Here is a 60,948-nt window from a genome sequence, read left to right as displayed (position 1 = left end):
TATGCTGTAAATGGTCGAGTCGAACAAGTTACTCACATTTTGTTGTAAATACTGAAGTGACAGCCCTGAAGTGACTTAACTCATTTTCACATCAAGCTATAATAAGAAACATCTGCTGCTTACACAACACAGTGGTTACTCCATTCCAGTATTTCCAGTTTATCCGAACAACATCTTACGGAAGTAAACAGCATAGCCCATAACAGGGTGTGTAAGATATTAGGCTTGCATTCATAAAATGGATAAATGGAAAATGAAGGAAGGAGAAACAGATTTTTTTTATGTTTAATATTCCTATATGTCGCAAAGTGACGCAACCGGTGTGTAAAGCATTTGTATTCAGGCACTCGTGTGGCCACCCTGGGTCTTGAGGCGGGATGTGATAGGTCTGGTCCTATTGCAGTCTCCTTCAGCTCGCCCTCCAACCGGTGACGCCTGCCTCGGCCGTGCGGTGTGAGGAACTTCTCTAATAAAGTGACTTTAGTTTACTGCTAACCCTCTCCTCTACTGGTAAGTGACCTGTTTATTCCGCGGGACTTCAAAATTAACCCCAAAACAAGCACTGATGAAAGTTTGACCAGACGTTACAGACACCGGCACTCTGCAGGCTAGCAGAGTTAGCTTAGCTAGCTGCACTCAGCATGCTGCGTTTGACACATGCCAAGTCTAAGCAGAGGGGGGTAACTTTGTATCACACACACCACACGTTTCAGACGAAGTAGCAGGTAGTTTACACAGTCACTACCCCCTAAATGTCACCGACATATGACTCATGAATCGTTGGCTGCCTCTTCTGTAATCATCCGCGGCCTAGTTGGCGTTGAAGAGGTTACTCAGCTAGCTGATAATGCTAATAAATTGGTTAATTATCGCATTTCAGTAATTGGTATTTGTTAGTTAAATGCCACGCCTTGCTGCTCCTGCCAATTCACGGGGATGAGTAGTTTTAACAAAGGCCAGGCTTGATCTGGGCTCTCCAGTGCGGTAAAATGGCTGATCTCCCACTCTGTAACCTTGTCCAGGCTCGTCTTGTTCAACTGGGACTGTCTGCACCACTGGAGTGATGCTACAGTGTCAGGCGTAGGTTTTATCTAAACAGATAGAGCTACAACTGGGGCTCACAACTTGGTGAACTTTTTAAGAGTGCCCATCCTAAGGTGTGGTGCAATTTTTGCTATCCAGTACAGTAGAAACGAGTAGACACAACCAGCAACTAGTCAGAGCCATAAGTCTGATCAGCAGGGGAGTAGCTAAAGCTCTCCTATTCAACAGGTGTGCAAACTCAAGCAGAGCAAACATGTTAGCAAATGATATCCTCACCTGAACCGGACTTGTTTCCTTTGATGTCAAGATTTACTTTTAGCAATAGCACCTGGCACATATGTTCAGGCTTAAAGAACATCTGTAGCTTCGTGGCACCTAGTCACTTTAACTACTTCATGACATCTTACAGAAATTGGTACAGCTTGCTGATGCATGCTTTAAATAACAAATTGTGTTTTGATTCTGTTTTTAGAAACAATGGCTGTGCCTCCCTGCTACGCTGATCTGGGCAAATCTGCCAAGGACATCTTCAACAAAGGCTATGGTAATTTACTGAAAAATTTGGGGTAATACTCTTATGTTGATGTTCTGTGCAGCTTGATCTGATATTGTAGACGTGGACTTATAAACACTTGTTTTCTTCAGGATTTGGCTTGGTGAAGCTTGATGTCAAGACAAAGTCAGCCAGTGGAGTGGTAAGATCACTTTGTTATGGATTAGAAAAACGCTTCATCATTACTTGAATGTGTCACTATAAAGAAAATTTCATAGGGTTATGTGCATTTTATACTTTAATACAGGTAGCCTGCTGCCAACCTGAACATCTAGGTATTAACTGGAGCAATCACCAGCCCTATTGATTGAAGAATGCTAAAAATTATTAACTAGTTTCCATAATCAAATGCGATACCTTATCAAATTGTTGGCGTCATGTTGTCCGATGGGTAGCCTTGAAATCAAAAAACATCCCAAGCCAAATTATTATTGGAAATTATTTATTATATTTATTTTTAATGGCTGATTTTGTTAGACTTCCAGATCACGTAACATTATTTTGGCCGTCTGCTTTATAGATAGAAGATGATTTAAGGCAAATGATAATAAGTAGTATAGAGTAGTTGTCAAATGAGATGTTGGAGAACTGAAAAAGTTAATTTTCATTCTTTGATGTTGTTGTTTTATCTAGACTGCTTTGTCTTTAAGTTTTTGTTGTTTTTCTTGAGAGTCTTCATTCCTGTAAAATTGTCCCTTGCAGGAATTCAAAACTGCTGGATCCTCCAACACCGACACCAGCAAAGTTGCGGGTAGCCTGGAAACTAAGTACAAGAGGTCAGAATACGGCCTGACCTTCACTGAGAAGTGGAACACTGACAACACCTTGGGGACAGAAATCACTGTTGAAGATCAGGTACAGGGAAATCAAACATTTCTTCTCCTGTTAATAATCAACATGTCTCAGAGGTTACTGTCTCCTCAGGGAGCATGATGGGACAGTGATTTTTACAATTTCTGAATGTCTTTGTTGTTAATCCTCATAGATTGCCAAGGGCCTGAAGTTGACCTTTGACACAACCTTCTCACCAAACACTGGGTAAGATGATGATGGCTATAAAATATGATTTAATACATAACTGTTTTTATGGAAGTTAGGTTTGATATGAATTTTACTTCAACCTGTCTGGTCTGCTCACATAAAACGAGGTGCTCTGCCTGTTGCCATCTCATGAGTCATTTTGGCAACCTGATCTGTGTCGTACATGCTTGAGACAAGTGTAGTTACCAACCATGTGACCCCAGTCCAAATATGGAGCAGGTCCATTGTAACATAATAAACTTGTGATTAGCTGTCAAGTTAGCAAGTTTATATTTATTATCCTCTGTTTGAGAAAAAATAACACTTTTCTGTGTGTTCAGTTTCTTTTGCATTCGTTCATGTGATTGTTTTTTCTCTGAGGAGTAAATCAAAAGACAGCAAATCTTATGACCTAGAGGAAGTGTGCCCTCTGAAGTGTGGGAAAGGGGGGTGAGGCTGGAGTTATGTGACAGTCTGACAGTGTCACGCTCACACTGAGAAATAAACAGCAGCAGGGAGCTGTGTTGTAAACTGGACCTCTGAGTCACATAAGTATTGAAGACGGTAATATAGTTTGAGTGGGTGGATCAGATTTCAGCCCTCAGGTTTGTGATAAGGAGACTTATTCAAATCAACTGTCTTACCTGAAACGACAGCTGGCATTGTGTCAAAGTTTAGTATGATGTCTTAAAACTCAAACTAGAGCTGCAGTTTCAAAAGTTGGTGCCCCATCAACCTGAAAAGCAAAGGAATATTGTTCAACATGTTACTTTTCTTTTTATGTGGGTTTTGAATTATTTTTTGAAGTTTTAACAACTCACACACAATCAATTTTACACACCTGCACAGAAACACGTCTGTCCTAAATTTGTTTTTGGCTTCACATATTAAGCAAGGCAATTAAAAAAACAGATGACTGGATAATTTCATCAAGGGATAGGTATGAGTAATCAAGTTTTTACATACTTGCTGTTAGGGATGGGTACCTTTCACATTAGAAACGATATGGTACTGATGCCCAGTACCTGGTACCAATTTTCAGTACTTTTTTTGTGTTAATGTGGTAAAAAATATCAATTTGTTTGGTAGAATATCAAAATTTTTCAATTTAACATATTTTTTCTTCATTATATAACCTTGCAGTGCTGTGTTCATGCTTAGCATTTAAAATCACCTACTCTTCCACTCCCTCACAGTCACAAGGATGCATTTAGGTACCTTTTGGTTTTACGTGAATCGGTACGCGGTACTTTTGACAGGGTTTGGTTGGTACCTACAAAAGTAACTTATTCGGGACCCATCCCTACTTGCTGTTGACCCAGTTATTCAAGTAACAGTTTTTTTTTATTTTCCCACCTGTGCAAGTGCTGCTTTTGGCAACATAACTTGAACACACACAGTGTTACACGTGATCCAGCTTTTTGCCATTGTCAAACTGAATATACTGAATAAGAAAATGAATAACAGGATACAAACGTTCAACCTCTCTGTCCTCAGCTTCAGCACACCGAGCCAAATATCAGCGAAAACAACTGTTTTATAGCAGCTACAGCAACTCTCTAGGAACATGTTATTACACCAAAAGCGCAACAAATACAGAACCATCTGCTACACCTGAAACATGTCAGACAAGAAAAGTGATGTCTGGAAGTAATTTGACAAAAACAATGAAGTTGATGTGCAGTGCAGGATGTGTTGCATTACACTTGCAGCCATTGAATAACAAGTTAACCACATACGCTTAAAGCACAAGCACATCAATTGCTAACCCTGTTAGCACATGTTGTGACAAAATCAGAGCGGAGAAGATTAGCCAGCTAATAACCAAAATGCTAAGTGGAGATGTGATCCCATCAAGATTTTTGGAAGAACAACATCTACAAGAGTGGAAAGATGTATGTAAAGACCTAAATTACGATCCAGGAGGTCTGTGTGTTTACGGCTAAAATAAAAACAATCTGCAAGTATTTGAATTTTTATTCAAATACAGGAATTAGTGTAAATTCCCATTCCTAATTTCATCCAACTAACCTGAACTGTGTTCTTGTCTGCAGCAAGAAGAGTGGCAAAGTTAAGACCGCCTACAAGCGCGAGTACGTCAACTTGGGCTGTGATGTTGACTTTGACTTCGCCGGGCCCACCATTCACGGAGCCGCTGTCGTCGGCTACGAAGGCTGGCTCGCCGGTTACCAGATGACCTTCGACACTGCCAAATCCAAGATGACCCAGAACAACTTTGCCATCGGCTACAAGACGGGAGACTTCCAGCTGCACACCAACGTGTAAGGAAAAACAAGACAGGCTGACAGATAATTCAAAGATTTGCCATGAATAAAAAGTATTTTCAGTGAGATACAGATCAAAGTTTGGGGAATTTACGTCTCTGAAAGACCTTCAAAAACACTTAACACCTTTATTTAGAAATGTCTGATGTTTTTCTTTGAAGCATAACATTTTTATGCTCGTTTCTTTTAAAGCAACGATGGATCTGAGTTTGGAGGTTCAATCTACCAGAAGGTGAGCGACAAGCTGGAGACAGCAGTGAACCTGGCCTGGACCGCTGGCAGCAACAGCACACGCTTCGGCATCGCAGCCAAATACCAGCTGGACAAGGACGCCTCCGTCAGCGTAAGTAGTTTAGAGAATTTCAGAGGCTACAAGAAAAATCTAAATAACAAACAGATTTTAATACTTGTGTTTTAATGTCTCCTTAGGCTAAAGTGAACAACAATAGCCTTATTGGTGTTGGATACACCCAGACACTCAGACCAGGTAAGTTGGTTTTTCACAGGTTTGTCATCAAATAACAGAATTTCCCTGCTGAAAGAAGACCCGTTTATTGAAGCATTTCTTAACTCTTCCACAGTCTTTCTCACAGCAATCTAATTTTTAGCAAGTGTTCCCAAAATAACTGACCTAGAATAGATATTTATAGCGAGACTCAGTAACGTTTCTCTTCATAAAGTCATTTTGTTTTCACTCTCGTGGTTTCTAATGTGGCTTTGTTTTGCCTGCTCAGGCGTGAAACTCACCCTGTCTGGCCTGGTCGATGGCAAGAACATCAATGCAGGAGGCCACAAGCTGGGTCTGGGCTTGGAGCTGGAAGCCTAAGCTTTCCTCACACTGCAAGGGACTAGGGAATATCAGAAGAATCTGGCCTTAAATGTATGCCCAACTCAAACCAGCAGGGGGATATCTTGGAGAGATCGGTTCAAAGGCTACAACACCAACAAACTCACTGGGTACCACTTCAAGCTGGTGCTTCTGTCATGGGTATATTTACCTTTGTTGCTTTTTACTTTGTAGTTGCATCTATTCAGGAGACAGTTGGTGACATATAATTTATGAATAATGTCAATGTTCCTGTCCAGCACTGCCATAATGAAATCCAATACAATCCCTTTGTGTGTCGTCGCTCTGTGTGGCTTAATGGTGAAAACCCCAGACACTTTTTCTCATGAGAACATCAGTAGACGGTTTTATGTGGTGAGCGTTGTCATACCTTCTATCTGACTTTACAATCATGACCATCTGATATTCCTTTGTCATCTACAGTTTTATTTACAAACCTTACGTACACTAGTCTTTTTTTGTGCTCTTATTTAAAACTGCTGCACTCTTCCCGTTCATGCACACAAGGACGAACTAAATCTGTAAAGTTTTGTTTTGTGCCGGCCGTCAGGGTTTGATATTCTGCTAAGCTTCCTTAAACTGAGCAGTTTTTGGGTTGCTTAAAGATGAGTTTGTAGGTTTGAGGAAAAACCTGTACGCTTGGCCGACCAGGCAGAATTCCTTTTTATTTTTTTCTGTACCAACAGAAAACAGGAGCTACATAATAAATGTTCACAGTAATGCCAAACGATCATTGTTGGGAGGAGGTGAAACCTGAAGTGTGCGCTCGCGGGAAGTGCTTCCCTGTGCTGGGCAGAGACAAAGCCCACTGAAAGTGTTGGCGGTCCTTATGTGTATGTATAAATTTTCAATAAAGTCTTTGAACTCCACCTACTCTTTGTAGTGATACTGAAGTGGCACTTAAAAGTCATTGATAGCTTGTTTTGTGAAGATTTATCTTGCATATCAAATATGGAGGTTACAGTTGTAATTAAAAGTGCACACATTGTTTCACAAGTTCACAAAACTTGCAACTAATTCCAGTTTTAGTGCCTTCAAGAAACTTGAGTTTTTTTCACAAATGGTTCAAATTTTTCCAGCCTATGACTCCCAAACTAGTATAACAGAGATGGTTGACTCTAAGGCTCCAAGGGTGCACAGATAGGCCAATCCAAAAAACAAACAAAACTAACCCTTAAAACTGAAAAAAGATACTTTTTTGTTGTTTTTAATAACTTTATATTTTCCAAAGGTGTGTGCACAATAAGCAAATAGTCCAAGCTAACAGATACAGTTACATTAACATGAATACACTGACAATAAAAAACACATAAATTATAAAACAAAAGGTAGAACTGGAAAAATAAACCAACAAAAACGGGGGCAATGTGCTTCCCTTGTTGGTTGTTAACCATGTTTTACCAGTGTTACATGTTTCTCTATTTGCAGTAAGAATAATTGGAGTTACTAGTTTTTTACTTTTTGTGTGTCTATTTTCCATATATCTCTCCCATTTGTCCGCAATATTTCACCCTTTCTTGAATTCTCTCTAATTTTATAATTCAAGTTTTCCATTTCATTTCATGAAATTTCATTCATTTCATCAGTTTTTTTTTTTTCATTTAGCCCCTGGACTGGTTTTCTGAAGCCAGTTTTAATTGAAAGTTTAAGCACAGGTTTTCCTCATTGTTCTAATTACTTTAGACATGCACCAATCGATCTGTGCTGATTTCCTTATTTTGGGGGAATTAGTGATCGGCCCATCCTTACACATGAAACTGATCTTATAAACCTCCAGGAAGGTCTGACAGCCAGCCATTGTTGTTTTTTGCTCTGAGACCTAAAACTCAGGACACTTCATTGCTTGTTTAAGTTAAAACAGAAAGATTTTATTGTTTCACCAAAAATTGAAATTATATGCTGTTAGTTACAAAAAAATAAAAATCAGTATCAGCCCAAATTGGCAGGTCAAGCCTTTTAAAGATTGGTGATGGGCCAGAAAATTGTGATCAGTGCACCCCTAGTATTTATCGTCTGAATTTACTATGCCATCAGATAACCTGCCTAAGAAAATTAACTCATGGTTAATTATTGATTCAGTTTTCAATTATTCCTAATTTCATTACAAACAAGTGTCCAGTATAGTGTCAGGGTGTGGCTGTGCCAGAAGATGTGGCTGTGAGATAAGGTCACAGAGTGTTGAAACTTCACTTTCTAAACAGGAATCATGAAGTATCACCTCAGTCTGAAGTTTTATACCATTAAGTTAATTTTACCATCTTGTTTTTTCTCTCAAATTCTTTGCTATTATCTCCTAGGATACTGAATAAAGCTGAGATTTGACTTTTTGAATCATATCAGGCACTTTAAGGCATGTTGATACGAGCTTTTTATTCTTTAGATCGTTTCTCTCTATGTAGTTTTTTACTTGTAGGTATCTAAAGAAGTGAGAGTAACTAACTCTGTCAAAAAATCCACAACACCCTCTGGTTCCAAATTTTAAAGGTGCCATCCTCTTTATTTGGGATGAATTTCAGATCTCATGTTACTTACAATACTTAATTTAGCAATTGGTAGAAAATCAGAATACCTTTGTGTACATATTGCTTTGTTTAGTTTATCTGCCATCACTGATGCCATCGAAATCACACACTTCTGCAAGACATGTAATACACTGTGTACGTTCTGCACTTACCAGAGCAGTGCATGAAATCTTACAGTGGTGTTGTCCCAAGTCAAACACTGCAGCTTTGCACTTACAGGAAACTACAACCACATTTTATGACCTTTCATAGTTGTTTTTTCTGCTGTTCATTAATATAAACCATTGTTTGAACCGTTCCCTCCCCTTCCTGTATATAGCCAGTATGACGATTGTTTAGGATGAGAAGTGTCCAGTGCTCCACACTCAAGTTTTGGACTGTCAGTATGTGTAAGTGCAGAAGTATGCAATCTGGGACACGGCCCTGGATTAGTCACCTCAGGGTCCTGTTGCAACAACAAAATGTTGAAAACAGATCAAACATGTTCAGTTTGCAACAGATTTGCAAATAGTTTGGGGTTTTGAAAAGAATTCATGACCCCTCCTTAAAATTATTTTGCTACCACTTTGGGAACCACTGGTCAAAGGTGTGATCTGCTGAAGTTTTTTTGTGGAGCTTCCCTTTAAGCTCAGTTCCTTGGATGTTAATGAGCGATTAAAGTTTATCCAACTGAGGGTGCACTCTCTATACTCTCTAAGGAGTTTTTGTTTATACTTAAAGTCAAATAAGAGGAGGTGTCTGCACTCTAAATTCTGTTTTCAACGTCCCAGGTGTTCAGGCTTAAAACTTTTTATGAAAGATTAAAAGAAATGAAGATTAAAAAGAAAAGCCAAATGGAAGCAGAAATGGACTGAATGGTCAAGAGACAATTCTGGACAAAAACAAACTCTCAATCTGCAGTAACAGGCTGACATAAGTGACCACACCCTCTATGGGACTAGCTTTGAATGAAGGGCTTCAGAAGATTATTTACATTTCAGGAAAAAGCAAGATGTAGAATAAGTAGATGTGTATAATCAGATTAATCTGTCAGGAGAGGCGACCCACGAGAATCCTGGAATTCCATTGAAAAGATGTCAATGTCTAAGGTTGAGGAATCTCTTGCTTCTTTCGTCTGATGCCGTTGCCAGTTACCTGCCTGGAGGTAAAGTTTAGATTATTCCCATGTGTAGTGAGAGTCACCTTTTCACATTTTGAAGGATAAGTCTTCAGCTGGTCTCAGTATTCTTCATCATTAGCAAAGGAACAACCACGATAGTAGTTTGTTAAAACAGAATGAAAAGAAAGCTAACAGCTTTTTGTTGATTGCATTTATTTTTCATCTCATAGCAATGCAAAGACATTCAAATCAAACTTTGCTTTTCCACATTCATGGTAACACAGAAGAATCAGAATCAGAATCATTCAGCAAGTCAAAAGTTCTTTACAAACAAATTGATCTCAAAGGTAAATCGCTGCAAACGCAAGAATCATGCTCCACTCTCTCAGTGGTTGTCCTGAAGATGTATTTTTTGCATTCATCTTATTGCTTTGCTCTGCTTAGTTCATTGCTTTGCAGTTGTTGAATAAGCCATTCACAGATTCAAGCCTCTCTGTCCCTGAAACGTGCCCATCGGTTGCTGTGCTGTTGAATGTTGGAGGTCTTCCCCTCTGTTGCTGTTTTAACACTCTCCATTTTCTCAGGTTTAACTTGAGAGCTTTTCATTTTCTCTGAGATGTGGAGTTCCCATCCTGACTGCTCTCTGCTGCCCCCTGGTGTAACCCTTTAGTATCTGCATTTGTTTTCTCCTTTGGTAAAACACTTAGCACTGAGCTGCTTTGCTTCTTCTCCTCCTCTGCTTCAGGACCAGCAGGGGATGTCTCTCTGTTTCTGTCATCTTTAGCCTCCGTTGCTACTTTTTCTGCACTTTTTGCGCCTTCAGACCGGCTGAGTTCTTTTTGCTCTGTTTGACCTCTTTCCTTTTCCTCAGGTTTGAGTATTTTTTCTTCAGTCTTATCAGGCAGAGAGCTCTTCTCCTCTTCTTTTTCTGACGCCAAAGTGGGACCTTTGTCTTTCACTCGGACATCACTGCTTACCTCTTGGGTTTTGTCTGATGCTTTTGACACTTCGGCAAAGCATTTGTCACCAGGCTTTGTCACTTGATCTCTCTCAGGGTGTGTTTTTTCCCCATCATCACTTTTCTTTTCCTCTGCAGGGACCTCCTGCACTGAATCCTCTGGTTTTGAAGAGAAGTCTTTATGGACTACAGCGTCTTCTTTGTCTTTTGTGATTTCAGCTGTTTCTTGATCATGCTCGTTATCTTCCCTCGTCATCTTCTCACCAAACAAAACTTCGCTTTTAGTGTTGTCAGTCTCTTCTGAGGTTATCTGACCTTCAACATCGTCACTACTTTCAACAGGACTCTCATCTTCAACTCCATTTACTGAATCTCCGTCTTGATCCTGCTCACCATCAGGCACCTGCTCACCCTCTTCCTCTCCACTGTCTTTATCACCACCCTCTTCTTCTTCACTCCCCCCTCCACCCCTTTTGCTACACCCCTGTTCATCACTTCCCCCCTCAGTCTCCTCAGATCCAGTCTCCTCAAACTCCGACATCTCTATTTCTCTGGTGGTTTCCGTTATGATCTCCTCTACAAACTTGTACTGCGGCTCTGCTCGTCTGTGAGGGGCTCCGGGTCGGCTGAAGCAGGGCAGGGTGTAAGTGGGGGACTGATGGTAGATGTAAGGAAGGGTGATGTGAGGGTCTGAGATGGAGGAGAGCCGAGCCTCTTCGCCACAGAGGAGTTTCCTGCAAAACAGACATATTTCACCTCATTTGACCACAAAATCATTTCACCTCTACTTGTTGACACAAAGCTGTTAGTTTTTTTATTTAGGCTGGACTTGGGAGTTCAGAATGTTGTTTATTGTGCACAGATATGAGATCAACCTGATCCGTTACAAGACCAGCATCTCCACTGGTAAGACCAGGATCAGGATGCTGTTTTACCAATCCAGGCAAAGGCAGCAGATCTGGTGAGTTTATCTCTACATTGCCAATAGATTGACTCAAAACATAAGCTGTGGTGACAATAGGAAATATGTTAAAGTTATTATATTTTTGAACATGAATGGTGCTAGTGTGTCAACTGCAAACCTCAGAGAGGAAAAGCTGACAGAGGTATCAACAAATATTCCTGTACTGTACAATACTGCTAACGTTGTTTAACGTTGCCTTTTACAGAAATCTTTTGTTTGATTTGAACTATTAGATATAAGCAGGCTAATGTTTAAACTTGTCAATGAAAAGTTTAGAGTTAATTTCTCTCTTAAGGAGGCTGATAAATAGGTGCTAAGACTGCCATGCTCACCTTTGGAACTTTGTATAAACACTTCTACACAATATATTGTCCCCTTCTGAAAATATTTCTATTATCTTAAGATAAAGATGCTGTAAGAACTGTCGCGAAGACATGACTTTTAACAAGGCGTATGTTTGTTTTAGAAATCAATCAATCAATCAAATTTTATTTTTGGAGCACTTTTCATACAAAAAATGTAACACAAAGTGCTTTACATGTCTAAAAACAACCCTTACCCATTCCCACCCCACAGAGGAGCCAGGTCAGGAAACGCACTCACAAATATAAGTTTGGATGCAGTTTAGTAGCCGTAGCGCTGACAGCCTGGTGCTCTGAGACATGTCTGTAATGTGTAACGTTAGTAACTCCTGGTTATGTCCTGCCAGTCATCTACCAATCAGAGCTAACGTAACCTCACTCTTCATTTTATTGATAGACTCTCAAGTTTAAACAGACCACTACAGAATAACTGCTGACAGTGGGTTGGAATGGACATTATCACAGATTAGCCCTTTTAGCCTTTAGCTCGTGCTCTATCTCTCTCCCGTTTATCTTTCTTCTGCTCTTCTGTCCTTTTTCTGTCTGACAGTTCAGCTCCAGTGTCCACCATCGCTACAAAATTAATCACATAAATCGTTTTCAACTGAGAAAACACAGATCTTTCTTCCCATATCTAAAGTTAGTCAGCCATTGTGGTGTTTGAAGTCTTGATTACAATCAGGCATATATCATAGATCTAGATCTATCTAGACTTTTTCAAGATCACTTAGAAACTCCTCACGGCTCCTTTTGGAAACAGGATTCTTTAAAAAAATTGATGAAGATGAAGGATGGATATGTCTTTTTTCAACTACTTTTCACTGGTTCACACTTCCTTGTTGGCATCAAGTTAATGAACCAATCAGAGGCCAGGATGATGTATTATGATTGACAAACACTAAAAGGCAAAACCACAGTGGAGGACTCAACAAAGGATGGTGAAGAAATCCTGTTTGGTTGTTTTGCTGCAGCGTGTGCTGGCTTTTCTGTTTATGTGGAGTTTGGAAATTAAAATTGATAAATAAATAAATAAAAATGCTTATGAATAGACCTTTGAAAAATGAGCTAATAACTTTGTAATAAATTGATTTCTTAACCTTGCGTTAATAGTTTTACTCTATTAAACGTAGAGGTATTGAGGTAATCTGAAATGATTCAGTTTAGTGAGGGAAGTTCAGAACATTTTTAGACGTAACCTCTGAACTCACATTTCTTTACCTTAGGCTCATCACTCCTTACCTGTAAGACATGATCTCCACATCCAAAGCCATCTTCACATTCAACAGGTCCTGGTATTCCCTCAGGTAACCAGACATGTCAAACTTGCAGTTTATGAGCTCGTTTTCAAGTTCTTTGATCGTGTTCTGTGGTCAGGAAGGAGACAGGAGGTGAGTCACACAGATTACATCAGCTCTGAACAAACTGAAAAGGCCTAAGAAGCCTCACCTGGTAGTGGATCATTTCCTCCTTATGACGCTCCTCTACGTCGTGCAGCTGCTTCTCCAGCCCCTCTCTGGTGCCTTTGGCGCAGTCCAGCTCGATGTTCTTGGCCTGCAGGCGCCTCCTGTACTCCTGGATCTCCTGCTGGGTCACTTTTAGCGCCTCCCTCTTGCTCTCAGCTGCCTCTGTAAGTTTTGCAAACTGAGATCTGAAAGTTTCTCCGACCTGATGGAGGTCAGATACGGTATGACCTTCCAGCTGTGCCCTGATGCCCCTCAGTGCCGCAGTGACTCCAGGGTCGCCAAAGCCATGCGCCTTGACGCTCACCTGCGCACTTTGTATTTGTTCAAACATGTCTGAAACTTCGGCCTCGTGGTTTGTCTTGAGGAAGTGGATTTCATCTACAAGAGCCTGAGCCTTCTTGTCCAGGTGTAGCTTGGCTTGGTACGCGTCATTGATGTCCTTCTTGAGGAGCACGATGCTTCTCTCTGACTCTGATCTGCCACGCGCCTCCGCCTCATGTCGCCTTTTCAAGTTGCGCACTTCGTCCTCTAAATTCCGGTGCTCTATTTCAATCTGGTGCTTCTGATGAGAGATGTCCTGAACCAGCTGCCTCAGTTTCCTCAGCTCCGGTCCGTACTCCTCCTCCAAACAGGATGCGGGTTTTGCTTTCCCTCTGATCTCCTCGATCTCCCTCTCCAGGAGCTGGTTCTGGTGCTCCAGCTGATGCACCTTCTCTATGAAACCTGCAAGACGGTCGTTCAAGCCATGCATCAAATCCTTCTCTTTGAACCTTAGACTCATGCTCGTGGACGTCACTCTGGTGTCTGCGCGTGCTGGTGTGTATTGTAAATACTCATCCTGAGGGATCCTGCGCGTGAAGCTGAGTCTGTTATCCATGGTGTGCCTCGTGCTAACGTGGTGGACCTCCGGTGCAGACTTGCTCCTCGCGGACTTTTATAAGCGTTGCCATCTGCACGGTCTGCAGAACGGAGCTGTCCGCGGTGCTGAAAAGGTGAAGCATCAGCTGATGCCTTAATGAGAGCTTACGCTACATTCTGTCGCAGAGAGGAGTCACGTGACTGAGCTGAGCGCATGTCTCAGCAATCAACCCCTCAGAATCAGGCCTTTTATTTTTGCTGCTGGTAGAATCGGTTTGTCAGAGAGTTTAATGGGTTATTAAACCCCCCTACCAAGTGAAGTGGGATACTGTCAAACTGCTTTACTGCAGTGAGCAAGTGACGTCATCAGTCATCGTTTTACCTGCCAGTGAGACGAATTTTAACTCCAATTTCATTGTTGTAGTGATGAAAATCATAAACAGCTACAGAGGAAAGACTTTGATTCAAATAATGTGTATATTTTTTCAACCAAATGATTTTTTTTTATCAGTCAGAACTAAATAGACTTTCTTCAGGTACAGCTACTTACATGTGGTCTATGACCTTAGGGCACTGGGATTTTCATATCTTGACCTTCCCTGCTTAATTGTTGGTGTCTGGTTGCAGATTAAATCTAAACCTAAATCTTCCATTAGATTCAGCTCTTCTTTTCCTCTCCCACCCTCTCTGTTGTCTGTTTCTGCTTTGCACTTTAGCCCAGCATCCCTGAATGCCTTTGATAAAAACAATGCACCTGTATGTATGCTGCAGCAATGACAGATACTAAACCGTTGTGCTACATCTATGCGTCACTAAAACACATGTAGATGCTTTTCTTGAATTTTAATATTATTTTTTATTGTTTTTCCAATATTATAAATGCAAAACCATTAGAGCAAAATGAAACAAAACGCACAGCAAAACATAATAAATCCCACACCAAACTAACAGAGAGCGTTGTGCTTTACATATACAAGGCAAGACAAGGCAAGTTTATTTATATAGCACATCACAGCATGGCAATTCAAAGTGATTTACAGACTGAATAAATTAAAAGAAAACAATCAAAATTCAATTAAAAAGCAGATCAAAATTAAAAAGATACAATGAAACAATACAATAAAAAAACACACAAAAAACACAAAAAAATTAACATGACACGATGACAAGAAACAGGTAAACAAAAAACACATAAAAGAGATAAACAAAAGGGAAACAGTCCTCATCTCCCAGATACAGATATAAGTTATATCCTCTGCAAGAAAGAGAGCAGTGGTTCCCAGATCCTTCAGAACTTGCCTGGTATTTGATTAAGGGCCTTGAGTCAACTTCTCAAGATCAATAAGAGCAGAGATCTGTGGGATCCACATGTTAGCTGTAGGGGTTTGGGGAGTAGACCATCGCAGCAAAATACTTTTTTTAGCCAGAAACAAAAGAATTATCATGGGTAAATAGATAGAAAAGGGGAGTCAGCAGAAACTGTTTGCCAGCAACTTCCTGGATTTCAGAGTGAACCCCCTTCCAGAAAGTTTGAATGTGGTCACATGACCAAAACAAGTGTATAAATGTAGGTTTATGTATATCACATTTATAACAGCGATTGGAAACATCAGAGGACATTTTCTAGAGGCAAACAGGTGTGTAGAAGGTACTGTTCATGAATAGAGGTACATTTGGCAAAAACCCTGCAAATCTTGTCCCAGTCTGCAGGATTAAAGGTCACCTCCTGCTCCAGTCACATAACAACTTCAGAGTCATAGCCTGAAGAATCAGAATAAAGTAGTGAAGTATAGATCTCAGAAATCAGTACTTTAGTACTTGTTTGCTATTGTGGTTTCCAGCTCTGACAATCTCATGCGGATCTTGTCTGCCTTCAAGAGAGACCCTATGAAGAGACAAATTTGAAGATACTTATAAAAATCTTTAAAGGGAATATTAGAATCAGCCTGGAGTGGTTCAAATGACTCAACAGAGTCATGGACCAATAATGCTATCCTTTATAATCCAACAACAGTAATCATAAGTCTAAAAATGTACAGAAAAGCTTAGACTTAATCACCCCATAATTTCTTTTAATACTGCCAATGTGGGAGTCCTTTGTTTTCTTCACGTTTGCTCTGATACACTATAAAGGCCATTTACTGAAAATATTGCAACCCTGGACGTAACCCTTTAGTTAAAAAGCAGGAACTAATGAAGGAACTTTTTAATATGTTACGACACGGTGCAAAGGCTAAAAAAAAAAAATCGGACATCCAAATACTGACAGAGTAAACTGTAGGGGAAAAAAACATAAGCTCACAAAACATTTAGACACGAAGCCAGGGTGGCCAACCAGTCAGAGACCAAGAGCACTTCCCGTCACACATAAAAAACGACATAAAATGAATATCAATACATTTCCAGTTTTTAAAGCGAGATTTATTTTGTTTGTAAGTGTGTTTAAATTTGTACTTGAAGCTGTGTCAAAGACAAATTTTTGTTTTTACTGCATAAAAGACAAAGTTCTATCTATCTATCTATCTATCTATCTATCTATCTATCTATCTATCTATCTATCTATCTATCTATCTATCTATCTATCTATCTATCTATCTATCTATCTATCTATCTATCTATCTATCTAGTTAGCTAGAAAGCAATGAGCACATGAGCAATTGAGGGTAGCACATGTAGAGAAGAGAAAATGAAACTTAAGTATCAGTGACATCACCCAAGTATTGATCAATACTGATCCCACAGTGGATGAATGAATCAAAGAGCCATATGTGGGTTAGGAGCCATGGGTTGGTCACCACTTCACTAAGCCGTAAAGCATTGATGACAAAGCTGGTTTCTTTTTTCACCTCAGTATGAAGAGCTTAAGTTTTTGTTCAATAAGTTGGCATTAGATGTTCTGGGATTGTATAAAAAAAAATTTCTTTTTGATGTGTTATCTGTTGTAGGGGTTTATATTTGAGAAGACAATAAACTGGGAGGAGGTTGTAAAGTTTAGTCTGCAACATAACACTAACATTGTTTGCTAACAAATAAAAAGTCTGCACTAAGATACAAGCATAATGGGTGGCATAATTTAGCGTTTAATGGCAATGGTCAGCCCATCTCCTACAGTGAGCATGCTCAGATCAATCCTCTGGTCTGTGTGTAGCTTTTTGTTCAGAGCATCCAGGGCCTGTGTGTAGGAATCACCAGGAGCAGGATTTACAACACGTCCACCCCACAGCACCTGTCGAAAACAGTAACGACAGAGGTGTTAAATTCTGTTAAAACCTCTTCATGCCACAGCAGGGTAATTCTCTTTTAATACTTACGTTGTCGATTGCAATGACTCCTCTTTGACGTATGAGCTGAAGTGACTTCTCATAGTAGTTATCGTAGTTTAATTTATCAGCATCGATGAACACAAAGTCATAAGTCCCAGCTTCTCCAGCCGCAATCAGCTCATCTGATGGAAACAATCAAAAGTTAAAGTTCAGTTTTTATGAGAAATAGTTGTGAGATGTGAATAATATCTTACCCAGTGTTTTCAAAGCTGTCTGGAGTTTTACATCAATCTTATTTTCAACTCCAGCCTACAGGAAAAAAAAACAACTGTGTGAAGAGAGATACAAGGATTGTGGGAGGTTTTTCTTCAGCTGCTCTTTTAAAAGAGTGTGTCAGGGAAGGTTCAAACAGAGATTGATTTTACTGTTTGACTTTGCAACTTTAAGTGACACAGTCTCCTGAGCGGACACCTTTTTACCGTCTCTCAAGCAGAATTTAGTGAAGACATGACAGAAAGTAGATGTACAGTTTGCTGTGGGCCGCACTATTTAACTGTGACTGAGGCAACAATCAATCCTGTGAAACTTGTACAAGAAAAAAAATCTCTGCTGTTACTTCTCTGATCAGTTGTAGATGATGTGAATCCAATCGTGTTGGAAAGACGTGTTCTTACCTCTGTGAAAAAAGGTCTGCCGATGTTTACATATGTTTCTTGTATCTCACAAGCGACAACACGGCCGTCCTCTGGCATAGCTAAAGCCATGCTCAGTGCGTTGTAGCCGGTGTACATCCCTACACAAGAGAGATAAGGTTGTTTTAAAGTGCCTGTGTATGGTGGCTGACAAGGGCCAAATGCACTGAAACGTGGTACCAAATTGTAAATGTGCATCATAACCAGAAACACTGCACATTCAAAAGCAAATGCAAACATCCGAAGCTAATTCTTTGGATTTGGGACGAGCAAAAGTGGCCGTAAAGAGACAAGTGTATTTTCAATTCACATGCATACAGTCACCTGCTGTGTCTGCAGGTGCAAGCAAGCAAGGAGACTTGTCCATCTGTGACTGTTTTGGATAGATAGGGGCCACTGCAGCAACCAGTGCTCGTTGAGAAGCAGCTGGTGCTGGAGATCGAGACATGCTCTCACATTAGTCTCCAAACTCCAGAAAAGGCGCTAGATTTGTCCCTTGTCGCTCTTTTTGAAAAAGAGGTTAGCTGGGTCTGAAAAGTCGCTAAATATAACAACAAAGTTGCTAAGCTAGCACCTCTTTCTCTGTGCATCTCTCTCTTGTGAGCTGTACCACATAGCGCCCCCACAGGCCTGGAGCACTCCTGTTTAAGGATGAACTTGCAGAGTTTCTGTGTTTGCAGTTTTTTTTCTGGTTGTGTGTAGTTTTGACTTAAGTTTTGTTTTTTTATTATATGTTTATGCGGTTGTTATGCTTCTTACACTACATTTGTGTTTCATGCATTGCATTTCTTTTGAATGTGCAGTATTTCTGAATATAATGTGTGTTAATCATCATGCACGTTGTTTCAGCTGTTGCAGTGCGTTGGGCCCTTGTCAGTAGGGATGAGTACAGAATTAAGTACTTTTGTAGGTACCAACCAAATTCTGTCAAAAGTACCAAGTACCAATTTACGTAAAACCAAAAGGTACCATGTTTAGGTACCTAAATGCATCCTAGTGGCTGTGAGGGAGTGAAAGAGTGGGTGATTTTCCATACTGGACATGAACACAGCATTGCAAGGTTATGTATTGAAGAATAAATATGTTAGGTTGAGAAAAAAATAGATTTTATTATTAAACAAATTGATATTTTTTTACCACATAAACACAAAAAAGTACCAAAAATTGGTACTGTTGAGTACCGGTACTGATTGCCAGGTACCAGACATCGGTACCGTGTCTATTCAAATGTGAAAGGTACCCATCACTATTTGTCGGCCACTGTACCTGTGAGACATTTTTAAGTTGCACTGACTTTGAGATCATGTAGAGGAATCCTTAATTATTTCTATCAGACCTCAAACAACAGCTTAAAACTCCTCACAGCTTTGATGAATTAGAGTGATGAAGATTTCATTTCAAGATGACTTAGATGAGTCAAACTGACTCATTACATATTTCAAAAATTAAACCACTTAGAAATCTAAATAAGGTTTGATAACCTATAAGTTTAATTTAGTGAATAAAACATTTTAAAGTTAATGTAGTCTCAGATACCATGTAGAAAACACATGTTTCTGACACTTTGAGGCTGTAATGTGTATTTGAGTTTCTTAAATCTGATCATTTTAAGACCATAGAATTCAAAAAACCCTGGATAGATTCATCACTTAAATTTGGGCAAAGACACAGAGAATTGAAACAATCAGTCCTCCTTGGTTAATTTTTAATCCATGGTGCCTTGATATTGTTATAGTGGAATTTTTATTGCTGCCACAAAGTGTACAGCTGTGTTTTTATTTATTTATTCTTAGAAAAGTATTCAGGGTTCTTTTTTAACCTCCTCCTGTTTGATCTCACCAAAACTCACCTATTTCTATAGCTTTGGTCCCATTGATGAGCCGAATGAGGTTTGCCATCAGCTGAGCTTGTTCACTGGAAACCATCATGGTGCCCCACGTGTCCTGCAAGGTTCTCTGGAAACAAAGAAGCAAATAATCATTTAATCATGGCTTGGTCTGGTTTAGAGAATGCAAGTATTCTTCTGCTTTGCTGCCCTCCAGTGGTCATTCATCATAACGCAGAGCCAGGGATTATCATAGCTGAGTGGATAGTTTTGTTCTTTGTGTGTTAAAAAGATAATTTAGCCAAACACTGAACACAAACCAGATTAAATACTCACCATGCATCTTCTTGGCAACTTTAAAAAGTTTCAAAAGTTTTCTCTGATTTCCAAACTTCAGAAGCATCAACTTCAAAGCTTCACCATCTTTAGTTTTTAGCCTGGAGCTCCAGATGACCAAGCAGCCATCTCCTGACCTAAATAACCAACTGATGGCTCCAGCATATTGATACATTTCCACGTGTGCCTACCCATGCTAAGCTAAAGATGATCAAAAGAATTCAAAATGATCTTATAGGAACACTTTTTTGAATTAGAAATATGTGAAAGTGGCACCAGATCTTCTCTTTAACCTGATCAGGTGTGCTGCAGCTGGTGGTGGAGGAAGCTCTTGAAACTTAACCTGAGGAAAAGTAATAATACAGCACAGCAAAAAAGTTTGATTTAAGTATAACACTAAAAGAAACTTACAAAGACAATTGTGATAATCCAGTCATTATCCTTCTTTTTTGTTTATATAAGTAAAATCTCTCAATGATTTTTTAAAGCCCCAGCTACTGTGACGCTGGATTACACTTTGATACATGGTGTGCTTTTATTCTTGAAATGAAAATGTATTTCCTGTTTTGCATTTTCATTTTCGTGTTTGCTTTTTTACTTGAAATATGCCAAGTTTAAGCAGCCAGTTTCTTAAACATTAAAATGAAAACACCCTTTTGATTTTAATTTGAATAATTTCACCTAAAGTGCAGTCTACAGGATGAAAATGATAAATGGATATTTGACATTTAACTGTGATTATGACTCAAATATTGCACCTATATCCTTAAAATGAAAATGTATTTCCTGTATTGCATTTTCATTTGAATTTTGTCCTAAATATGCTTCCATACTCATAAAGCGCTACACTTCAAAGAAATAAAACCTTATACTTAAAATAAATGAAAAGAACAAATGATTTACATTTTTATTTCAACTCCAGCTGCATGTTAAGCAACTATTATCCAACAAAAGCAAAATTTCTGCTTATTACATTATACTAATCCTGATAAGTGCTTGAGTAACACGGAAAATAATTATATTTAGTTTTTGTCGGCTAAATACAAGCTCTTGTTACCCTCACAGATTTTATCCGTCTGTGCATTAAGCTCTGCAGACTTTGATTTTCTGTTTTTCTTACCTCCCTGAGTTTGATGAGCACGGGGTGCTCCCTCAGTGAGTTGTTAACAACATACTGCAGCACAGGATCGTCCCTCCCTCTGCTGTGGGTCTTTCCAATGAGTGCAGACTGTCCTACACCTGAAAGAAGACAGAACAGCAACGAGTGACACCAACCGTCAACGTAATGTCTGTCAAAGCCTGATTATACACTCAACCACCATCTCATACCTGTTAGTACAACAGCGAGTGCAACGCAACAAAACAGCTTCAGCTCCATTATGTCCTGGGACTTATCTGAGAAAGGCTGAAAATCCACTGAGTCTGTCCTTTTTGTACTCTTTTTTTTGTTTGTGTAACCTTTGGAGGACCAGCTTATTGATTTTTTTAGGATGTTACATAATAAGGGAGTTTTTCTTGCAAAGACTACCACAGTTTATCTTGTGTAAAAAATGAAAGTTTCTCCTTAAAGCATGGCTTTCCAAAAATGTTGAAAGATAAGTGAATCACTGTGAATCAGTAGACAGAAAACCAGGAGGAACTTTTGTTTTTTAGCAACTGAAGCTAAAATTGTCAAACTACTGCAGAACTTATTGCATTGGATTCAATCTTGTGTTGTTTATTCTGTTTTCAAATGCAATTTAATAGCCTCCCTAAAAACTATGCAATGTATGAGATTCAAAGGTTAAAAATCTTATTGAGTTTCTCTTCTAAACACATTCATACACTAACTCAAAGTTTAAAGAAAATAACTCAATTCAAGTTTTAACTTAAGATTACAAACTATAAATCTCTTTTCCTCATTATTTAGTATTTGGAAACCCTTTCAGAAAGAGCTCCACATCCTTCTCAGCTGTATTTACACTGGCTCGATTTTTGGGTGAGAGAGTGCAAAGATCATCATGAAACCTTTCAGCTGTTTGGGGTTCAGACAGATTTTTTTTTAAGTGTTCAGTGTTTCATTATTTGAACTGAACGTACAGCGTTTTTTTTTCTGGCATTATCCATGTATCTTCATGCTGAAGACTGAAAGATTATAGATATGAGTCGGAAGGTTTTAGACCCAGCTCTTGGTGAAGAGCCAACCAAAACGTGTTTTAAACTTGTTAATAAAACATCCATAGATCAGATTTAAAGGCTGTGAATCAATCATTTTTAACATCAGATAACTAATCAAAAATCATTTTCTCAATAACTTAAACCTCAGCTTGAATAGAGCTGACTTTGTTGACAGAAAGCACGTTTGGAAAATAGATAAATAAATAAATAAAAAGTTGTTTTGTGTAGACATAGTTAGATCCATGTTTCATTAGTTTACATGACAATGCAGGGTTCATGACCCAGTCAGTTGGGGGCGCTCTAAGTCTTTCTGTGTCAAAGTTAGGAGACACTTCAAACAGGGGGATAAGCATTATGCACAGGCGAGCGTAACTTTTCCTGGTTAAATCTCAGGATGCTTGTAACTTACAACTGTAGGCTTGTAATCAAAACATTCAGAACTTCTTATTTTCATCATTGTTGTGTTGTATATGTTAATACTTAACTGGCTTAATGCCATGAGAAGTAAACGTGCCAAAGTGCCTTTTCAAACACAGGATGACAGCTCTTCCAGCTATATCCTGTATCGCTGCTGTGTGCTGTGGAAGATGTATAACATGATGAATTTATTTAATTGGTTGTAAGAGAGTTATATACATTAGTTTATGTGCTCAGTGATGGTAGTTGAAATTCTGCTGTAAAACAGAAGTTATAGCGATGTATGCTAACCCCTAGCATATCAATGCAGTTACCCTTTGTATGTTAGCAGCAAGCTAGCTCTAGGTACAGGTATGAATAAACAAACACATGAAGGAGAGGTTCAACACATGATGAAACTTACTTTTAACATATGATTGACCTGAAGCTGGACAGAGTCATAATTCAAAACACGTTAGCAAGTTTTCTAGCTTATTTGGCAAGTGTTAGCAAATTACCTTCAAAGAAATGAAGACACGCATAATTTGAAGCCTTTGTAGGATTTTCTATGTGGTTTTGTACTAGATACCTGGATGACTCACTGTATATCATTGATAGACACTCAAAAAGGTATTTTCTTATTCCATTTGTAGATTTTATTTACCCATTACTGGCAATTTAGGCTTTATTTTTGACTTGCAGTGTCTTGATTTAAGATTTTCCTATTTCTGCAGGCAAATTATTCTACGACATTTTTCTTTTTACTACAAATCAAACAAACCCACTTCCTTAGCAATTTGACACAGCGACTAAGAAGAAAGGTCAACGCAGGGACTTTATACCGTTCCAACTTTTAACCAACATAAACAAAAAATAGAGGCAATGTAAAGAAGAAGATTTGCCAAAGAATGATCGACACCAACCAGGTTTACAGGTAGCATGTGCAGGCCCTTCACACATATTGAATGTTTTTGTTCAGCAATGTCTTTGAGCTGATCTTTGAAGTACGTAAAGTTTAATAAGCTGCGTTTTGTAGAGCAAGGCAGGAAGAGTGTTTTCCATACATGAGCCACTCTTGAGATCTCCTCATCTTGCATCCTCAAACCAGCAACAGGGAGAAAAGACGAGTGTTCAAAAAGGAATTATGGGGATGTGAGTGGGATGTGAGGTCTCTCAAAGGACACACGGCTTCCTCTGCCTATTCCCTAATTAAGAATGCACGGATACAAACAAAAACACACCACCGACAAGAACGGATCAGCTAAATGAGCCGTGACATGATGTGTCTCTAAAAAAAATGTTTGAGTTGTGACGAAGAGCATGAGGGGATGTCTCAGAGTGTGTGTGCACACACTTCTGCTGAGGTCCTCTCGGTGAAAATGAGATGCCTTGTTCCTCCACCATCCTCTCTTTTTTTCTCTCCAGCTGCTTCAGGCCTCTGCTTATGTGACGCTAATTGTTTCTGCTACTTGTGCCAAGTACCTACTCTTCCCCAGCACATTCTACAGACAGGCCCTGGTCCCTCAGCTGCTTTTTGTGTCTGTTTAAGGAATGAAAAAATGTGTGCTGCCATCTGCAGCGAGCACACCACTGTTCCTCCTCCCGGCCGCGACTGTCAGAGTGCCACAGTGATACACACTCACACACTCTCAGAGGTGGGGAAAAAAAACTGTGTGCGAGAGAAACGAGAAAACAAAACTGACACGTACAACTGCTAATATGAAACAAAATAATTCAAGAGGTTCCTGTTTTGATGCATTCACTGTAATCTGAAAAGGCCTTTTGAATTTTGCAAAGTGTACAGAAAAGAAAAGTAGGTAAAAGATTTTATTCTACACCAGATAAAACTTATGTGTCTTTGTTTTTGATTTTTCATAACTAGCAAAGACTAGAAAGAAAAACCTTTAACAAAATGATCCTATAACGGCTTTTTAGCTTTTGCAAACACAGAGAAATAAAGAAATAAGATTGTAACCATCTCATATCATAATTTTTAGTAACGCTACAAAAGCTTAATTTCTAAAACACAACAAAATGTTCTGATAGGATCTTTCCAGTCTTGTAAACCATGCAAAGCACAAACAAAAAAGACCAAATTCAATTTAAAAAGCTGATCTCTACAGATCTCAAAAGATTGATCTCTACACCTGCTGTCCACTCATCACTGCCCTTTGTTCAAAACCCCAAAATGCTCCTGATGGTTTAACAAGCAGCATAAAACTTTAAAGTGACAGCCACTTGAGATTACAGCCCCTGCCATCAGTACATGTTAATGTGTGAATGGATGAATGTGAAGTGGTGTAACAGTGCTCTGAGTGATCAGAACGACATGGTGTTGTTTCACTTTCTTTACTTAACCTATAAGGTCTTGTACAGTTGGCACACCTGACCTTAAAGAAAATAAATATTCAGAATGATTGATTTTCATTTTTTTCCTGTTAGAAAACGTCAAATAAACATGTACAAATCAAGATCAGCAAAGAGGCAAGAGGTAGTCCTCTGCCTACAGGGGGCGCTAAAAAGAACTTGTACAGTAAGTTTCTGACAGGAGCTTTAAACATGTATAAAGTGCGATCAGAAAACTCTCATTCGGTGGAAAATCAGCAAAAATAAAAAAAGAAACAGAAACTTTTTGTCATCATCTTGTATTTGAATTTTCAGTTTTTAATTTGTGAAATTATTGCTATAAATTTGAGCAAGAAGCAAAGATAAAACAGTTCAAAACTTCATCATCAACCCTATATGTGAGAACAGCTGTATTCATATTTGCACTAGACTCAAACTTTTCTGAAAGTAATGCACAGAGGCTTCAGTCCTGTAGCACTGGGTCACAGGATTGATTCCTGATCTGAACAATTTGGTTTGTGTCATCTTCCCTTCTTTCTCCTGAGCTTCCTTTCTCACTGTCCTATCAAAATAAAAGCTAAACCCAAAAGAATCATAAGAAAAACAGAAATTAAAGAGAGAGTTATTCAAATTTATGGTACACAAAAGCTGCTCTCTGAATAGAATAGAATAAAACTCTTTATCGATTGACCTTTTGGGAATTTTTTTGTCTCAGCTTAGAACAAACCAAGTGCAAAAATGCAATAATAGTAATAAGAACATAAGATGAGAAGTAAAATTTAGAAAAACTGGAAAAATTTCACTGTATACATGGGGGAAAAAGTACAATAATGAAAAAATGAACAATTAATACTGAGATGAAAAGAAAAGATAAGATAAGATAAGATAAGATAAGATAAGATAAGATAAGATAAGATAAGATAAGATAAGATAAGATAAGATAAGATAAGATACAACTTTATTGATCCCCAGGGGGGAAATTATTTTGTTGCAGCGTACAAGAAGTGAGAAGAATACAGCAAGAGACAAGTAAGAGCAATAATAAAACAGACTTTGAGTAATAAAATAAAACAGACTATGAGTAATAGAACAGTCTATGAACAGATATACACATATCAACATATATTTAAGGTGTATTTATGGTGAAATAGACCAGAGCAGACTGTTCAAATTAACATAAACATTAGTAATATGGACAAATAAGAAATACATATGTAAAACAAACAAGAAAAAAGAATGAATATGAATGTGAGTCCAGTTAAGCTTCGATATTTTGTACAGAATTTAATTACAAACAATACAAGTTTCCGGATTTTAAACACAGACATACTATGAAAACTTAAAATTCCAAACCCTGAAAAAGACCAGAGGCGTCTCCTCATGATGGGATGAGTAAGTATTCACATTCACTACTCAAGTAGAAGTGTAGATACTAGGGTTTAAAAAGACTTTTGTAGAAGTTGAAGTAACAACTCAAGCTTTTTACTAAAGTAAAAGTGTAAAAGTACTTGTTTCAAAACTACTTAAAGTATACAAATAAAATTAACTTAAAACTGAAGTGTGGCGTGATTTGTGTTGTGCTGTTGTGATGGATCGCTTACAAACTAACAGGGTGTTGGAATAGTATTATGTTTACACATCTCTTTCATCCACAGTCAAATTCACTCTTTCCAAATGATGCGATTTCAGCAATTTTAGGAAAGGTTTTCACTTTTTTTGAAGTGTGTCTTTTTGAACGAAGACAAGCTGGAATGAAACAGGAGTAGCAAGGCTATTTTTAAAATGTTTGGAGTAGAAAGTACAGATATTTGCCTGAAAATGTAAGGAGAAGAAGTACAAAGTTGGCCAAAAAATAACTACTAAAGTAAAGTATAGATACCCATTTTTTTACTTGAGTAAGGTAACAAAGTATTTTTACTTATTGAATAAGACAAACTCCTGAAATGAAAACACCCATGAACTCATACTGCATTTTCTTGCAGCATTGTCCCTTTTTTTTTAAATGCTGTACCTATATTTGACCAGCAAGTGGCAGTGTTGTTTAGCTAATCCACAGTCTCTACCTACCAACACAAAGAGAGCTGGGCCTCCACTCCTCCTGTCTGAGAACTCATATCACTTCCCCTCTTGTTGAATTGACCTTTGACCCCGTCACAGCATACACAGGGTGGCACATATTGACATGCTTGTAATGCCACACGGCTGTTACATCATCTGTGTTTTTATCCCGGAGAGGCTGCTCTCCATGCTCTCTAATAACAGCAGTCAGTTTGGCAGCGTCTCAGCACGCATGAATATTAAGTGATGCTAATCACAGTGGAGAGACCCACGTCAAAACGACTGACAGACGTTTCTCGGCATTCAATTGACACCCTCAGATTCGTCCCCGGTTTGACAGCAGCGTCTCCCAACATGACAAGTCTGTTTAAAGCTACCGGAAGAGGCTCGCACGCACCAGCACGCAAGATAAGAGATGCACTGACACTGATTTTTACTCAAACTGGGCCACTGTGCAAGACCCGAATGAGAATTTCTCTTCACACAAACATGTAGTGCTTAGGTTTATGTAGGCCGCGTGGAGAGCTGCAGAATGTAGATGAGGATACCACAAAATATCCCTAAAAAATTTAGGATAAGCAATTCAATTCATTACCATCCTCTCTTTGTGTTCTCAGAGCAAAAAAAAAAAGGATTTACCTCAGACGACAAAAAAAAAAAACTATATCAAGGATGAATGGCAGGTATGCTTGTTTGACTTTCAAATCACCCCGGCATCTATACGATTAACCCGGCGTGTAAATAAATACAGAATTCAATTTCCATGGAGTCACACCATAAGATGACAGTCTTCAAAAAGATCAAACAGTGCTGCCGCAGGGCACGTGAGCCACAGTGAGGAAGCCTCGGGTGGATGAAAGGTGTTGACACCTTCAGCAAGCCACAGAAGGAGACAAATGTCACATCCTCAGGAACAATTACAGGGGTGAACCACTCCTTTCTTCAGCCAGAAGGTCTCGCCTTATTATTCTGTGAGAAAGATGCTGAATTCTTTTATTTTAACAGTCATGTACTTCCTGTTTTTTGTCCCTGAGAAATTTGATTTTTATTTGCTTAATTTTTGCCCCTCTCCGTGTCTGGAGTCACCACATCCTCCTCTCCTATTAGCCTCATCCCTATCCGACTGCCGTGTCCCATTGTGACCGCACTTCAGGCGCTAATGATAATGTTATAACCCAGACCAATTTGCCACGGCAATCAGACTCACTTAATCGAGTTGATTATAAGCCCACTGTCTGAGATGACCCCTCCGGACTCTGGGAAAAAAAAAAAATGAGGAGGAGGAGGAGGAGACGGAGGCTGGGGATGCAGGGAGTGACGGGTTTCTTCAGGCATTCCATCACTGCGCTGGATTCACATGGGATATGACTGTTTGGAGGCATGAGCAGAGGCATATGTGTGTGTGTGTGTGTGTGTGTGTGTGTGTGTGTGTGTGTGTGTGTGTGTGTGTGTGTGTGACAATTCTTCATGTTGGGAGATGGCGTGTTAGGAGATGCAGACCTTCAGGGAGGTGTAAAAAGAAGAGAGAGGGGTGGGACAGAGGAAGGAGGAAGGGGGTGTGTGTGGGGGGGTGGGTGACGGGGCTCTGGGGGGTTTTCAAAATCACAACACAGCCTCTGTAATAGAGCCGGACACACACCACATCTGAAGTTAATCCAATCAAGGCAAGACACACAAACATAAGGTCAAGAGCAGCTTGTATTAGCACGATGATGTCAGGGAGAAGTGGTGGAGTTAATTGACTTTCAGTCTGTTTAAAAGGAGAGCAGAGATGGAGGGATGAAGGGAGGCCGAGGGTCCAGAGCAGGTCCAGGCACAAATCACACAAAGTGACTTCATGTATATTGTTGAGCAGGTTTAGAGCTACTCTTCAGAATAACGTTAGCTGTTTGAGTTAGTGGCTTGATGGAGAAGATTTTTCACTCTTGTGATCTTTTTTTTTTTTTTAAATAACTAATTTGACTTCCTGCTCCTCTGGGAGAGATTTTGTAATTCAATCCTGTGGCTCTTTTGTCAAAAGATTTTATTTAAACAGTTTCAAAAGCATCAGTTCACTGCTTGATATACTCAATTCAGAACAACAAATAAAAAACACCAGATGTAATTCCTCACTACTTTCCAAATGGGAGTTTGTTGAAAGAACATGGACAATCTTTAAAAAAAATTGTTTTGGATTACATTTGTAAAAAATATTTTTTTGTGTGTGTGTGTGAATTTGAGTTACAATTTTAAGTTTTTTTTTTTAATTCTTTTTTTATTTATTTATTTTTTTTTTTTAGGTAAAGTTGCAATATTGCTTGTGTTGCTTGTGTGAACAATGTTAAATAAGTCTTTTATTTATTTATTTATTTTTACATTTTTATTAAGTCTCAAAAATTAATATTATTTATTATTCTTAAGCCCTAAGAATCAAATGCTGTTTTTATTTGTTTGTTGTTGTACATGGATTAATGCATGAATCTGGATCATATTGAGCATATATGGAGTTTTATTAGCATGTTTTATATCAGAGCAATAACATAACAAGCAAAACTTCACTCATAAAAAAAAAAAGTGTCCACATATGTCCAATGTTGCATACACGCTACATAAAATATCGCAATATGATCCCATGCCCTATCCTGAAATATGTCGACCCACAATTTAGGCTGGATTATTACAAGAGCGATGGTATATAATCACTATGCTGCTTATGTTGAGACATAAAAGTATCAAAAATATATATATATGTGTGTGTGTGTGTGTGTGTGTGTGTGTGTGTGTGTGTGAGTGTGAATGTGTTTACCACTCAAAAAACATAATCAGTCATACATGAATATAATTTAACTTCATGTTCTGATGTTTTTAAAGTCTTCCCACTGTCGACATACTCCAGATGTGACATTTCACAAAGTTGTGGTCGGACGTTACACAGAGCAGGTTTCATCATTTATTGAGCGTGATTTAAAATATCAGGGCCAAAACTTTTCTTTGAGCAGTGGGTCGTAGTTCTGTGGCACGTCATAGGCACTTAAATCAAAAATTACAGACAGTGATTCAATTTTAATCCTTAATCTAAAACAATTTAAAGCAATTTAATGTTTCTTTTTAACAGACACCACCATGCAAAGACATAAACATGTACTGTATACAACATATGCAGAAGCACAGACTAAGATTTTTCAAAAGGTGTTGCAAAAATTATGCAGATTTAAATGAAAGATGAGAAAAGAGATTGAATAGCTGCAACTAAAGTGAGGTTAGATTTGTTTGCAGCAAGTTTTTTATTTAGTTTCCAGAAGATTTTTGTATGAAAGTGTCACATTTATTGTCTCTGTTTACCTGTTATTGTAAAAACTGACCAAGTAGTAACATAAAAGTAAGAAACACTCAGAGAATGTTGGAAAAAACCTCATCTGAACTCTTAAGAATTATTTTTCACTGAAAGAACAAAAACTACTAAGATTAGAGAATATAAAATGTAAGTGGAATAGAACAAAAATAGAAGATAAAGTGCAAAATTAGAAATTGGTTTTAAGATTATTTTGTGTGTCTCCTTTAAGTCAGCTCATGATGTGTTTTCAAACTGATTCAGAAAAATCAAAAGCAGCATTTCAGAAATCCGTTTGTGTGATTGTTTTCTCACCGTACAGTTTCTCTTTGGGGGTAAAACAGAACAAAACTCTCCATGAACCTCTTCAAGCAGCACTTATTCATCTTTGAGCCCTTTGGTTAATTCAGTTCTTCATTGAACTCTTTCACATGAATTACTCGCTTAAAAACAAAAAGTGCACAGACACATTTACTCATCCCATCATGAGGAGACAGTTGTTGAGGATGTTACAGTCGAGAACAGCCACAGCAAGGGCTGCGCTGAGAGTTGTACCGTTTCATTTACAGTCAAACAGGACACACTAATACGAGACGCAGAGCACATTGCCGTAATATCTGGGGATGGAAAGCAAATGTGCTTTTGAGCGCCAAGTATAGTGGTCCCTTTCATAGGCGACTTGGTTCCACCCATGATCGAATGCAACATTCTAAAAGGACTATTTACTCTTTTCATTTCCTCTTGTGTATTACAGAAGAAGGAGCGTGTGGCTCGCTGTATGAAAACAGGGCCTGGCCTAATGTTGCATGAAGACCATGGTGAATTCATATTGATGGGAAAGCAGCCTCTGAAGCCCAGCAGCCATGATTTTTTCATAAGCCACCGGGAACAAGAAGTCAGTCAGCTGACAGGTGCTAACGCCGCCAATTGTGCCGTGGATAAGAGATGGGACGCGGAGAAAAGAGGGAGAGAGACGGAGAAAAAAGGCAAAGGCAACAACTGGTTCCTCTTTTCTAAGCACTTTTGTGAGCAGATTGTGTACGTGCTGTGTTGTGTGTGCTCCCTGCACCCTGTTCCCCCTCTATAGCTGCAGAGGATTTTACGGAGGAGACTGTGTAAACACCAGAATGCATGTCAAATATGATGAGTCTTGATAGCTGTAAAACATACCCAAGGACTGCTCCTCACTTATTATCTACAACCAGAGCCCTGGAGCTATGTCTGCATCCTTCTGCCTTCCCTCCACGCATGTCGCGCCACAAGTCCCTCTCTGGAAAGCATTGATTATTTTGGCATGAGCCAGGGAGAAAGAGAGGTGTGATTTCTTTTGTGTTTCCTCAAGAAAGAAAGAAAAAAAATCAGCGAAAATAAATATTTTTGTGAGCATGGTTCAGGCACGAGAAAAATACGAGCACATTGGGGAAGAAATAAAGATGATGGATTTGCTAGCTGACGTGTGCCTGTGTGCCTTGTATAAAAGCATGCGTGTGTGCTTTAGTTTGTGTGTGTGTGTGTGTGTGTGTGTGTGTGTGTGTGTGTGTGTGTGTGTGTGTGTTTGGGCTCTGCAGACTTTTTGGCTTCTACATTTGGTGCATTGTTTTTGTTCACGTGCATGTCATTTTCTGAGCCGTACATCTAGAATAGTATTATCTGTATGTACTGTGTGTGTGTGTGTGTGTGTGTGAGGGTGTGTGTGTGTGTAAGAGGCAGTTGCTGGAGAGAGCAAGTGAACCTGCAGGCGGTGTGAGGCTCCAGGGAACCACTTGAGATTGCAAGGAGAGGGACTGATAAGGCAGCTAGCCATTCATCAGGCCAAATGAAGGCAGTAAAGTTGACTGGAGGAACCCAGGCATCGCCCCAGGATGGCAGTCGGTGTCTCGGTGGAGACCTGTGACTAACACATGCTCGCCGGCATGCATGCATGTACATACACACACAAATAGGTGAGGAATAAGGCAAAAAAGGGAGATGAAGTACGAGGTGTGGGATTCAGGATTCGGGCTCAGGAGAGAGGAAGCGAGGATAACAGACCTCCAGGAGCAGAGGCCTCGTCTCCTCAGAGCTTCACCCTGAGACTGAGACTCCTGTCTGGAGCACAAGTGGCCCTGCTCTGCTCAGAAAACATCCATCAGACTGATATTACTGTAATCCAGAGGTGATACATTAGCTGGGGTGCCAGGAGGGGGGAGTGTGTGCCGGTGATGGAGCTCCCTGGCGTTGTCACAGAGAAGCGCCGCTGCTCGATTCAGCGAACACTTTCCCCCTTTATGTCAGCGTCTGAATTTATTCCACAGTAATGCTCTTTGTATTTTCTTCTTAATCACACCACCCAGAGGATGAAGACATATTTCCAGCAAAGAAAGGGCCTGAAAGTTGCACACTTATGAAAGCAATACATTACTTAAGCACTTAGGCCAGCCAAAGAGGAGAGATGAAGCTACTTCAGGGTGTTGCTGCTGTGTTTATAAGGCTGTATTAGTGTCTCGCTGGTGCCTTGATAGAGCGTGTACCATCAATTTGCACAAAGACTCTATCTTTGCTTACATAAATCCCACCTCGGGGTTATTATGAATCTGATTTATTTGCTCCGCTTATGTTTATTATTGTGTTTTATGGTTTATATTCCGTGTTAAACGGCATCAATAGGACTGCGGAGCATGTGTGTCTCATCCTGCGAGGGATGAAAATGGTTTATGAAGCTGTGAGTGCCAATAAACAGGCAGCCGCAGCCTTTTGGATGTACATCTTTAATGTTTTATGCATGATGAACTCAATAGTTTAGCACAGGTTCAAGGCCAAATGGTAAGCGCTGACAGGACTTCCCAAAGGCAGAAACACGCTACAGGCTCAGGATGGAGATTGAGCTGTATGTTAGAGCAGGGCTGTGTTGTTGATCTGTCTGTATGTATACCTGCCAGATGGACAGAGTGAAGCGTCCCACGAGCCAAACACAATGTAAACGTTTGGCAGGAGAAGCTGACACCTCCTCCTCCTCCTCCTCTTGCTCCCTCTCCTTCTGTGTCCAGTTGTGATCCAGTGATCTGGACTAACTCATTCTGATGTTGTCTTGGACCAGCAGATAGGTGTGGTGTGGGAACTGTTTGGGATCTGTCTTGAGGAGGATGGAAAGCAGACGGTACACCAAGGACAGCTGGATGGATTGATGCTATCAGAAAAGCAGAGCTCAGACATGTGCTCTTCGCAAAATCTTCTGTAGCTTCAGTGACGACAAAACGCTATTATTACACATTTCTTCCATTGAGTCTCCACAACAACACTCTGTAAAACACAATGTTTGTCAGGTAAAGGAATTTTAGTTCTTAGTTCTTGTTTGGAACGATTGTCCAGCTCCAAACCTTTTGTCATGACAGTTAGCGGTTAGTGCTAACAAATGACCCCTGCCCCTTATCTTATCTGTACTTTGCTTGTTAGTTAAAGCTGCAAACTCAGCAGATGATATGAGAACCATGTCCTCAACAAAATATTTGCACTCAGTCTCAGGCAGTGAAATCTGGGGTTTCAAAGGGCTGCTGAGTATCTAATGTCACTTAAGGTTTTCCACAAAAGAGGGAAAGAAAAAAAATCCATTAAATTGTTCAAACAACTGTACTTAATAATAATAATATGAATTACATTACAGTCATCTCACTTTAACAATGTTTTGAGGGCGTTTGCAGAGTGCAAAATGTTTTTTTGTTTTTTTTTTTTAGCTTGAATCCACTATGCTGCATTCAGGGTCAACTTGGAAGTCAGACATTTGTTCCTCTGTCCCAACCATAGACTGTAGAAAACATGGACGTAGTCTGCGCAATGTCACCCGTCTGTTCAAACCAATCGGTGGATGCAGCCATATTGGATATGGGACAGGCTTTGAGCTTCCTTTTCCTATAGAGTGCCTGTCAGTCACGTGACCTGAGCTGTGTCTGATTGGACAACCAGTGGATCCTAATACCTTCTGAACCGTCGAGTTAGAAAAAATTCAACCCCCAACAATGTGAAGCAATATCGAAATTGGTGTTTATGACCACAACCATTTTTTGAACCAGACTGTAAATATGTTTTTTGTGATACTATAAAACAGTGGTTATTAACCTTGTTGGAGGTACCGAACCCCACCAGTTTTATATACGCATTCACTGAACCCTTTATTAGTGAAAAATAAAATGTGATTTTTTTTTTTTTTCAAATTTAAGGCAAAAACATGTGTTTTTTACTGGTCCACAAAATGAACCATACATGAACATCACCTTGTTACAAGAACACAACCAACACACTGCATGAACTCCCAACAGAATACATACCTGCAAATCAGTGTGACTTGTGCTGTTGCCTTTGAGTCACCAGTTTAGATATACCTGGCTTTACCTCGGCAAGTGCCACTTCCTTTAGTTTTGCTGGTGCGAGACTAAAGTTGCTCAACTTGGCATTGCAAATCATGCAGATAGGCCGCTGATACATGTGAATCCAAGTTGTACATATTCGTACGATCAATTTCTTTTTTTGCTCAACATAGTTAGTATGGATTAAATATGGCCAAGCGGGGCGTGTCATCACAAATTGACAAAATGAGTCCGATGTGTCTTGACCTCTGTGGTGGAGGCTCCACCAAACCCATGAGGCCGGCTCACCGAACCGCTAAGGTACGATCGAACCCAGGTTAAGAACCACTCCTATAAAAGCTTGTTTTTCTGGTTTGGTGTGAACCTGGTTTCCGGTCTTTCTGCAGCCAACCTCATGCAGATTCTCAATGAACAGCAACTTTTAGCACTTCTACGTAGGCGTCATTTTTCCAAACTAGATGTTGCCCCTTGGTTTCAACAGCAGGCCAGGCCGGATTTAACTAATAGCTGATGTTTAGTGGTGGGCCATATCAAATGGTTCCACGGGTTGTATCTGTCCTGAGAGCCATGATTTTGTGGCCCTGGATGCAGTCCCTCACTGCTACATCCACATCATTGTTTGCGACACCAAGCTCTAGGAGCTGTATACACAACAATGGTTTTAGGAGTACAGTATTGTTGCGTTTCTGCTTTCCGTTGACACAAAAATGGCGTTTCCGCCTACCTATAACACAAACTTTTGAATGGTTTTTTTCTGAGATGCTGCAGCCACTGTAAACAGTAAAACAGCTTTTTCAGTCACGCTCCACTTGCTGAATCTGCTGACTGTTTTTAACAAAATGTGCATCTGTATTTCTGCTCTTAGCATTCACTAATACACCAGATGATCGGCCCAACTCTGCTTCAGTGGAGATCTACCAAAAGCTGCTTCATGTAAACACAGAATTTTTTCTCTGCATTTTTGCATTTTAAGGTGAAAAGTTGCTGTCTTTGGGACTTTAGAAGAAAAGAGCTGTTACGTGAAGTGCGTCACGAGATGATGGGCAGCCTGTGTGTGTGTCTGCAGCACACCATATTCTTTTTCCCAGGATGCCACTGTGCTGCCATAGACATAACCTCAACCACTGGGTTGGATAATCAATCTTACGCAATTATTGCCTTTTTGAAGTTAAGAAGTCTCTTCAAATGGGTCTCTAAGATCCAAGTCTAGTCCAAGACTTGATCCAAACATAATATCCATAAAGAAGTTGCCTGATCAGACTAGAAAATCTCACAGATACTAAAATCAAAACTAACAAAGAATAAAACCTCAGTCAGAATCTTCTTACAGACGCTTACCCATAATCATATGCACTAATGGGACTGCCAGATCACGTCAGCATGCTTTTCTCTTCAAGGCCAGGTGTGAGTGATCGGCTCCATCATCGTTCACAGACCCACATTTCCCAAAGTTTCTCTGCCAGGTGTAAATGAGAGAACGTGTGGATTTCCTCGTGTTTCCACCCGGCGCCTGTCTCTGCAGTGAGTGAGTCTTTGATAGCTGTTACACCGCAAGACAGACAGGCCTGTGCCAAGACGATGGCATCAAAAAGCCAACGATTGACAGCTACTGACAGCCATCTTCCTCCTAAACACACTTCAGGTCCCCCTGCGCTCCCCCTCCCTCCCCCCTCCCTTTCTCTCCCCGTCTTTTCTCTCTCTGTCGGGGGAAATTGAGGAGACTCAGAGATAAAGAGAGGCATGTCGTAAACTGGCACCTGTCATCATGTTTTGTTTTGGTCAGGGCGCGGAGAACATTCGTAAAGTTTTAAAAGACATTTTGAAGGTTTTTGTACTTTTACAGCTACAATTTGACTCTCCAGGTGATTCGATAAGCCCTTTGTATTTGTTTGTATCGTTTTTGGGCCAAAATATGATTTCTAAATCTAACAGCAAGTCAAGCAAGAGTTGTTTCAGTGACACAACTTTTTGTTTGTAAAAGGATGAATGGTTGTTCTATTAATTAATGTGGATTAATGTTCTGTGATATTCTTCTGGAGCCATGTTGGCCTCTTCGGCTTGCTTTTCAAGACGTGAAAAAACCATCAGTTTGATTGAGTTGCACACAGTCACTAAAGCTGTTTCCGAGGAAGAAATGCACAATGTTTAGAAAACAGCGAAGCTCGTTTACCGTAACATTACAGACTAAAACAACAGGCTAACCGCAGCTAAAGTTAGCATCCTGAAGCTAACACAGAGACAGGGGGGACACTGAGGAAAAGCTCTTACATCTGCTCCACAGCACACAGCATTTAAAATACTCACATTTCCAGGGTCCCAGGTTTGTTGGCGGATGGTTGGTAATGGACCTGGATTCAGGACCAGTCTATTCGCTAGCCCTCTGTTGTACTGTCCAAAGTTGGAAAAGCAGTCGGCCGTGAAGTGACTAGCACACACCTGCACAGTTTTACTGAGTGTAGCTGGCACATTTCCTTGATAAATTAACTCTAGCCACTTAGTCTTGTCTTCTTCTGAGATGAGAAGCTTGTGCATGGAACTATGTGGCTGTTTACAGCCAAAAACAGAGCAGTGATGGCTCTTCAACTTTGGCATTTTCCTCCCCGCTGCAGGAGAGATTTCTCTCCAGCAGCGGAAAGGGGCGTGGGCGGAGTTGGGTTCGAGGTATTTGTTCTGGTGGACTAATCAAGTCAGCCTTGCTCCCGATTGGTCAAAAAAGGGAATCGCTGACGTCGCCAAATCCCCAAAATCCAAACAGCTCGTTTTAGGTCACGATTTTACATTCACAAGCACTTCTACTACTTAGCACAGGTTTTGTCATTAAATATCACATTTTGTGGGCTGGGAGGAAAGCCAAAGACCCACAAATTTTACTAAAAGACTTAGTAAAGTGATTTTTGCATAATACGGGACCCTATATGGGGATCTGTCCCGGGATCAGTCAGTGGAAATGCCGCAAAATGCGTGCCGTGCCAAGACGAACCGAACTGAACCTCTGGTGGAAACTCGGCTTAAGACCCACAAACACATCCTGGATTCATTCAAGCCCATGCATAAACAGCATTCTTGCATCCATGCTAACATGCTAATAAGCATGGGCGCACCTGGATTTCTCGTCTTGTTCCCGTGTTTCATCACCTTCACTCGGAGTCAGTGCTTCTTCTACATATTCAACCTGTGGAGTCATTATCTCCTGACACACTCATCCTCCCCCATGTGATTCCTCTTCATCTCCTGCAAGTCACCTAATCAAAGCTGAAAGCTTAATGCCACTCAGAGATCCCACTGCTTTCAACTGCATTCACTGTCATTATGAGAATGAATGGCGGCAGCTGAGAACTCAGATGTTCTTTCTCATCATGACGGAGAGTCTCTTAATGTGTCCTATGATCTTTTACTGTTGCTGTCTTTGACTGAAGGCCTGGATGGGGGGAATTGACTAATCATGTTACACATCTTGCACATTACATCCGGATTCTATATCTGCTCCCTGTCTCCCTTTCTCATCCACTCTCTGTCTCACTGACGTATGTGTTGCTCATCGGGATCATTAGTGCGTGTTGAAAAGAGCGCAGACAGATGGGGGATATAAGTTTCAAGTTGAAGCTGGTGGTTTTTCTATGTAACGACCAAACATCAGCTCCAAGGAGAGTCTAATAAGACGGGAATTGTCAAGATTATCGTCCGACAGATGAGGAGGAAAAGGGAAGTTGTCTAACTCTTGAAACCTGGCGTGGATGTTACTGTTTTTGTCCTTGTCAAAAGCCAGATAACAAAGACTCATTTTCTGGATATGGTGAAGTGGAAGACTTATTCCCAGCTATTTACAGAGATTATTTTCAGGGTATTTTTGCTTTTTCTTGATTTTTTTCCCAATGAAATGTCACCATTGGGCATGAAGGCAGAAGCCAAATGCAGGCTGCTATAGGCAGAGTAGTGCATCCTATGGAAAACCAATAGTAAACCCTCTGGCCATTGTCTGAGCGTGATGTATTTCAGGGAGGTTGACCGTTTTTTTGAGTTTCCACAGGAAGTGTCACATATGGTAGTGTTGGTTTGACGGTTGGACCTAAATGCAGATAGTTATTGGCAGAGCAGTACAACCTATGGTGAACCAATAGCAGCGCCTACTGGCTATTGTTCGAAGATGATACATTTCAGGGACTGTCTGAAATCGTAAAACTGAAATTCTATCAAGTGATTAGACTTAATATGAGCCACATTTACCTGACAAGTCCAACAAAATGTCTTGTTTCAAGTCATTCAAAGACAAAAATGAGGTCTGAATTGTTTGTAACAAGTAAAAAAAAAATCTGCCTCTGGGACAAGAGAAATCTGCCCAAAAATGAGCTTGAAACTATAATAATGTCTTAATATGAGTAACTTTCCTCTTATTCCGTTGTCAGACTTTTTAACTTGTTACAAGCAATTCAGACTTCATTTTTGTAAGGGTCACAGTTGGTTGTGCAGGCTCGAAGGCAGAATCCAAATGCAGATTGTTGAAAAATAATTGGTGCAATTTTTCTGAACCATTCACTCACTTTCGGTTCATTCACTGAACATTTGCTATTGCAAGAGACTTATGTAGCCTCTGGGAGCAATGACAAGTTTTTGGGGTATTCACAAATGAAGGTAGGACCCAAATTCAGACAGTTAAAGGCCAAGTGATACAATTTTATGACAGACCTGAAGACAGATAGAAGTAAGTAATGAATTGAAGTTGTGAGAATGATTTTATCTGCATTTGGTGAACACAAAATTAAGTCTTTCATTGTTGTTGCAACGAATGTTGTGTCTGTGTTTGAATACTAAAGTGTCTGGTGCCTTTACACCAGTGAACAGCACTGCTCTGACAAAAAATGGACATCGTAGCTGAAACACACCAGATGCGTCTGCAGTCTGTCTTTGCTCTGTCACGGCAACGGATCAGATAGCTTTCCATTCAAGTCAATGTGTCAAATTGCGCGGGATCCGTTCGGTTGTAGTCCGTCTGTGTGGCTGGTCTGTCTTGTCACGGGAAATAGGAAGCCATCCTTTGTTTACCAGACGTGGAGCTGTTACACACAAATTTAGCATAGGGAAGGTCGAGCAGGACAGGAAGTTGTGACTGGAAACTACCTAAAAACACCCAGTGACTTTCAAAATAAAACAAACTGTGTCAAAATCAGTTTGTCTTTAGCGTGACTACAACGACAATTGGACATCATGAGCAGAGCCAGACCAGGAGTCAACAGATTTGAGGTTTTACTCCAGCTGTTTGTCAGACATTAGGGATGGGAATCAAAAACCACTTCTATTCTGGAATCATTAACAGTTCCATCAAAGAATCGATATCATTAATCTTTTTGCTCATCAATTCCCTTATCAGTTCCGTTCAATTGACAGGGTTCAGAAGCGTCAGAATTGTGGCTTAATTTTAATTTCACCTACTGCACAACATTAAGTGAGTGGAAACACCAACAACTTGCAGAAGCAGTTATTTACACTGGGATGTATGTTTTGCATTGTTGCCACTGAAAATCAGACCATTTTCCCGCATGCAAAATTTGCTGCAATCGATAAGGGAATAGTTAAAGAATTGGATGGATTAGCAGGATCGTTAACAGCATTGGTATAGATAAAATCTTATCAATTCCCATCCCTATCAATCATTCGGACTGAACGGACTGAACATGCAACAGAACGGAGTTGGACTACAGGTGTATCCAGTGTATTTGAGGCATTATTCTTCAGACACCTAAAATCTTGTCCATCGTCCACAGATTTTTTTTATAGTTCAGAGTCTTTTTTTTTTCTCAAGGTTACAGGAAACTGGTCTATTTCCTCCTGACTTACAGGCAAGCTGGCAAGAAAAGTGGTAACTAGAGACAAGAAGTAAGCAGGCAGGAGGACAAAGGTCTTGGATTACCAAAGTTCCTTTAAGGCAATCACAAAATTCAAATCCACAAAATGGACTAACAGGGCAGATGAACAATAGAAAGAATCCAGTAACTGAATGAGACTAGAGAAGCTGATTTTTATGGGGCACAGGTACAAGAAGGAGGGGAGTCCAAGGGCATCTTGTGGAGGGTTGGTGAACTGCAGGGGACATAAAAAGAAACTTGATCCAGTACAGGAAGACAGACTGTGACAAGAAGCTGATATCACACAGGTATCATACACACAGGTAAATGACATCAGTATGAGCTCAGTGTGACATGCAATTAGTTCCTGAGCTGTTTTTTGTTGAGGTGAGGTGTTGATGTCTCGGCGAGTTTGTCACTTTTTCAGTAACTTTGGCACAAATTTATTTAGCGACTTTTTTTTATTGAAAGAACCCATCACGAGCTGCAATTTCTCAGAGTTATCTACCAGATGTGCCAACGGGAGGACAGGATGACATCTCCATCTCACCCCTAATCTGCCGCCGTCTGCTGCGTGTATTTGCTTTAGGTTTTATATGTGTTCACAGTGAATGTAATTACCTCTTTTAGACATGCAGCTGTTAGAAAAACTGATTTTTTATGGATCATGGTCACTGCCAAAAAGCGTAAGCACCCTGGGCTTAATTTGTCAATTATTAAATCATAATTACGTTTACTTTAAAGCCATTAGCTAAAGGGGTTTAACAATCATTTTGTGTTAGGACACTAACTTTGTCTGCGCTTTTAGTGGAGAAAAAATCATTTAAATCTCTGTGATGTGTCTGTAATCTTTCCCTCAATTTGGCTAACAAAGTGCAGAAATGATTCATGGCAGATGAAGGGATACTTCATAATTAGATCACAGCTTGATGGAACAGAATTTATTAATGATGAAGACTCACACACACACTCACACACACAAAGAGCCTTTAATGCAATTTCTCCCCACACTTCCTCTCTTCCCCTCTGACTTCATTGGCACATTGCTCACTCATCTGTAGTCCGCTTCTGGGTTGAGTTACTGAGTTGCGGTAACGCATTGTTACAGCAAATTATGCACAAGCACGGACAGGCCGGCCTCTAAGTGATGGCCACAATATGCATTTGCCTTTAAAACTTATAGGGGGAGTTTAATTTATCGAGGGTGTCACTTGGCAGGAGTGAGTAATTATTCCCAACACCCCTGTGGACCGTGGTGGTTAATGTATTCCAGGGCCCTAGGGGGAGCTGTCAGGAAGAGGACACCCTCTCTGCTGCTCTGTTCTCTGCCCATGTTTGATGGTGCAGGATTCAAGATTCTTAATACACAACCACAAATCACTCGTACGGGGAATGTGATTGTGTTTTCCTCTCCCCAAACACTCCTGTTTCCTCCCGTTTCTGCAGCTCCGCATCGAAACTTAGCGGTAGAGATTGTGCTGTGAAATGCTAAAGATGCTAATATTCTGCTTGAGCTACATCAAAGCTTCTAAACTGTTTCAGACCTCAGTTCTGTTGTGAAAAGTTTGAGCAGGTTTGTTTTGCTTCTGCTTTCTCTGAAAGGGAAGTTATAAAAGATTTGCTGCTGGGTTTGAAGTCTGAGCCATCAAACAGTTTGTGTTTATCACTTGTGAAGTCCATTGTTGTGTTGACTTCCTGTCTGCTGTTCAATGTGAGGTTCCAGGGGGGAAAAAGTCATTTCTTGTCTGAGCAGCTGTTGACAATAAGTTATCGAGCAGGAGAATACAAAGTCTGCCTTTGATGTCAGCATGGTTCGGGTCAGTAACTGGGTCAAAGTGGATTTAAAAGTGGGTCTGCTTTTTCTTGTAGCGTATTAAGGTACAAGCTGGCAGTTATTAGACTTTGTTTTAACTTCTTCATATTTAGTTTGCCTTGAGCTGAAATATTACCTTTAAATTATCACTCATTGCATTATTTTTTCACATCTTTACAGGAGTTTCTGGAGATAAATGTGGAGAATGAAAATCAGACTTGCACAATGTCACATGAAAAGTTTTTTTTTGTTTTGTTTTGGTTTTTTTTGCACAGTATCTTAAAGATGCAAGAGGGGAATCTGTTTTAAGTGGACTGCCTCACCACCTTCTGGCCTAGAGTCTCACACACTGTCATAAATTGCTTTTAGACAGGTGTGTGTGTTTTCAAATTAAATTGAATTGTTCAAGACAACTTTTTAATACTTTTTTTGGATACAATGCACCAAAGAAACGTGACATCAAGCAAACGTTGTAGAAGCCGGCTATATGTAGTGCTATCGGCAGCCTGGTGCTCTGACGTATCTGTAGGCTAACATGACAACAAGTGAACACTGACAGTTTATAAATAGTTTAGTAGCCGTTTATATTCAGCACAACTGACAGCCCGGTGCTCTAAGACATGTCCGTGATGTGTAACGTTAGTAAATCCTGGTTAGCTATGTCCTGCCAGTCACCTACCAAGCAGAGCTAACGTAACCTCACTCTTTTATTGATACTCTCAAGTTTGAACAGACTACTACAGATTAACTGCCTCACGTGGGTTGGAATCAACATTAGCATAAACAGTTTAGCCCCTGTGTTAGCCTTTAGCTCGTTCTCTTTCTCTCTCCTGTTAAGCTTTCTTCTGCTCTTCTGTCCTTTTTCTGTCTGACAGTTAGGCTAAAGTGTCCACCATCGCTACAAAATTAATCACAGAAATCGTTTTCAACAGAAAAAAAACACAGATCTCTCTTCCCACCACTAAACCTCATCAGCTGATGTGGTGTTGTCATAGTGGCCTAGACGTGCCGTTTATCAATCCGGTCCTGCTCGACCTGATTGAGAAGCTAAAAATTAGCAATTTAAAATAACCTGTAATATTTGTGCTGATAATCTCATTTTAAAGGGGACATATCATGCTGATCCCTGATTTAATACTTACATATAATATAATAAATTTGAAAACAAGGCCTTACACCCCCTGACTTTTCAAAAAATTAGATATTGTATTTTTTCTGATATCCAAGAACGAGATTTGATGCCTCTGAAAATAGGTCATTGCCAGATGGCCGTGAGATTTCGACCATCGTGACGACACGAGGATCCTCTCTTTTTATTGGAGTAATCTGATAAAGCAGCTCCTCCTCTGTGATGTCAGTTAGACACACAACCGCCACCGAGGGATACACCCACCAAGAGCCGAGTATAAACGTATAAACTATACATGTTACAGTACCGGTTTGACTCACCACACTGAAGCGTCCTGAGATGATCTGTGTCCAGGTGGATTTTCTTCCTCCTGAGCTGCAGAACCGTCCGGGTCTGACTCGGGGTCCAATACAAAAGGATGTATCCTACACTCTGCCATTTTATTAGTGCTATCAATGCCTTACGGTGAAGTTTTGGCAAACAGCAATCTCGCTCAGTCTGCCCCATCCAATATGGCGATTTTGTAAATACTGCCATGCTGCAAAAACCACCCCCTCGCTCTACCCCCTCCGCCCCTCTGAAAGAACTGACCAATCAGAGCACAAAGGGCTGTGACGTTGCGAGGTTACTGGAGGTCATTCTCGAAACGGAGCGTTTCAACGAGATCTTCAGAATGGCCTAAACTGAGGATATTGAGAATGCTATTTTGGGGCAAAGAAGGAACTAAATGACTTGTACTGAGGGCAGAAATGCTTTACAGGCATCCTAGTCTGGCATGGTGAAAAGGAGAAACAAGCATGATACGTCCCCTTTAAAGTGTGGATTATGATCATGCATCTAGAAGAGAGACTTTTAAAGATCACTGTCAAACTCCTCAAAGCCCCTTTAAGGATAGGATGTGTAAAGATGTGCTTTATCATCTTAAAGGTGATAGTATGCCAGTTTTATGACTTCTGCCTCATCAAAATATAGACTGTTGATCATCTTCTCCAATAAATCTGACGGTATAAAACGTGGTGCACAGTCTTTAGATTGGTAGCTAATAAGTAAAAACTTAAAATAACTTTTTGTCAGCTTCAAAAAACAACATGTCTCATGACCTTATCCCTCACAATACCTTTCACACATTCACCAAGTCTTAATATGCTCTTGTAGCTGGTGTCATGGGATGTCACAGTTTGGTACATGGTGTCCAGGGCATCTACACAGAAATATCTGAAACCACTTTCATAGAGTTCAAACAAAGTGCTCCTTTAGTTACGGCCTTGGATCTAGCCATGAGTGCAGCTTGAAGACAAATAAGAGGACTCAGTCTTTTAAAAACCACACATAATAAACCTGCCCTCTGCATCCATAAGAAGTCTTCCATTATCTATTGACTCGGTCTCACCCTGTCTCGGTGACTTACGCCTCTCTCTAATTCCCATTACCAGGAACACTGTACCCTTATCAAGGGAAACAATAAGCCACTTGTCAGTTCAGCAAGAAAATATGAGGAAGCATCTGCCTGGTGTAGAGGAACTCATGACTCTGTGGTGAAAAAAAAAAAAAGCTCTCCGCCTCTCAGCTTCTGTCTGCCCTCACTCACCTCGACCCTCCCCTTTCGTCAGTCCTCCCTGTGACCTCTGGGAAGGCGTGGTCCAAGGTGGGCGCTTTGGTGTGGGGCCGCGTGAACAGCAGAGGGAATCTAATCAGAGACGTCCATGGACTTTACGCAAGGAGGGAAATGAGCCTGTCCACAAGGGGGCGCACAATGAAATCTGATAGTGTGAAATCAGCTATGAACCATAATTTTGGCTGTTTTCCAAACTGCCTACTACATGTGAATGTATCTGGCACTGCATGTTTTTTTTTTTTAACCTTTATTAAAGATGTACAAAACAAACGGGTAGATCTTGACATTTTAGTTATTTCGTTTATCATTCCACATCAGAATCATTATATCTGATTTTAAATCTTACACCAAAAGTTGTATCACTTATTTAAAAAAAATAATCTGGAATTTATTGATTTTTTTTTTTTTACAGCTGATGGAAAAAACACTTCCATACAATCTATATTTGTTTGTTTGTTTATTTGTTTGTTTGTTTGTTTTAAGTGTGAATTGGTGTTTTTTATGTGCTTGAATGAATCTGTAGAGGTTAACACTTTTTTACAACCAGAAGTGACAAGAATTACCTGTGTTTCTTTGGCATCACTTTACCGATTTCACTTACTTCACTATTGTTGCTGTAACGCCAACTCATTTAAGTAGATGGCAGTAATTCACCAAAACCTGTCACCTCCATTGACAGTGTTAGCTCTATGCATTGTGGAAAACAGTATGCCAGGTAGACTGGTCTGTTGCATACTGAGGGGCCGTTTACAAGGCAACGGTTTAAGGATGAAGCGCAAAAGTTTTGTTGCGTTTCGTCTTTGCATTTACATGGAAACTGCGTTTAGCTGACCTAAAACGCAAACTTTTGGAAACCACATCCAGAGTGGGGTTTTTCTGAAACGCTGCCGACACCCTTGCCATGTAAACGGTAAGCTGGCCTTTTCAGTAGAAACTCTGATGTCACACAACAGGACTACAGTACCGTTGTTACGATCATCGCAGACTACCGTGTTGTGCTTGTGCAGCTTAATCTGCTGAATCAGCTGACTGTCTTTCAACAAAATGTGCATCTGTTGCTCCACTTCTGCTCTTAGTATTCACCGATACACTAGATGATCGGTTCAACTCTACTTCGGTGGAGATATCTCAAAAGTAGCTTCTGGGTGAGACAGTTATAGCTCCAACTACAGGCCTGGCATGCTTACTACAGCGTCTTCAGTCCCTCAGCATTTCCATGTAAATGCGTTTTTTTCACTGCGTTTTAGCATTTTTGGATGAAACGCTGTTGTGTTAACGGGGCCTGAGAAATCAATAGGACATCCGGGGCTTTGGCATACTGCAAAATTTGTAATTTTTTTATACTGCCTACTACTTACGAATTTTGTCCAAAATAGTAGGCACTACTAGTGTAGTAGGCGCTTTTTCCTCAGTCAACCTTTTTCGCAAATGATTTTGGCGATACAGGCCAAATTGGCAACATACATTGTCCATGCTGTCCATGGCCTCCTGGTGGGCTCTGAAGGTACTGAAGAAAGGCAAATGTATTTTTATTTTGTTTTCTTTTGTTAATCAAAGTGCATGACGCAAAGCTTTAAGGAGCTATGAAATTGCCTCTGGATTTAAAAGATGGCTGCAAAATCCTTAAGAAGCTTTTTGGAGTGTTTGTTTCTCTAGCCGACAAGTTGACCTTGATTGAAACGTAAAACTTTATGACCACCCTGTTGACTGAATACAATCACTTTTGATTGAGAACAAAAAAATAAATGAAAGTGGCTTGGATCTCACTGCCAAACTGGAGGCTTTGTAACAATAATCCGCAAAAAACATCAGTGATGTCATGGTGGCTCTGTCCAGTTTTTGAATGAATTTCCACATGCTGCAGTTTTGGTGTAGGGACATGTGTTGGGATGCACAGGTGGGAGTTATAAGAAGGAGGGGTGGTTGGATGAAGGAGTGACACCCTCGCTTTCTTGTCTTCCTTCCCCAAATAGAAGCCCTGCTCCCGAGCCGTAAACCTGTCACAGAGATATGTCTCTGTCGATGATGGCATCCCACTTTTTTTTTTCTTCCCATCCACCCCTGTGCCTGGCTGTTATCTCCTTCCTCCCTGCTATGTCTCCCTGCTCTTTAAGACAAAGGGTAATAAAGCTATAAATTGTGTGGTCTGCGGAAGGTATGGACATTCTGTCTGGGAGACGCTGTAAGAAGTGCCATAAAGCACCCGCAAAGTCATAGCGGAAGATTTACAGTTATTTAACATCCTCCTCTTCCCCTAAATCACAGTGATAAGAGAATTAAGTGATGGCTATAGGTTCTTTGTCCTTAGTCTATTGATTTTCTTCGCCCCTCAGAAGGATCCTGAACATTATAATTATTGAGCTCTGCAGTTTGATGCAGGTTTACAGAGTAGGAGAGGCGCCCTCGGTTCAATTCTAACACAGTTAAAACAAAAGGAAACAGTTTTTCAATTTGGTAATGGGCTTCCAATTATACCTCATTTACGTCCTGTGGCCAGAAAATGTTTTTAAGTTTTCTTTTTTATTTTATTTCCTCCAAAGCCCCTGTGCTTTAAACAACTTCCTTCTGTGGTGACAAACCTGCCGTAACAGCTCTATCTATCTTAAATCTGCGGCCCTGCTTCTTCAGCAATTATTCAGCCGTGTGGATGGAAGGATTTTTGTTACAGCGTTTTTCATTAAGAGCGTGTCGCCCGTTGTTAGTCATTTTCTCGACCCAGTGAGCTGTGACGTCTCACAAGCATCTCTGTTACATAAAAATCAAGATCAACGGATGTGTCTCACTGTTTATCCCCGCATTATGAAAGCTTTATCCTCTCTATAAACTGTGGATCTGGAGACAGAACGTAATCTCGTCCTCAGTCTCTGTGGGTTTCAGATACTTTGTCACCAGGAGGATGGCGTAAACCTCCTGAAGTGTAAACACTGAGGATATGAAGGTGAGGGCTATTTGTGCTTCCTGTACCACAACTCTCATGTACCATGAACTCTATTCAGTAGATTTGAAACGGTATCAATCCACACCAGCCTTCAAGATTGATCAAAAAAGATGTGAGTGTTTCTAAATTATTTCTTACCAGTGATATCTTGAATATGTCTCCATTTGTAGAATGGTTGATAGTCTATTTGGAGGTTTCACTCAGATCTGAATGGTGCTATGCTAATCGGGATGGTGCTAACCAATAGCTTGAATCAAGTGACAGCCAAATGTTTTGACAACTCACCAGGTAGTTCAACCCCTTCACTCACTTCGCTCCTCTTCATTCCTGTTCCCATAAAAACCAGGTTGCGTCACAGAGTTCAGGGAAGCCACAGAGACACAATCAATGTACCAATGACCCAGATGGATAAACCTCCTCTGGTCCATTCAGACCATAGACTGTATAAAACATGGACGTAGCCTCTGCGACATCACCCGTCTATTCCTGAAACGGTGAAATGAAACCAATCCGCGGACGCAGCCACATTTGCTATGACGCCGGCTGTGAGTTTCCTTTCGAACAGCTACAGTGCACCTGCCAGTCACGTGACCTTAGCTGTGTCTCTGGTTGGACAATCAAATAATCCTAATAACTTCTAAACCGCCGAGTTAGGAAAAAAATCCAAGACCCAAATTTAAGACCCAGGTTGTTTTCTGAACCAGGCTGTAATGCCGTAAAAGTCTGTTTTTATGGCTGGGTGTGTACGTGACTTCCGGTCTTTCTGCAGCCAGCCTCAAGCGGGTCTCGGATTGAATAAAAACCTCTGATTGGCTGGGCGGTTTCTCTCTGACTAGCTGAAAGTCTGTCAATGTCAGAGCAGGACAGATCGTTTTGTAGTTTTGCACCAAATATCTCAGTGGAACCGGAAGTACGATTTCTGATTTGCACTCGTAGAAAACAGAGAACGTGTGACTCATGAGGAGGATTAGAGTTGGTGTAAGTAGCAATTTGTGTTTCTGTTTTAGAGGACACAGCTATTTTCATATTCACAATTTCACATTCAGATTTGCACATATTCAAATTGTCACCGTAACTTCACTTCATACAATACAGGTACACAAGTATGTTTTGCACCCAGTGCGCTGCAACAATAGGTGCAAAATGTGAGCATGTCAGTGTTGAAATATGTGACTTGTAGAAAAATACAAAGTTGCTTACAGGAGCTTTAAAGAAAGTTATGTTTCACCCTATGAAGGGTATAAGTCTTTAGGGTGCTCAGTTGCACCTTATTAAAAAATAATAACAAGGCACTTCTGTTTTGGATTGTTTTAATTGTTGATATCGCTAAGCATCAGAAATCTCTTCAGCAAACTATCCAGTGATTATACTCAGACATAAACAATGCATCTCGATCCTTTTGACTGACATGAAGCCATTATAAAGAAGTAAATAATGCAACAGTTTTGTGATTTGTTTCCTCCATACTTCAATCTCCACAAATATTTTGTTCTTTGATATTGAATAAATCACGTCACGTAAATCTCTGTTTCAGTGATGATTCTGCTCTGAGTTATGCTTAAAGCTGCAACTTTAGCACCCCTTAGCCTCAGCTCATTGTTTTCCTCAAGTGAAATCCAAATAAATCACAGTGACAGACACTCAAATTTTCCCCCTGTCATTTTTTCATCCTTCTTTATGTTAAAGGACAAGCAAGCAAAAAATAACACACACTAAAACACACACATACACACCCCTCAGGCAAAGGGCCACAGCCCCACTTACCATCGCCTGACAGTTGGCTTCTTAACAAAGACGCAGGGAATATAATTAAATCATTTACCTTTGATACTGAGCCAGCTTTGGAGTTAATTAATTCACCCTGGGTGTGCTGAAACTGCTATCACCAGGGGACACAAAAAAAGAGTCATTCTGCATACTTTAGGGACAAAACCCAATACCATACCCCGCTTTTTTTTTTTTTTTTTTTTTTTTTTTTTTTACCTCGTCCACCTTGCTGCAGCTGTGTCCTGGGAGACGTGAGACGAAAGGAGTTAAGTGCTCCTCTGGTTGAAATAATAACCCCGTGCTGATGTTTAGGCCTCATCAGCTCAAGTGCCTGAGGCCAGATTGGGGCTGCGGCAGGAGGACAGGGCCTCGCTTACACATCCCTCTCATTTGGTCTGACCTTTGCGGTGGCTGTGATCTGGGAAGGCAATCGCTGTCAACATCATCAGTGTCACGGGGAGCCAGAAATAGCCTCTGGAGCAGTATCTTGGGAAGAAGAACAGGGCTTAATGAAGACTCAGACAGATACAGGTGATGATGTAAGATCCAAATCTCATGTTGAATGAGACAAAAAGCTCCCTGAGAGAAAGCCTTGGGTGTCAGACTTTGACACTAGTATAAGGGAGGATAAGTCTGTGAGACAATGCAATCAATTTAGAAAACAATTAGCAGTGAATTATCAAAGACAAACATTATACATTATACAGATATATTACGCAAACAGATCTTCCTCGGTGCAAATTGTTGAGCTTTATTTTGTGTACTCTGCAGTGTCTGTTAGCTGTTTGCCTTGGGTGTCTTTTTTTATGTTTTGCTAATATGACAATCACATTACAGCTTTGAATCTGTCTCAAACTACCTCCGTAGCTCTCTGAAGGCAGCCTGCAGCAAATTCTTCAGTGTCATCATTTTGCCTCTCCAGGAACATCAAGCATTTGAATCAATGAGCCTTCATCAGCTATCTAATTTTTTACTCCTCCGTATCGCTCAGCTACTGCACTGCCAGTCAAGGAGAAAAAGTACAGCTCTGTTGTTTTCATTATTTTTTTTCCCCTCTTCCTCTTGGTTGGTAAATTACTGCCACAGCAAAGTTAAAAGCATCTGAAAACCACTTCTGTAAATTATTGTCGATAAATTGTAATGAATCATACCGACCTGAGAGAAGTTTGATTTATAATTTGAGGCCGACAGCGTGAGGATATATCGCCCTGAGAGCTTTGGTGGGCTCTGCGGGCACATTCATCATTTCATACTGAAGCCGTTTTTTAGCGTGTACCACTATTAGCTCTTGTACTGGTTTACCTATAATAGGACCATATACTGCCTCCTGACTGTAAGCCTTTCTGTCAGCTGTAGTTTATAGGGCTCATATCCTGATTTTTCAAAAACAGAAACTTTATCAGAGGTATTTTATGTTTAATAAACTGTTTACTTAACATAAACTTGATAATGATGCAGAACTGACTCCTCCTGGATGCAACTTACTCTGGTTATTCTGCAATTTCATGACCCAGAGTAAACCTCAATGCTCATGCCTTTCATTTTATTCCCTTACTTAATTGGAACCACCATATTCTTGCCCCTTTTAGCAGTAAATAATCTTATTTGTGTTTATACTTAATTCTAATTGCTCCATACCGCCATAACACCTGTGATTAATTCTCAACAGCGAAGTGATGCCATGGGTCCATGGGCAAAGTGATCCTTCATTTTATATCAAATCAATCCACAGACGTGAGGCCGGTACATTTCACCTCTTCCTGTTGATACAAAGGTAAATATGTTAGTTTCTATAGTCATGTGAGATCCACCCACTGAAGATTGTGGAGCATGCTTAATTGTATTTTAAGTTAATATGAGCATGAATTTTTAGACTCGTGGTTTACGACTGCGCATTCACCAGGAAAGGAAAGAACAAAGGAAGAAACATGGTTAAACAAAGCAGATAATAAGTAGCATAAGGGGCTAAATGAAAGCAACATAACAACATGAATATAAGTGTAGCATGGTGGCTACAAAGAAAATGGCTTTAAAGTTACAAAGTGTGTAATATCAGAGAATATATCAGAATAACAAGAGTCTTGGTCACGATCTTTCTGTCTTTTTTTTTTTTTTTTTAAACAACATTTATAAACATCATAGCCATCATCAGTAAAGGTGTAAGTGTGAAGTATTACATAAAAACACCAAACAATGGCACTAAATGTCTTTCTCTGTTTAAATGATGAATTTAAATTCCTGCTAAAGTAAAAGTAAAGAAGTTGTTTCTTTTTTTTTGTTTTTTAGAAAAATCCATGTAGTTTATCAAAGTGTAAGTTATCCCACATGAAAAATTGTTCATAGTTTCTGCGTTGTTGCTGCTTTTGTTATTGATTGACTAGCTGTTCTCTGATGTCACTGCCTGTGTTGATGCATACCTGCCAACACTGCTTATTTCTGTGAGGGTCTCCAACTTTGTAACCCAATTTTGCGATGTACTCTTGTTTGATAATTTTTCCCGATTTATCACGTGGATACCACTTAAAGGCTCATTTCATAAATAGTGGTTAGGATATGTGTCATCAGACCTGGCAACTCAACATTTGCAGATTTCAGTGGCAAACACAGAGGTAAAAATTATTTTGCCAGGCATGTTTACCGTGGGGGTGTAGGGGTGGGGACTTTGTTGAAGTCAGAGTCCTTAGATTGTCGTTGTTGTATGATTATTAAAAGAAAGGTAAAAATTCAGCATAATAATGTATTTTGGTGAAATAATAACACCCTTTTCGAAACTAACTTTAGTTTTTAGTAACATATAAAATAACGTTGGTTAGGATGCTGATCAAAGTCAGTCTTGAAGATAGGCAAAACTGACATAAAGAAGTAAATTGTTGAACTTCAAAACAAGGATTCAAGGTTTTTTTTCGCCATTTGTACACGACGAGCGACGGTCCAGACACATTGGTACAGGGCTCCCTCAGTCAAGATGTATAAAAGGTTAAAATAGAGAATAAAAACAGTTTAAAATAGGAAATAAACACTTTAAACAATATCAAACAATTTAAAAAATGAATACACAAAACAAACAAATAGAAATACTTGTCATAAAATCTGGTATTGATGTCACACTGGTAGATAAGATACAATCATTATTTTTTGTTATGTTTCAGACAGGAAAAAGGCTAAAACTGAATTCATAAAATGTATGTGTGGACCTCCATTACTTTAAGCCAAGTCCTGCAAATCAACAACAACAAAAAAATCTTTCCAACTAGATCTCCCATATATCACTCACTTTCACTTACTTTCACCTGCCTGCTCCTATTGTAGTAGATACGCTTAGCAAAGATAGCTTTTGTTAGCTTTAGCTTGTGCTGCATTTTCCTCGCTATGTATCCAGAAACCTTAGTTTACAATCAAAGTAGCAAGCAATGCTAGCATGCTAACACTTTCTTAAACTTGAAACAAAATGCTTTTCTTAATTTTTTTTTTTCTCCAACTTTAAACTTGAACAGTTATGAGAGTCAGTGTTACCTACATCATCCTCCGCCCAGAACTCCAGGTTAAGCCGTAGCGTGTATCATATGGTTTCAAACGAGGGCTTTCATGCCCTGTGGGTATGAGCAGAACAAGGAGAGTCGTGTGATGACAGTGTTTCCATCCCTCTGAGATCTTAAGAGCATTTACTTAAACCATATGCTGCCTTCATAATGGTTAGTGATATTTGTACAAACGCACCCAACAATTAACGAGGGAGAAATGGGGCTGGCATTAACCTCCGGGGATTCCTTGGATGTTAACACCCTGCTCCCTGAACCTCCTCTCCTCCTCTGCATCTCTGACTGTCTCCATCCCTCTCCTCCTCCTCCTCCTCTTCCTCCTCTGTGCTCCGGGTCCAGTGGAAGTGATTTATCTTAGCGTGAAAAGACTTGTGATGACGCCGAGGCAGGAGGCCCCGGGCCCTTGGCATTGAATGCTTCGGTGGCGTTTGCATGAAGTTCACAGCCCTGGAGCCACGATAAATGTCAAGTGCAACAAACGTCCTGTAAATAAGATAGAGCGCTGCCAAAGCCACAGTCTGCTTATTGACTGCTCGAGCAGAAGCTGGTGTCTGCATCTGTGCGTGTGTGTGTGTGAGTGTGAGTGTATAAACCCAACCTTATTCTCCCTCAGAATAAAAAAGCAACAAATCTTGGATTTCATAGACACAGACTATACTCTCAGAGTGGTTATGAGCTCTTCTCCGCGGGGACTTTTATTCGACAGCTATGTAGAAGTGTGGAAATGTAGAAGGTGAAGACCTTTATAAAAGTGTCACTAAAAGAGTGTGTGTTCTGCAAATTTTCAAACACCAAATCCGTGCATTGCAAGAATCTTATCTCTCGGAGCACTTAAAATCAAAACTTCTTCTTCTTCACACATGATTTACAAAATAAAAGGCTCTTTCTATTGATACTTCTTCACAGATACCCTCCAAATTTAGGTCATGCTCACTGCTGCCCCTAGTGGTTTCCAGTTGAAGCAAAATATAAGAAAAATGAAAAAAAAAAACCTCTGACCTTTCTCTCAACTCACTGTTGCGTGCTTTAATTTACAAACAGGCATAAAAATAAAGAAGCTTGTGAGCCGCTGAACAAAGACGCCATGATTCTCCTGATTCAGCAGCACACAGTGTACATACAGTAGGAGCCGCATCTGCCTCTGTGGAGTCGAGGTCACACATACTTCTACCATGTGCTCATCCCCTCACAAGCACCCAGGGCCTGAGGCACACAGACAGACACATGTTGGCCTCGACTCGAACACACACCACTGCTCTTTTATTCAGCAACCCTTTGAGGCAACGTGTGTGTATGTGGATTCACAATCATTTATGAAGCTACGGCATGCAGAAATATCTAAAAAATGCTCTTCAAAAGACGACACTTCCAAAAAAAAGGCTTCACTTCCTCCCTGTTTTTTCACCGAGATGACAAGGTGCCTTTATTTAATTCTTAGATGTCATTTGAGGACTTGGCGAAGTCATCGTGAGACTCGAGCGCATACTTCAAAGTATCGTTTTATTTGATCAACCTCTCCTACTTCAGGAATTTCCCCTGCTGGTTGGGAACGAGCGGCGGAGAAGGAACGTGGCTTCATGCTATTAGAGTTATCTGGGGAAGTACAGTCCTGCATATATCACCTCCGCTGGTGTCATCCCCCTCCCCGCTTGATAAACTGCATTTCCTGTCAGCGGAGGACGCTGAAGGTTACAGCTAAGATTAAAAAGAACAAAACAAGCTCCCAACTGGAGCGCTGACACACTCAAGCCGCTCCAAATCATTCTGATAATTCAAGACAAGCACGAGTGTGCATGAGCCCTTGATGAATACTCCCTAAATACGGGTGTAATGACAGCTTTTAACATATGCAAGGCTTCCCGCGTGAGTGAGAGCATCCATGCATGAGGACATGAGCTCACGCACTTATGTGACATAAAACATGCAGCAATATGCAAACATTTGCCTACATGCACTCAGCTGATTAAACAGGCGCATAAATTATTGTTTCTTGTCATTTTTTTTGATATACAAAGGCACCGGGTTGTTCTTCCTTCCTATTGAATTGACTCACAAACGTCACCAGCAGCACTCAGAGTGGGTCCTGCCCGGAGAGCGTGGCCTGCTGTATATCCAGCCCTCAGCAGGGACCATAAGCTGCGTTTGTTTCCCCAGCTCCAGACACACTGAGGCAATTTATGAGCCTCTGGCTGCGGGCTGATTAGAGCACTGCTTGTAAAAAGTATTTTGGCATGTATGCAGGGTTTTACTGGAGCTCCTCCTGTCACACATCAGCCATACATCAGCGGTGAAGGAGAGAGGTGAAACAAGAGGAGCGCAGGGAGGGAGCTGGTGTCAGTGCGGAGGGAGGGAGGAAAGGAGGGAGGGTATTATTTCATCCTCAAAGGCCTCCATCTTGGAAATGGTTTCCCTCAAACTGTCATCACCTCATTTCTGTTCAAGGGAGGAACAATGGATGAAGTTTGATGTATGTCCCATTATCTCAACTGAACAAGAAGGACATCCAGTTTTGCCATAACTGAATTAGATATAAACTGGAGTTCTGAGAGATCAGATGATGCTGAGATATGTTGCTTTAAGAACACAGATTAAGTAAAGCCCTCTATAAAAATCAGTGTCTCTGATTCTCAATAAAAACCACATCTCTTCCTCTCCTTTCACAAAAACACGCCACAGTTCTTCTCTTTCAACCAGACATCACAACAGCATGTGCAGCCGGTCTCTGGCCTCCATCCAAAACTAGTCCGAGCTTCTCAGGAAATATCCATGAGTTCTGCTACCTGTCACCTAACTTTCAGCATGATTTGTGACAGCACCGTCTGACCAGAACAATTGCATTAACAAGCGCCGGAAGGCCCTGGCTGTCAGGCCCCGCCGATACCATGTGAGATCTGTATTAAATTACAATTACGAGACGACAAATCCTCTCATTGTTCCACCTTATGGACTGTGCTTGGACACGTGCCACTGTCACATGAATACAGGCAGAGTCATTTCTCAAGAGTGGGGCTTTGCCGTTCTGGCATCCCGTCCTCCAGAGTAACAGACCTGCTGAGAGAAATAAGTGCATACAAGCTTTGTCGAAGACAATTAGATTTGTTAGAGTAGCAAATTCATTTTCCAGGAGAAAGTATACTTCTGGGATGCTGTTGTCTTGTACAGTTTTTCTTCAGGGATAGCTTTAGTTTTGTGATAGGTCGTTTTAACAGAAGGATTTAAAGTTAACCTTTGAGAGAAACTGTGGTTTTTGATGTGTTTTTGCAAGATTATTTCCACTTTGTGCATGGGACAGACATGGAAATAAATTGCTTGCAAGGCAGAGATGTGGAAAAGACAAACCAGTGATGTCATAAGGATGGATTATACGAGGGGAAAATCCAGTCTTCTTCAATCTCCTGTGATGAATGACTGAGAACAGGTCAAATCAGGTGTTTGCGGTCTGCCTGTTCTTCTTGTTTCTTTTTTAGCTAGCTTACAAGCTAATTGCTTCTTTAACTCAGAAGAAAAGTATACTGCATTTAATTTAGTATTACTTCGATTTTAAACTACTATAAACAAAGCAAACAATCATGTAGTAACTGTAGTAAGCAAAATGCTAAACTGAGCCTATAGCCTGGATTTTGACCAACTTAAGCTAGCAGCCTCCAGAGTGAAAAGAAACAACAGCAGTTGAATCTGTAGCTCTTTGTAGGGCACTTAAAGAAATTTAAATTTTCAATCCAAGACTGTGATTGTAAACTTGCAGCCAACTGCAACTTAACTAATACCAGCTATCCTGAATGAAATCACTTTGTACTGAAATAAGCCACTGAATTCAATCACTTGGGAATTTAGGTACAGTAGGTTTATGTTAACTTTACAATCAATCTTACTGATAACATGATGGGCTCATTTTTTTCCAGAACAACTTCTGAATATATTGTTTTTATATAAATAAAATTTCACACCAATCTACAGAATGAAACATTTAAGGAACAATCGGTGAGTGACAAAGTTCAAGTCAAAAAATGAGTTTGGATGAGAAAGTACTAAACCAGATGACTGCAGATCAAGTTCCATGGATGGAGCTTGGTTAATGCTTGACATCTCCGCCAGGTCCACAAAACTCAGTGAGGACAAATTAAGTCATTTTAGCAGCCTCGCACTCTCACCCTTCAAATACACCAGATACATCCGCAGTACGACCGTTCTGTTGCGTGTTGACTGCGTTTGTCAACTCACACCGGCCTGTACTTCCCACTCCATTGATAAGTCTCTCTTCATTTATGTCGGGCTGTCGTACACGTTTATTAACATTGTTCATGTTTAGGCTTGTAGTAGTCAAGCAAAATACAAACTGATTTTTTTTTTTTTTTAGATTAGAGACACATTTAAAGAAATGCAATGGTATAAATTCAAAATATACAATTTTCTCTTTTTTCCTTTTTTTTCTTTTGACAAAACCATTAACATTGTCTCTGCATTCAAAGATTATTAAATATAAAATCAAGTTCACAAAATAAATTAATTACATAGACTGTTGTAGATTAAAAAGAAAAAAGAAAAACTTGCCACAAAAGTGTTGAAATATTAACAAAAAAATAAAATAAAATAAAATAAAGAAAGGGGGGGGGGGGGGGGGGGGGGTTCCTAGGTTTGGGTTTTTTTGTTTTTTTTTTTGCTAGAACTACCCTTTACTGTAAGATTTACTTTCTCCATTCTCAGAAGGACAAACTGATTCTGACAACTTCTTTTTATTGTTATTAATGTTATAATTTGGAAAACCACTGGGTGGTTTTAGGTAGTTTCCGGTCACGACTTTCTGTCCAGCTCAATCTTCCCTACGCTGAATTTGTGCATCACAGCTCCATGTCCTGCAAAACAAGGATGGCTGGTGTGAAATTGTAGCTAAACTCAGCAGAGAAGAGGAATTGGCAAAAAAAAAAAAAATGTTGTAAAAGGTGGAAACAAATACAAATTTCTTCAACTCTAGTTTAATACTGTGGTAGGCATGTGTTTGCAATACATCGCCCCCTGCAGTCTAGGACCAGATTACAACCAGATGCGCGTGGAGTATTAAAAAGTCAGTCATGTTTGTGTGAAAACCATGATCCAGCTAACCCAGAATTCAAATCACCTCTCTATCTCAACAAACTGTGACACCAACATTAAGTTAAGGAACCAAAACTACAGGGTTAGGCAAAGAAAAAGAGAAGGCAACTTTTACATGGGTAGGAATTTTGCAGATCTTGAGCTGACAGAGTTTGAAGTGGTGATACACCTCATCAGAAATCCAGTCATAAGAGAAGGCGGCATTGCAAAGTTGATACAGAGTTCAGCTGGGCAGTTGTGGGGGTGTCAAAGATGGTTTCCCCAAGTCAGGGGAACAGGACACCAGGGCCTGGCCGTAAAACACAGCAGTGTAACTTCCTCCCACTGAACAGAATAGTTATTCATTCATCAGGGAACTTTTCTGAAGAGGCTAAAGAAGCTAATCAGCCAGCTAACAGTTTTATTGTTATAGTTAATATGGACAGAAGTGGTTCAGATATGGGTTAAAAATGAGGCTTTAGATAAGAGAAGCGTAAGAAAGTCGTATCTGAGTGGTGCACGATGAAAGAGTTCTCACATAGCTCTGCATGTAGGCGAGTCACTGATGAAATCTCGAGCTAGCCATTGAAGTGTTCATTACCAATATTGTCAAGCAAGTCCACTAGGAAGCAAATAAACAATTACTCTGACCAAACGGCCTCGGTGCATTAGCGTTATTTATGACCCTCGTGTAAATATAAATTGAGGTGAATAGGAAATGAAGTCCTCTCTGGGGTGTCATTCAACTCATGCGGGCGTGCAGTAATTCTCAGATGCAGAACACAATACAGTCTGCATATGATAATGCTCCTGGTGGGTAAAATATGCCTGATACGAGGAGTGTGTGCATGTGTGTGTGGTCTGAGGCAATCGCATATGCTGAGAAGCATCAAGCGTTCCGGAAAGATCAATAAAGCGCACAGGATTTAGGATTTACGATGACGTCTCAGCAATCAATTAGGAGCTGACTGTTTAAGGCACTCAGAGGTGCCAATGGGTATTATAACTAAATCAGAGCTTAGACAGAATTAGTGTATAACAGAAGATAAACTACAGCCTTTCACTCTGATGATGACTGTGGCACCTTTTAGAGGCTGGTGGGTGTAGACGACGACACATGGAGGCTGATGTAGACCCTCAGTTTGCTCAGATTTTACAGGCAGCTCTGTCTTATGAGTGAATTGCCCTTTTTGCACTTTACCTTTTCAAATCTGGTCCGTCATAAACAATAAATGTGCTGCTAAATATGAAATAACTGGTATGTCTCAGGCAATCTCTTGAAACTTCTATATCAGTTTGAAATAATAGACATATATCTCATAACATGTGCACCTTGATTTTGTCCTGTGGTGCTTTGTAGTTTAAGTCTCAGCGTTTTTCGTCTTACAAGCGTACCTTTAAATGCCTGAGCGAAGGCCAGAATGAGACAGACAGAGATAAAAAACCTCCTCCTGTGACTCCTCACAGGGAATGGAGTCATTTAGTAGATTTCTCTCCGTGTGCCCATCACTCAAAGCGAGCTGCTGCTCTCACCACACAGCTGATAATCATACATATTCTATGCGCCAGAGCATCATAAATCTCTGTCCCTGTTTCATCCCTCCGTCATTCATCAATCACACAGAGAGCAGGATGAAACACCGCCTGCTAGAAAATATATCATATTAGTACCCGGGATGTTTACCAAGATAATGTGAGACAACAGCAGAGGGTGAAATATAGCACCACTGCATTCCTTAAATTAAAACCACTCCTCCTCCCCTTCAGACCACCCTCAGACTCCAAGTCTGAGCCTCATGTCTACTAAGAGTGCTAAAGACTCTGCTCAAGAGCTGTACCCTTCTTTCACCTTGACACATGACCAACTTTTCAGATCAGATACTGGAGAATTAAACTAAACTCCAGTTCAGTGACATAGTGGCGTTTTTGGCACACACTCTACTTAATATAAAACAGCAACAACAAGTGGTTCATTCACAGCAGTCTTTTATCAGTGTAAACCTTTGTTATCAGGCACTAACTGTGCTGTTCACTAAGAATTGGAGTTCGCTAGAAACAGATTTGTCTTTAATGTTATTTTTTTAATTTTTAAAATCTTCTTATACATTACAGTCAAACTTCAGCACATGCAGTAATCACACACTTGTTGTTCCACTTCAGTCCAGTTGGTGGCAGTAATGCATCTTTAGGCTGGTTTACTGATATAAGCAGAGGAAGTGGAAGAAAAACACTACCCTTTACATAAGTGTAGTTAAAAACACAAAATGAGTCCTAATTTAGGGTCTGCAGCCTTTGGAGGACCCAGCCGTCACAGCCTGTGCAGACCACATAGGCCGAACCGAATTGGGATGGTCTGGTCTACGGGGCATTTCCTGTTTGTCACTCTTGACATCATGCAGTGCCGCCTTCACCTGTCAGGCTTACACTACTAACGTCACATAGATTCAGTTTGGCAAGCTTCTAAAACAAAGTAAACCAAAAGCTTACATTTAAAACCGGATTGTTTTTTTTTTGTACCTCTACTTTTTTTTTACTATTT

General features: G+C 40.2%; 3 protein-coding genes across 3 annotated transcripts; 1 reads left to right on the top strand and 2 right to left on the bottom strand.

Moving 5' to 3' along the window:
• The first annotated feature begins 352 nt into the window (after positions 1–352).
• Positions 353–6,618, top strand: vdac2 (voltage-dependent anion channel 2). Its single transcript, XM_074676192.1, has 9 exons — positions 353–510; positions 1,517–1,588; positions 1,690–1,739; positions 2,300–2,452; positions 2,583–2,635; positions 4,672–4,899; positions 5,095–5,245; positions 5,332–5,389; positions 5,637–6,618. The coding sequence occupies exons 2-9, from the start codon at positions 1,522–1,524 to the stop codon at positions 5,726–5,728; spliced, it is 852 nt and encodes a 283-aa protein (XP_074532293.1). The 5' UTR covers positions 353–510; positions 1,517–1,521; the 3' UTR covers positions 5,729–6,618.
• A 2,941-nt stretch (positions 6,619–9,559) lies between these two features.
• On the bottom strand, positions 9,560–14,192 carry LOC141795119 (neurofilament medium polypeptide). The gene is made up of 3 exons (XM_074675892.1): positions 13,101–14,192; positions 12,894–13,018; positions 9,560–11,062 (listed from the first exon to the last, which is right to left on the bottom strand). Exons 1-3 carry the CDS (start codon positions 13,992–13,994, stop codon positions 9,973–9,975), a joined length of 2,109 nt encoding a protein of 702 aa, XP_074531993.1. The 5' UTR covers positions 13,995–14,192; the 3' UTR covers positions 9,560–9,972.
• A 2,856-nt stretch (positions 14,193–17,048) lies between these two features.
• comtd1 (catechol-O-methyltransferase domain containing 1) lies at positions 17,049–21,469 on the bottom strand. The gene is made up of 7 exons (XM_074676341.1): positions 21,421–21,469; positions 21,212–21,330; positions 19,780–19,885; positions 17,913–18,031; positions 17,493–17,547; positions 17,287–17,420; positions 17,049–17,201 (listed from the first exon to the last, which is right to left on the bottom strand). The coding sequence occupies exons 1-7, from the start codon at positions 21,467–21,469 to the stop codon at positions 17,049–17,051; spliced, it is 735 nt and encodes a 244-aa protein (XP_074532442.1).
• Positions 21,470–60,948: the final 39,479 nt, after the last annotated feature.

This window comes from Halichoeres trimaculatus, unplaced genomic scaffold (genome assembly GCF_033239565.1).
Source record: "Halichoeres trimaculatus isolate MK-OKI-2021-1 unplaced genomic scaffold, fHalTri1.1 fHalTri1_scaffold_8, whole genome shotgun sequence".
NCBI classification, from domain to species: domain Eukaryota; kingdom Metazoa; phylum Chordata; class Actinopteri; order Labriformes; family Labridae; genus Halichoeres; species Halichoeres trimaculatus.
The sequence above is the reverse complement of the archived record's forward strand: the minus strand, read 5'-3'. Positions and strand labels throughout refer to the sequence as shown.

Bases quoted from the DNA above. Each gene is read 5' to 3' on its own strand.
- vdac2 (XM_074676192.1), top strand. From the start codon at position 1,522: ATGGCTGTGCCTCCCTGCTACGCTGATCTGGGCAAATCTGCCAAGGAC. The intron at 1,740-2,299 runs GTAAGATCACTT...TGTCCCTTGCAG, and splicing joins CAAAGTCAGCCAGTGGAGTG to GAATTCAAAACTGCTGGATC. The intron at 2,636-4,671 runs GTAAGATGATGA...TCTTGTCTGCAG, and splicing joins ACCTTCTCACCAAACACTGG to CAAGAAGAGTGGCAAAGTTA.
- comtd1 (XM_074676341.1), bottom strand. From the start codon at position 21,469: ATGGAGCTGAAGCTGTTTTGTTGCGTTGCACTCGCTGTTGTACTAACA. The intron at 17,548-17,912 runs GTAAGAACACGT...TTTTTCCTGTAG, and splicing joins GCAGACCTTTTTTCACAGAG to GCTGGAGTTGAAAATAAGAT. The intron at 17,421-17,492 runs GTAAGATATTAT...TGTTTCCATCAG, and splicing joins GACAGCTTTGAAAACACTGG to ATGAGCTGATTGCGGCTGGA.
- LOC141795119 (XM_074675892.1), bottom strand. From the start codon at position 13,994: ATGGATAACAGACTCAGCTTCACGCGCAGGATCCCTCAGGATGAGTAT. The intron at 13,019-13,100 runs GTGAGGCTTCTT...TCCTGACCACAG, and splicing joins AGGAAATGATCCACTACCAG to AACACGATCAAAGAACTTGA. The intron at 11,063-12,893 runs GTAAGGAGTGAT...TCTGTTTTGCAG, and splicing joins GTGGAGATCATGTCTTACAG to GAAACTCCTCTGTGGCGAAG.